A 60,948-nucleotide genomic window follows, 5' to 3' on the forward strand; every position below is an offset into this window, starting at 1 on the left:
AAAAACAGATGCAGACTTTTTGATGCTGCAAGTGGTGGTTTTCTAAATGTGTGTGTGTGTGTGTGTGTGTGTGTGTGTGTGTGTGTGTGTGTGTGTGTGTGTGTGTGTATGTATGTATGTATGTGTGTGTGTGTGTGTGTGTGTGTGTGTGTGTGTGTGTGTGTGTGTGTGAGTGTGTGAGTGTGTGAGTGAGTGTGTGTGTGAGTGAGTGTTCAATTCAGTTCATGATCTGGCCCAGAGCTGGGAGGAGTTGGAGGCAGGGCTGGCTAGACCTAAACATGATGAGATTTTAATGGCTGGCAACCCAAAATAGACTATTTATACAATTGTGTGTGTGTGTGTGTTTTGTTCTTATGGACATCTGTTAGGGGAAGTTGTTGAGTGTGTGCGTGTGTGTCCACACATGTCCATACAATCCGCAACATCAGTCTGGTAATAATTAAGTTCCTCTTGAAACATGACCAGGGCGCTGCAGCAGAGTCATGAGTGATGTCATGTCAGTGTGTCTCCCTGGAGGTCATTGTACTTTCCCTGGCCTCCTTCTGGTCTCCAGCAGGTTGATTCTGAATCTCAGCTATCCCCCTATCCCCTAAGCCTAGGACTAGGCACTACATGCCTACCTGAGAGGATCTGTTAGGTGTATCCACCTAGCCTATAGGAGAGCATGATAAAGCTATTATATTCATCCAGTTCTTTCAGTTTTGAGGGACAGAGGTCCTTTGGAATGCAGCATGATTTTGCTTTCCTCTTCTTTTCATTGAGTGGGTGATTATTGCAGATGTTTTTGTAGTGATGGGGCTTGGCTTCGCTCCACCAGAGGAATTGGGCTGAATCCTGTAGCCTTTGTATCAGCTAACAGGCAGCTAACAGATGAGACCTGGTGGTGATGACTGGCTCCATATATATGAATGTACCTCTCCAGATGAACTTGAGTGAAAGGCCCCCCCCCTCTCCCTCCCTCTCTTTCCCTGGCCAGTTGAAATGTGCGTGTGTGCAGATCTGTAGTGTAGTCTGTAATTTCTGGCTGTGGTAGAATCCACAGCTTAGCCTCGGGCTTCAGGGTTAGCTATGCTGCCCCAATAACGTCACATGAAAAACTGCTGAGTGTGTGTGTGTTGGGGTGGGTGTACTGTATGTATCTATGTCTGTTTTATTATGCAAGATAAATACCTCCCAGCAGAACTCTATCTCTCTCTCGCTCTCACTCTCTCTGTCTCTCTCTCTCTCTCTCTCCCTCTCTCTCTCTCGCTCTCACTCTCTCTGTCTCTCTCTCTCTCTCTCTCTCTCTCTCTCTCTCTCTCTCTCTCTCTCTCTCTCTCTCTCTCTCTCTCAGTGATATGTGGTAGGAGCACTATGCCGTACATGGACAGGCAGAACCGTGTGTGCGGGTTCCTGGACATCGAGGAGAAGGAGAGCAGCAGCCGATTCCAGAGACGGTACTTCATCCTGGACACACAGGGGAACACACTGCTGTGGTATATGGATAACCCCCAGGTACTTAACACTCTCACACACACACACACACACACACATACACACACACACACACACACACGCACAAACATACTCATATGTGTGTGTTCCTGCGGGGCCCGTCTAGAAACACGCAACCTCTAAAGAGGAAGTGAGATTGACTCATAGGAGTAGTGTGACCTTGGTGTGAGCAGGGAGCCGAAGCTGACCCTCTGTGGGTGTGTAACTTCCTCTCTGCCTACAGAACCTGCCCAGCGGGACCGCAGCCGTCGGGACTCTAAGACTGACCTACATCTCCAAGGTAACCACCCCTCCCATTTCAGCCTCACATTGATAAACCCACAATGGAGCAGTACATGTGGGTTAATCAATCGGACTACTGATCTTGATAAGTCTGATTGAAAAGGAAAGTGTCAAACTTAACTGACATCAATGTAATCAGTAAACACATGGTCTAATCTAGTGTCCTTTTTGCGGGTCAGGTGAGCGAGGCCACACTGAAACAGAAGCCCAAGACTGAGTTCTGCTTTGGTGAGTCTGTCTGTGTGTGCCTGTGTGTGTGTGCATGTAATACACACTCATGTATCTATGTATTTACACCATGTATCCTCAGCATACAGTCCACAATCCCTATAGTGGTCACTGCTGTGATATACAGTAGTATGTTTTTTTCTGGTGTATATTTATAATATGATGCTCCCTTCCTCCTGTAGTTATCAATTCAGTGTCTCGGCGCTACTTTGTCCAAGCCAACGACCCTGCTGACATGAGGGAGTGGGTGTGTGCTCTCAACAAGGCCACCAAGATCACTGTAAGTACCAGTAGTCATGCATACAACATTATTCTAACGTGACACTACAGAGTGAGATGAAGTAGGCGCATCTCTTGATTCCCCAGGAGGTGAACTGGGCCCTGAATAGCACACCCAGTACATGGGACTACAGGAACAGTTGTTTTCCCAAGTGTGCAAGTGTGTCGAATGTTTTTTTGAATCTCATTGAGAGCTCTGTGCATGAATCTGTGTTACATCATGGACAGGATATGACATCATACACACGCTGTACCGTATCACTCTAGGAAGCAGTCTGTGGTTTGGTTTGGTCACGTTACACACACACACACACACACACACACAGCTTTATTGTGTTCGTCTGAGTATGCATGCATGTATCAGAGAGACAACACAAACATACAAGCAATGTGCATTCACGCACGCACGCATGCATGCACATTGCTTGTGTGTTTGTGTTATCTATCGGAGGTGGACAGAGGCAGCAGATGTCTCAGACAGAGTGGTGTGTTTTCACTGTTGTGTTTCTCTTGCTTACTCACCTGTTCTGGAAACAACAGTTCTGACTCTTTCACTTCTTCTTTCTTGGCCTCTGCACAGTACATGTGAGCTTTGTTTGCCTCAACGAAGCGTGTGCGTTTGCGTGTGTGTTATACACTTCTTCATAGTTTATGTCCAGACCTCTAAATGTACAGTATGTATAGTTTTTCTTTCATATACTATTATCACCCAGTTACCCTACATAACAGTATCATAGGAATCCTTCAAGTAAATCTGCTGTTGTTGTAAAGACTAAAGTTAGTTCCTGTGTTTGTGTTTGACTATGTGTAATTGCTCTTGTCTCTGCAGGTTCCTAAGGCCGGCCATGGCAGGCCAATATGTGCTGTTACCACAGCAACCAGTGATGCTCAAGGGGGGAAGAGGCAGCAGGCCTACAAGGCTGAGATCATTGGTGGAGTTGTGGTGCACACACCCATCTACCAGGTAATGGCGTTCATTCCAAACACCCCCATAACACCAGATTCTGTGGTCTAACCCAAAGGTGGTGATGATGATGATGATGATGATGATGATGATGATTTTAAATGGTGTGGGTGTTGCAGAATGAGGGGGAGATGGAGGTTGGGGAGCGGAGACCTGGGGTGCTGAGGTGTGGTTACTGTGTCAAACAGGGCAATGTGGTGAGTGTACACACCTCATTTATCAGTGAATACATGCCTAATTTATCATACACACACACACACACACACACACACACACACACACACACCTTCATGTTCTCTCTCCTTGTGTTATAGGGAATAGAAACCTGTGACTCACAAGGTGACATCACAAGGTTTATTACGCTAGTGCACATAAGTATCTCTGGACGCTCATTGTTGATTTTTTACGGTTCATGAGAGACCCTCATTAACTTTTATACTTATTTGCTTATTTGCTTGTCAAGCTTTTGCATTTAAAGTGTATACGTGTATGACGGATATGTGTGTGTTTCAAGGAAGAGATAGTGTATAATATGGTGTGTTTCAGAGGAAGAGATAGTGTATGATATGGTCTCTGTGTGTTTCAGAGATAGTGTATAATATGGTGTGTGTTTCAGAGATAGTGTATAATATGGTCTCTGTGTGTTTCAGAGGAAGAGTTGGAAGAGACGTTTCTTCACTTTGGACGACAACGCTGTTAGTTACTACAAGTGTGAGACGGTGAGATCAAAGCTCTCCTCTCCTCTCCTTAACCCCTCTCCTCTCCTCCACCTCTCTTCTCTCCTCTCCTCCACTCCTCTCCTCTCCTCTCCTCTTTATGTGTCACTCTGTGTGACTCTTCAGACTAGTGATGTGTAATTACAAAAACCAAGACAAAGCCATTTGTGGAAGAACATTGTCCTCTACATTTGAATTAACCCACATAGTGTTTACTGTGTTTCTGCTTTTGTGTGGATCTTTGGCTCGATGATTGAGTGTGTTTGTATCAAGCTGAAATGCGTGACAGATGTTTAAGTTTAGTTTAGATGTTTAGTTTAAGACTTGCTTGTGTGTGTGTGTGTGTGTGTGTGTGTGTGTGTGTGTTTCTGTGTCTCTCTGTGTCTCTGTGGCTGTGGCTTTGGCTATCTGTCTCTGTCTGTCTGTCTGTCTGCCTGCCCCCTCCCTCCCTCTTGGCTGTACCTCTTGCAAAAGATGTCTCTAACGTGATTCTGTCTGTTTCAGGATAAGGAGCCCCTGAGAGCTGTTCCTCTAAGAGACATTCAGAAGGTCCACGAGTGTCTGGTCAAATCTGGGTGAGTCCAGAACCTTCTGTTGCTCTGATTGCCCTCCAATCTTCTAGAACCTTCTATTTCTCACACTTCCCTCCAACCTAGAAGAACCTCCCTCTCGCTTAATCAATAATCAGATATCTGTATCTGTGTGTGACATTAGTATAATGCAGTCTTCTTATCTATTTATCTCAGGGATCTGTTAATGAGAGATAACCTGTTTGAGATCATCACCAGCTCCAGAATATTCTACGTCCAGGTAAATGTCCTGCTTCCATCACTCACTTCCTGATCAGTGGTGTCCTATTTTCCTATTGGCTCAGGTCTGAGACTGGCCTATAGTTCATCGTGTTCACACATGCTGGAAACACTGATTCAGGCGTGTGCGTGTGTATATGCGCACGCGAGCCTGCTGCCTGCCTGCGTGTTTGGGGCATGTTTGTATCAGCTGGGCCAGCTGGTTATGTTCTCTGAAAGCTCTGTCCCTAACATGTGGCATTAGTTGTGTTTTTCTAAAAACAGACGGTTTATTTCTGTGCATTTGGTCAAAAACACCATAAGAACACTAACATCCTGTGTGTCCCCTCGGGAGAACAGCTGAGCTGACTGACGGCTGGGGTCACTCAGATCAGAGAGAGGAAGCTGTGTGGGTGTGTGTGGATGGGTGCGTGGGTACATGTGTGTGCATGTGTTGGCGCTATCACTGTGTGGTAGTGTTTGAGGTAAACATGTGTATATATACTGTATGTAATGGTAACTGGTTCAACTTCCCTACATAACACAGATCAAAGAGGTGTGTGTGGTGTACAACAACCCCATACTGTTGTTTAATAATATTAATTGGTATGTTTGCAGACAGACACTCCAGAGGACATGCAGGGCTGGATTAGAGACATCGAGATGAAGATACAGGATTTCAGAGGCCCGGCCACGGTAAGGTCTCTCCTCTCCCTCTTCTGTCTCTGCTCTCTCTTACATCACCCTTTTCCCTACGTTCCCTTGTTTTCTCTCCACGCTCCCACACCTGGGCTGGGCTTTCTGTTCTTAGCTCAAACTGCTGTCTGCTCTCATCACTAAAGGTTGTAAAAACTTGGTTTGATGGATCAAGTGACAGTTCACTGCATTGTGTTCAAGAGTGACAGTCTCTTTGCATCTCCTCATTCTCTCTTTCGCTCTCTCTCTCTCTTTCTCTCTCTTAGGGGTTCATACGTGCCTCTTCTCTGTATCGCCACAATAACCACGCCCCTGTTTTCCGTGCTCGTCAGGGTGACGAGAAGAAGCCCTCATTGATGAAGTCCTGTTCGGTGGCACCAGGCTGGCAGCCTTGGACTCCTGTGCCCCATCGAGAGGGCTCTGCTCTGGGTACGCAGTTCGAGGACAGACCCTTCAGTTCTCTACCTACCATGCCCTCTCTCACCACCAACACCTCCTCCTCCTCCTCCTCCTCCTCTTCCAACTCCTCCACATCCCTCTCCTCTCTGAACCCCACCCCTTGTGGACTCCCTCCAGCTCCAGCTGTTGGCCCGGGGGACCCAGCAGTCCCAGTAGTCCCAGGCCTAGCCCTATCTAGCAGGCGCAGGAGGCACCGCTCACAGCCTCAGGCCCCCAGAAATCGCACCTTCCCTTTCACCCTGGACGACGACGGCATCCGCACCACCGACGTCTAGAACCACCCACATCTACAACATACTGTATGTTTGAGTGCCTCCATGGTTTGAAGACTTTGAAACCCTTTTATCAAATGAATGTGACTAGTTCAACTGATGGGGCTGGGTAGTGACTGTTAACTTCCTGTCAGTGTCATGTGGAGAAGACAGGTAATGAGAGCCGCGTTGTGTGAGAGAGCTCGGATAGCAGCAGTCAGTGATGGGGAAGTGTGTGCGTGTGCGTGTGCGTGTGCGTGTGGGTGTGGGAGGGGGGGATGACCAAAGGGTTAACAGTATTAGTATTGGGTGAATTACTGTGAAGGGGTACCTTAGGGTTTTGTACGATTTCCTTTGAAAACTTGAATGTAAAGTTCTCACAGGTACTCAGATGAAGATATGTGCACTTGTGGAAATCTATCTACCAACTACCAAGCACCCTCTGCTAGCATTAGCCTAGTATTCTTTTCTTTTCTGTTTTTTTACAAAAAGTGACCCTATTCAATCAAAAAGCTCAACCGGAAGTTGAACATGTTATTTGTTTAACCCAGCAAATAAAGTAGCACAGTATGTCTGAAAGAAAACTAAATTACAGTAGATAGCGTTTTATTTAATCTGTGAACCCAGAAATGCTTGTGTGGATATTGGTAACATTTGATTGAATAGGGCCCAGGTTAGTGCTAGCAAACACAGAAGACTTAGCTCCATTAGAGTGTATCAGTGTTGGTCCAGATGGAGATGCACCAATCGGGAATCAATAGCACCTTTATACCATGCTTTTATTATGCTTGTGAACAGTTTTAAACTGAAGTCGTTATGAAAGTGACAGACAGATATGAATATCAGAACAACATATTGAATATCAGAACAACATATTAACCCTGATCAAGACATTGAACTGTGTGTCAGTACAAGCATATTACTCACTCATCATTGCTATGCATTGCTAAAGCCAAGCAAATCAGGTTTCAGGTAGAAGCTATTAGACTACGGTACAAACATTCAGAAAATATGTTCTAGCCTTATCATTGTTGACCAAGCATTTTTATGAGCTTGATTTTATTTTTACTATGGTTAATTCAAATTCACCTCTTCATTTCAAGATTTGCTCTCTTAAAATTGAGAATGGTTAAATCCTTGTGTGATATTTTCTGTGTAATTTTCTGTATACTATTTTGTTTTTTATTAACAATTAATGAATACCACAGATGAGGTATCTGTGGTATTTGATTAGACATACATCAGGCACAATGTCTTATTCTGTGACCTTACTCTTTTCAGCCAATTATCTGCTGCCTTATCCTGCACACCTAGTACGTTACTCTTAAGCTTCCTGCCTGTAATGTTGATTAGATATGTTTAAGCACATACATTAAAAGATAAGAAAAGCTTCTCTTGTGAAAGTGTCTCATTAGAATCCTTGTATTCCACAGTCCTGCTGTAGTCTCGATTGAAAAATGGGACAGTGCGCCATCTAGTGGTTGCATGCCAGATGTGTCGGTGTGACACTGAGATTAAAGCTGTCTCATCTGCGTGACGTGACTGTGTGAGGTGTTTAAGAAGGTTTTAAAGACGGTGATGGGACTTAAGGGCTGATTTGAAGGAGTCCAGGGGGCCATTCCACTAAAGGTGGCTTAGTATATCGGCGATTGAAATAAATGCGGCGATCAGGCAACTCGGGATTGGAATTCAAGCCTCAGGTGATTCCTCGAACGAGGATCAGCCTTGTGTGATGAGTGTTCACAGAAGACAGGCTTACAAATCTTCGATATGGGCACGTGCACGCCGACATAAAGAGCCCCGAAGAGTCGATCTGTCGAAATGAAGATACTCCACTCTGCAGGGGTCCTACATTTGCGCAGCATTCCGAATTATTGATTTTTATGAAGACGGAAAAATAAGATGTCAAATAGTGCAATACTGCCACAATTAACAAGGCGAGGGAAATGGTTTGGCAAGAAATTGCTGACCGATTCAATGCGTAGGTCATACTAGCCCTAGTTATTGTTATATGTTCATATTTTAATAAATTAATATTTACTACTGTGGTGATATCAGCAGCAGGCTAAAATCGTCTTATCGTCACGATGGCCTAGTGGTATTTACCGCTGCCATGGTATTTATTCGTCTTTAAGACGGTGGTTCGAATCCCTCTTCGGACACACTTTTTTATTGCATTTCGTTGTCTGAATCTAATCTAAAATCTCATCTAAAATATAGTAATAGTAAGTATATAGGCTATAAAATGATGGTGCAGGCTAATTTACAAGAACTGACACGATTACAATGGTGTTTGAAGCCTTTCTGAGTAAATGATGTTCTTAAACTAGACCCTGGATTTGGCATAGATTATTTTTTCTTACGATTACTGATGGATAGATGATTCACTTAGACAGATATATATATATATCAGGGTTTCCGTTAGAAAAAATTGCCGCCGGACATCGTGTCCGGGAAGATTTCGATTTACCGGACAAACGTGATATATTCCGGTCACCATATTAAAATATAATAAAATTTTAAAAAATCAAAATCATATTTTTTTCCCCAAAATCTAATATAGCTGTTTGTCGCGGTGATTACTGTTGTGTAGCGGCCTATATATGCCATTTAATGTCTATTTCTCATCCGATACAATTAGATGCGAGCTATATAATATATAATAATATAACATGATTCGCATGCGCGCTATGCTATTATGTCCAGCGCTGAACGGGCGCATCGATCAATGAACGGACTCCACATTACGTTAACTGAAGTTTGTTAAATTGTTTGGGATTAATGTGAGTGGTGTAGTGACTACATTATGGGTTCATGTTCTCCTCTTACTGTTGGTTGTGTAGTGGGAGGGAACCAGTTCTGGCACTAGGGGCAGAGGGGAGGATTATTAACGTTGCAACTTCCTGTTTAGACTCAACAGTTTTGGTGATCTATTTTCTGGTCCTGTACTGAGAGTACAAGTTGTTATTTTGATTAAACAGTTATCATTACGTTGCCTACGTCTTTCCTTTTTCCTCCGGCACTACACTGGTGACCCCGACGTGGATTTTTGTTAACGTAATTGTGTACAAAAACCAGCGAACGAACATTACAATCCTGCAAAATGTCCGGGCGAGGAAGACGTTCAAACCAGCGGCAGCCATCACCATCCCCTGTCAGGGTAACGCGTGGTGCGCACACTCCCACTCTCAAGCTACCAGAGTTCTGGGACTCAACGCCTGCTGCATGGTTTGCTATTGTAGAGGCACATTTCAACAAAAGTGACATCGATGACGACGACGACCGGTACAACCATGCTGTGGCAATGTTGGGCAGCTCCACCGCAGCTCGAGTGGTAGGTTTTTTGTCTGCTCCCCCGACGACGAACAAATATGAGCGCCTCAAGGCCCTGCTTCTAGAGACATTTGAACTGTCCACTGCGGAGAGGGTGCGTCGCCTATTTGCCATGTCGGACTTGGGTGACGAGAGGCCTTCTGCGCGCATGGAGAGGATGCTAAACCTGCTCGGTGCAGAAGACCCCATGATCCTCTTCACAGAGCTGTTCATGCGCACATTGCCAGCTCAAGTTAGGATGGCGCTGGCCAACACCGCCATCATGGAGCCCCGCGCCCTGGCCAGGGAGGCGGACCGGTTCGTCTTGGCCATGCCTCAACGGTCCCCCGACCTGCTCGCTCCCGCGGCCGCCCCGCCACCCGACCGTCGCAGGAGAGCGAAGGATGACGCCAGACCTTCTGGCCAGCAGGGTAACGCTGCGGGCCATTGTTTCTACCACGCCACTTTTGGCGCCAAGGCCAAACGGTGCCGCTCACCCTGCACCTTCGGACCGACGGGAAACGGCGGGGCCGGCACTCAGTAGTGGCCCTGAGCGCTGGCGTCACCAACAGGCTGCTCTTCATACAAGACACCGCCTCTGGTCGCAGTTTCCTTTGTGACACAGGTGCCCAGTGTAGCATCATTCCGGCAGAGAGATCGGATGTGGCGAAGGAGGAGCGTGGTCCGCAGTTGGCAGGCGCGGACGGCACACCTATCTGCTCTTATGGCACTAGGGCGGTGGACGTGTGCTTCGGAGGGCAATGCTTTTCGTGGGATTTTGTCATAGCGGCTGTCACATTTCCCCTCCTTGGTGCGGATTTTCTGTGCGCCCACAACCTGTTGGTGGACGTGGGGAACAGGCGCCTGGTCAACTCACAGACTTTCGCTTCCTTCGCCTGTACGCAGGGGGAGGCGGTCTACAGCGGGTGGTCCAATACGCTCGCCGAAAGTGACCAGTACCTTCGGCTGCTCGCCGAATTCCCCGACCTTACCAAGCCCACCTTCTCCGCGCCCACGGTGAAACACGGAGTGGAGCACCACATCGAGACCGAGGGGCCTCCCCTCCACGCCAGGGCCAGGCGCCTCAACCCGGAGAAGCTGGCCATCGCCAGGGCGGAGTTTGCGCATATGGAGCAGGTGGGCATCGTTCGGCGCTCGAGCAGCCCCTGGGCGTCTCCCCTGCACATCGTCCCTAAGTCAGACGGCGGGTGGCGCCCATGTGGGGACTACCGCCGCCTCAACGACGCGTCCAAGCCTGACCGCTACCCGGTCCCACATGTCCAGGACTTTTCAGCGAACCTGGCAGGCAAACGCTTCTTCTCCAAAGTGGACCTGGTACGGGGGTACCATCAGGTGCCGGTGCACCCCGAGGACGTCCCTAAGACGGCCGTAATCACGCCATTTGGACTCTTCGAGTTTCTGCGGATGCCGTTCGGCCTGAAGAACGCGGCGCAGACCTTCCAACGCCTCATGCACTCGGTGCTCCGGGACCTACCATTCCTCTTCGTCTACTTGGATGACATCCTCGTCGCAAGCACCACGGAGGAGGAGCACCTGTCCCACCTCCGGGCCCTTTTCACACGGCTCAGCCAACATGGGCTGATTGTCAATCCGGCGAAGTGTGAGTTCGGACGGAACACCATCGACTTTCTCGGGCACCGGGTCTCCGCAGAGGGGGTGACCCCCCTCCCCTCGAAGGTGGAAGCTGTCGCTGCTTTCCCGCGCCCCAGCACAATCAGCGAGCTCAAGGGGTTCATCGGGATGGTAACCTTCTACTATCGCTTCCTCCACCACATCGCTCACATCCTGCGGCCTCTGTACGATGCCCAGAAGGGCAAGACTCTGAAGCAGCCGGTGGACTGGACGGCGGAGCGTGTCAAAGCCTTTCAGGACACCAAGGCGGCCCTGGCCCGCGCTGCCATGTTGGCCCACCCCTCGCCCTCGGCACCCACTGCTCTCACCACGGACGCCTCTGACTTTGCTGTGGGAGCGGTGTACGAACAGTGGGTTGGGGACGCCTGGCAGCCTCTTGCATTCTTCAGCCGCCAGCTGTCTCCCAGAGAGCAAAGGTACAGCACATTCGACAGGGAGCTCCTCGGGCTGTGGCTTGCTGTCAGACACTTCCGTTTTTTACTGGAGGGCCGCGAGTTTACGGCCTACGTGGACCACAAGCCACTCACGCACGCCATGTCCAAGGTGGCGGAGCCGTGGTCCGACCGCCAACAGCGCCAGCTCGCCTACATATCCGAGTTCACCACAGACATCCAGCACGTTGCTGGGAAGTCCAACCAGGTCGCGGATTGTCTCTCCAGGGCGGTGGTTGGTGCGGTCCAACTGGGTTTGGACTACGCGCGCATGGCTGCAGACCAGGCCGCCGACCCCGCCGTCCAGGCTCTCAAGTTGTCGGACACAGGACTGCGCCTAGAAGAGGTGGTTTTCGGTGACGCAGGGGCCACGCTCCTGTGCGACGTCTCCATGGGTCAGCCACGACCGGTGGTCCCCGCCAACTGGAGGCGCCCCGCCTTCGAGGCGATACACGGCTTGTCTCACCCTGGTAGGAAACCGTCCTCACGGCTGGTGTCAGAGAAATTCGTCTGGCAGGGGCTCAAGAGGGATGTGAGGGCCTGGGTAGACACGTGCATCGCCTGCCAGCGCGCCAAGGTGCATCGACACGTCAAGGCCCCCCTGGAGCAGTTCTCTGTGCCTGAGCGGAGGTTCGATCATGTAAACGTGGACCTGGTAGGGCCGCTGCCCCCCTCGCACGGATACACCTATCTCTTTACCATGGTGGACAGGACGACTCGCTGGCCGGAGGCAGTTCCGCTCTCCTCAACGACAGCCCCCGACCTGGCCCGGGCGTTCATCGCGGTGTGGGTCTCCCGCTACGGCACCCCTGCTGATCTCTCCTCTGACCGTGGCTCACAGTTTACTTCAGAGCTGTGGGCAGCGGTGGCGGAGAATCTGGGGGTCAAGCTCCACCGCACAACCGCCTATCACCCGCAGGCGAACGGGCTCTGTGAGCGTTTCCATCGATCCATGAAGGCCGCCCTTCGAGCCAGCCTCACGGACAGCGACTGGCTTGACAAGCTGCCGTGGGTCATGCTGGGGCTCAGGACAGCGCCTAAGGAGGACCTCCAGTCGTCGTCCGCTGAGCTGGTGTTTGGACAGCCGCTGCGGGTCCCCGGTGACTTCATTCCCAAGTCAACGGAGCCCTGGTCCGCCGCCGCTCAGCGCGCCTCCCTGCTGGACAGCGCCAGGACCTTCGTCCCGGTCCCGACTACGCAGCATGGTGTCCCTACTTCGAGGGTGCCCCCGGAGCTGCACTCAGCGAGGTTCGTTTTCATTCGTCATGATGGCCACAGGACTCCACTACGTCCTCCTTATGACGGGCCTTTCCGTGTCATCGAGGCCGGAGCCAAGAACTTCATGGTTGACATGGGGGGTAGGCCTGAGTGTGTGTCCGTTGATCGCCTCAAACCGGCCCACTTGGACCTTGAACTGCCCCTGGACTTGGCCCTGCCACCGCGCAGAGGCCGGCCTCCAGTCCTACCTCCCCTGCCGCGCCCTGGCCATTCCCCCCTCCGACCCCGACAACCCCCTGCAGCTCGCGAGCCCCCGGTCGTCACTGCCCCCCGTCCTTCCCTGCAGGAGGACGGGATGGGCGATGTCACACCTCCTCCCGCACCTCCTGACTTTACCTACGATCGTAGGGGCCGGGCCATACGCCCTCCTCGCCGTGAGGATTTCCAATATTGAGGTGAACACTGGGGGGGCTGGTGTAGTGACTACATTATGGGTTCATGTTCTCCTCTTACTGTTGGTTGTGTAGTGGGAGGGAACCAGTTCTGGCACTAGGGGCAGAGGGGAGGATTATTAACGTTGCAACTTCCTGTTTAGACTCAACAGTTTTGGTGATCTATTTTCTGGTCCTGTACTGAGAGTACAAGTTGTTATTTTGATTAAACAGTTATCATTACGTTGCCTACGTCTTTCCTTTTTCCTCCGGCACTACAGTTTTCTATTTTCTCTTTCCAGTTTTACCCTTTTTTAATCAATAAAACAACGTCATTTCTATAACCATATATCTCCGCAACTTGCAATGCGCATTAGCCGTGTTGTAACGGTTTTCTTCGTTGACTTGGTTGTCCGGGGTGCCAGTCAGGGCGAGGCCTGACAATTTTAGTTAGTGTGGGGTTGTTTTAGTCAGTCTTTAGTCAAGTTAAACCTTTACAAGCGCTACATGCATCAAAACATGAACCCTTTTTTGTTATACACATGTGAATAGGTTATTGTAATATTATAGCATTTTGCACAACAGACGAAAATTAGTACACAAAGGACATGTGTTGCAATTCAGGTGCACTGTATTGTCACGAATAAACAAAGAACTCTCAAAAAATCAACTCAAATATGCAACCAGCGTTAACTTGGGAGTGTCCAGTTCACAAACTCCGATAGGCTTAGTGGTGTCGGGTTACCCGCGCTGCTTTAGATGAGCAGCTCCTGCTCTCTCCCCAGCTCCGGTGCAAGCGTATGACATTCCCAACGGCCTTGTATCCAACTGTATCCTTACGGGGCATTGTATCCAAAGGAATCATTACGTTTCATCCAGCTCTTCGCGGTCCGAGTAGGCTAAAACATTTACCGAGACGCAGACAGCAGACGCGACCTGCGGCACAAACACGAACGGACGGAATAATCCACTTCCTGGTTTGTTTGAATCATCCCGCTCTCAGCACTCGGTGAGAGACACCTTATCATTTCGCGTCGTCTGTAGAGAACGGGGATTGGATGATTTACGATTGGATACCGGCAGCGTGTGACGTGTGACAGCGTGTGAAAAAATCGTGGAAGTGACAGTCGGCGGCGGAGACATGGCAGATGTGTGACCTTGCCCTCCCCAAGGCGACTTCGGTCCGCAGTTTTAATTCGGTTACAGGCACACTGGAGAATACAGGGATTTTTTAAAATAGAAGGAATCAGAATGTGAACTTTAGCGAATTGTATTCAAATTGTGCTTAGAGGGAATTATTTTCACCGGACATTTATGTCCGACGAGTTTTCAATTTGTTGGACTTCAACAAATTTTACCGGACAAAGACCGGTAATTGCCGGTTAACGGAAACCCTGATATATATGTTGTAAATCGATTTGCATGAAGGCTTCGGTTAAATGTAAAAAAAAAAAAAAAAAAAAAACTTAAATCAAGTCTCGAACACGCAACCTTTGGGACTCTAGCCGGCTGCCTTAACCACTGCGCCAGCCAGACCGCTGTGATGACAGTAATGCAAGTTGAGACAATTACTTTTTTTTTTACACTTTTATTTATTGATCTATCTATCTATCTATCACACTTTCAAAATATCAAGTTATCTATCACACAATCAAACTATCTATCGATCGATCACACTTTCAAAATATCAAATTATCTATCTATCACACAGTCAACCTATCCATCTATCTATCTCGTGTGAAGTGGGAACTAATATTTCCTAAAAGAGGAACTGTCGTTCGGGATATAGTTTCCGCCTGTGAGCCTTTTTTGACGTGCGTCTTACTTTAGCCAGTGTTTTAGCCTGGTCGCGACCAGGCTAATTATATCCGACTCAGAAGGAGCTCAACCAAGCAGCGAATTATTTGAGCCACATTGATGGAACCGAACACAAGCTAACATTATCGAGGCTTAGAACTTTATCGAGGCTTAGAAGATAATCGACCTTAGTGGAATGGGCCCCAGGGTGGGGGCGTTGCGGATTACTATGGGGAGGGAGTTCCAGAGGGTAGGTGCGGCCACGCTGAAGGCTCTGTCCCCAAAGGTCCGTAGGTTGGTGCGGGGGGTGGACAGCAGGCCCATGTCTGCGGACCGCAGGTTCCGGGAAGGGGTATTATAGGACTGTGTCTATACTGTATGGACTGTGTTTACCATGTGGCCTTAACGTGGAGATGCTCAACAGAGTTGTTGTTGTTGTTGTTGTTGTGTCTCTCAGGGCGGAGACTCTGGCCAGCATGGAGCAGTCTCAGAGGATCAGCGGGGCCGAGAAGCAGGCTCCTGGACAAAGGGCCGAGTTCTGGAAACTACGGGGCCTCAGAGGGGGCAAGAAGAACGTCCGCAGGACCCGTGACGACCTCCTCCAGCTCACCATCCAGGGCAAATTCCCAGCCTACGAGAGAGTTTTGCTCAGAGAAGGTTTGAGGAATTTTTTTTGTATGACATTTTTGTTCAACTTCACGATGAATTCTTTGCAGTACGGTCAAGTAATGGCAGAAACACTGCTGTGGTAAATCGTGAGCTTAGAATGATAAGGTTCTATCTCCGTTTAGGGTAGTTCAGAGATATTGAGCGTCAACGTTTTTACATTCCATTATGTTTTGTGAGATGGAACCGTTGTATTTTATGAATTACTAACTCAAATTTTTTTTTTAAATAACACCACACAGGCATTACTAAACACCTAATGGATCAGATTATGTAAAAAACTAAATGTTGACAAAAATGGAGATAGAACCTTATAATTCTAACGTCACGAAATGTTGTTCTAGAAACGAGCTTGCTTTTATCACCACTACTCTTTGACCAACTGACCACCAGGTTTTAATCCTTTCCAACTTTGTGTCTCCTCAGCTAATTTCAAACGCCCCATCGTCATCCTGGGTCCTCTGAATGACGTCGCCATGGAGAAGCTGGCCAGAGAGATGCCTCAAGAATATGAGGTGGCAGGTAAGCTGGCTGGTGTAATGTCTTAGTTCATATCAAGACACAGAGCTTAGTTGTTTTGTGTTCAACCGACGGCTAATGAAACCATCTTCTCTTTCATCTCTGGTCGTGACAGATATGGTACCTCGTAGCAGTAGTGGTGAAACGGCGTCCACGGTCATCAAGCTGGACACAGTGAGGAAGATTGCAGAGAAGGTAAGAACAGGGATGACATGGGGGGGGGGGGGAAGAGGGGATGGTGGTTAAGGTTAGAAAGGCCTTTGTTCCAGCTACATTGAAGCACCTGATACAACTAATAGTTGTATAATATTAATAGTTGCACAATATTATTGTAAGCATTAACGGCTACTATTGTTCATGTCTGATGAACAATTGCGTCGGGTGTGTTAGTACTGGCCTGGAACAAAATCATGCATGTACTGTGGACAAGGACTGAAGAACCCGCAGCTCGTAGAGAAATCTCATAGAGAAAGCTCGGCACTGCGAAGCAACTTCTTGAATACCTTTTGTTTACCGTCGGTTTGGTTTGGTTTGTTTCCAGGAAAAGCACCCTCTGCTGGACATTACTCCTACTGCAGTGGAGAGGCTGAACTACATCCAGTACCACCCCATGGTTCTGTTCCTGGACCCCCACAGCCGTAAGGACGTCAAGGCCATGAGACAGAGGCTCTGTCCCAACTCCAACAAGAGCTCCCGACGCCTCTACGCCCAGGCCCTCAAGATGAGGAAACACTGCAGCCACCTGTTTGCAGGTAAAGCTACACACACACACACTCTCTTTCTCTCTGTGTCCGTGTCTCTCTCTTTCTCTCTCTCTTTCTCTCTCTCTCTTCTCACCTGTTGTTATGTCGAGTATACAACGTAAAGATGAATCAATGGAATGTAGTGTGTGTGTGTGTGTGTGTGTGTGTGCGTGTGCATATGCCTGTGTGTGTGTGTGTGTGTGTGTGCATATGCCTGTGTGTGTGTGTCTGTGTGTGTGTGTGCATATGCCTGTGTGTGTGTGCATATGCATATGCATATGCCTGTGTGTGTGTGTGTGTGTGTGTGTGTGTGTGCATATGCCTGAGTGTGTGCGCGTGTGTGCCCCTACTCCAACAGTGTTGCTGTATTCTCTTCTCAGAAATGTTTTTGACTCCCTTTCTTGAGTGCTTCACTGTTAATCGCGGTCGGTCCGATGCTGTTCACTGTGTTTAATAAAACTGTCTTTTTAAACCTTCCTCCCAGCGCGCATTGAGCTGCAGCCCGGCTCTAACGGGTGGTACGAGGTCCTGAAGGAGAAGATCCGCCACCAGCAGGCTAAACCCGTCTGGGTGTCAGAAGTCACGGTAAGACAGAACCCACCTCACTGTTGAACCTGTTCATACCCGGTAGAACCGTAGAATTATAACTGTATGTATATGGTTAGGACTGCCAGAAGAAGGCACTGTTGAGTAGGCTGCACTCTGATAAGTGTGAAGGGATGCTAACCGCTAACCTCTTGTTTGTGTCAGGAAGAATGATGTTCTTTTTGTTTTGCTGTTTGAACACTGACTGTACCGATGTTCAAATATTGTCCTCGTCATCGTCATATCTTGTTTTTCCATCTACTCAGTTCTTGACTAACCTTGTTCTGTTTGTTTTATAGTAAGAGTGAATATATTCTCACTGGCTAAGCCGGTTAAACAAGTTAAACCAATAAGTGGATGTATGTACCGGTCAGGGTTTCCGTTAACCGGTAATTACCGGTCTTTGTCCGGTAAAATGTGTTGAAGTCCGACAAATTGAAAACTCGTCGGACATAATGTCCGGTGAAAATAATTCCCTCTAAGCACAATTTGGCTTCGGGCCACCATTTTCAGCTGAGCACCAAACACACACACACTCATACACGCACAACACTGCACGAGAGAGAAGGACCCGCCCCCTTTAGTTAGCCTGCCCGAGAGAGAAGGACCCGCCCCCTTTAGTTAGCCTGCCCGAGAGAGAAGGACCCGCCCCCTTTAGTTAGCCTATAGCCTATAGGCTAACTAAAGGGGGCGGGTCCTTCTCTCTCGGGCAGTGTTGTGTGTGTGTGTTTGGTGCTCAGCTGAAAATGGTGTCCCGAAGCGGAGCGGATAACAAACGAAACGGACAACATTTACACTATGGAGACAAACTTCAGCGATATGATCTAACAGCCGGTCTTCAGGACGACATACAAAAACAGTTATGTTCTCCTCATTGTCATACTCCCGAGTCCGATTAAGTATGATTTGACAGGCAGCTAAACGAAATGCCTTCCCAACCAGCGAGACCAAATGACGTTGTTTTATTGATAAAAAAAAAGGGTAAAACTGGAAAGAGAAAATAGAAAACTCACATTAATCCAATTTAACAAACTTCAGTTAACGTAATGTGGAGTCCGTTCATTGATCGATGCTGTCTGTTCAGTTCCCAGTGAGGCGCCCGTTCAGCGCTGGACATAATGGCATAGCGCGCATGCGAATCATGTTATATTATTATATATTATATAGCTCGCATCTAATCGTATCGGATGAGAAATAGACATTAAATGGCATATATAGGCCGCTACACAACAGTAATCACCGCGACAAACAGCTATATTAGATTTGGAGAAAAAAATAATATGATTTTGAAAAAAAAAAATGTATATATATTTTAATCAGATGACCGGAATATATCACGTTTGTCCGGTAAATCGAAATCTTCCCGGACACGATGTCCGGCGGCAATTTTTTCTAACGGAAACCCTGGTACCGGTATGTCTGTGTGCAGCTGACAAGGTTCTATCTCCGTTTAGGGTAGTTCAGAGATATTGAGCGTCAAAGTTTTTACATTCCATTATGTTTTGTGAGATGGAACCGTTGTATTTTATGAATTACTAACTCAAAAATGTCAACATTTTAAAAATAACACCACACAGGCATTAATAAACACCTAATGGATCAGATTATGTAAAAAAAAAAAAAAAAAAAAAATGGAGATAGAACCTTCTAGATAGAATTCTAACATCACGGTATGTCTGTGTGTAGCTGGAGGGAGGCGGAGAGGAGGAGCTGGACGCGTTAGACCGGAGCCACTCTGACTACCTGAGTGCTGCCAGCGACCTGGAGGACACGGACGGAGAGGCCTTCACCGACGGAGAGGCCTACACTGACAACGAGGACCTGGAGGAGCCCTTCGACGCCCATGCCCAGCCTCCCCGGAGCTCCAGGGCAGCGGCGGCGGCGGGGGCGGCGCTCGCCCGCTCCTCGGAGCCCTTCTCCGGGCAGGACAGCCCCAGCCCCACCCCCACCCACGAGCCTCCCCGGGAGATCCCCCCGCTGATGCACGTGCCCGAGCCCAGGTCCTCACGCCTCGCCTCCTACAGCCCCCCTCCCTCCGTCGCCGCCGAAGCCCCCCCCTCCCGTCACAGCTACTCGGACTCGGACGTCAGCGACACGGATCCCGCGGCCCCCACCACCCCCTCGGAAGGACCGCCTGAGTTCAGAGCCCCCGACCCCGTCCCTCTGCCTCCCCCGGTCCAGAAGCGGCCAGAGAGCCCCCCGCCGGTCACTCTGTCTTTCATCGAGGAGAAGCTCCAGCAGGTAGAGAACGCCGGGCCTGTGGCTGTCACTCAGATCTAAGGCTACAGTATTGGCTGCATATTCAATCACCGAAAGTGTAAATTATGAATAGTTAGTTCTGTCGCTGTTTTGATACGTTTGCCTCCCTTCAATGGGCCTGTTGGCTTGGACGGGCCTGTTCACGGTGCAAAGATACTATGCTCTCAGTGATGCAGAACTATAACGTTCCTCCGTTCCCCTGTTTCAGACGCGCATGGCAGAACCACAGGAGAGGAGGTCCTCCCCACAGTTCCTTGTGTAAGTGAAATATGTTCTCTTGTGTTCGTTAGGGTGACACGGTATTCGGTTGTTAAGTCGTGACGTGTTTCAAGTGTGGTGTGATGATGACGCTCTGCTCCTGCTCTGCAGATTGGCTCACCACCAGGCGGTCCAGACCAGACGCACTCAGATCAGAGGCAGCGACAGCTCCGACGACAGCGAGGAGGCCGAGGACATCGAATGGGGTCCCGCTACGGAACTGTAGAACACACACATGTCTTACAGTTCCAGAACTCAGGAGTGAATACACACAGAATACAGGAGTGCAACTCTACAGCATCCCCCCCCCAGAACTTACAACTCTTGGGTCTCACCCAACCCAGCTAGAACAAACTACACTGTGCCTCTCTAATCTACTATGGGACATGTTGATTGGCTCTTCTCGTTTTTCCTGCTGGAGTCATATTTTCTGTGGAAAGGTTTTTGAATTAGTGCCGTCAAGGCACCCTTCTAGTATGATATCTTGGGTTTCAGTTCTGGGTGCGCGCCAGTCAGAATGAAGAAAGGAGGATGATGAAAGGACAGGTCTTTCCACAGTAAATGCCTATTGTAATAAACCCTCAGGTGTTTTTGTATTTATACAGCTTGCAGTAAAGCGACATTTTATTTTTTATGTGTATGCACCTTTTTAATAAATACTGTTTATAATAATGCCAATATGGAGATCGTAAAAGACACAAACAACCACACTGATTGTCTTGTCACGGATGTTATTTGAACTAAAGACTTTTGAATTTGGCTCTGGAAAAAAGAAACAGACATTCGCAAAACGATGAACAAACTGATTTACAGAATTATGAACATGAAACACATGCCCTTAAATGCATGTCATTGTCCAAACTTCTTTATTGTAAATAAAACAAGGTACAATCCTCACATCTGTCACTCTGTAATACCTGTGTGTTAGAAACATTGTGTTTTTGTTTGTGTAAACCAACATGTTTCTGGATTACCGGTATTCAATAATGAATGCAGTTTAGCTAGGATATATATAATAACAAAGCTCATATTGAAATCTTAAACCAACAAAATGAAAACACTGTCCTCCTTATTAGTTAGTTATTTTTTTATGAATGCAAACTAATTATAGTGCGAGGGTCCACCCGTCTAATGTTAGTCATGAGGCACAGAATAAACAGGATTTCGATGGCCCAGGGGGAGCCTCAGGCAAAGGCCCCAGATTCTCAAGACAGTAGAAACAGACTACTGAAGAACGACCACTGGTTTGGAAGGAGGATCCCTCTTCTTATCCACGGACCCAGATGGGCATCCGAAGTGATATAAAGAGCTTACCTCGATCAATTCTCTTCATCGATATCACATTTTTTTCACAATTTTGCATGCTATACGATGCCACATTTTTTTTCCCGAGACGGTAAACACGGCCTAAGTCACATCCAGTTTTCTCCAACTGGAGAATGTGTCATGTCCGGTTTCAACACCAAATTTCCATACCATTGGTCGGCCAACCCCCCCCCAAAAATAAAAAAATATATAAATCTGATACATGAGAAAGGTCAAAGGTCAAAGATGGTGCCAAAATATCTCCAAATGGCCTAAAACAGGTACAAAGTTGCATTTGCTCACATTACTAGCATCAACTTTGGCACAAGTACTAATAAGACCCTGGAGTACTGATTCCTAGATGATTTGGGCTTCGTTATCAGGTTTCCAAGGTGATATTCACTGTAAAAGCTTCTTTTTTTTTTAGGCGGAGACTGAATTTGAGATGTTTTATAATGTTCTAGCTCTATTTGCTCTGACACAGTAACATAGATTTTGATTCTGACACTTCTACAGCCACCCCACAGGTGTTAGCTCTCATTTGATAACAAGATCATTATGAAGGCCCTTGTGATTGTGGAGATATTCTATATTCACTGTGGGCATGTCATTTCGAGCAGAAAACCAGAAAAATTAGGTGGATAAGAAGAGACTGTATTGTTGTCACTGCCAGGAATCCATGGACTATACTGAAGATAGTTAAACGGGGGGGGGGGGGGTACAGATGGATTATAAACACTTTAGCCCTGTCCGGACGGCATATAAATTACCTCAGGACCCCGGCAATACATTTTTTACCTGGGGGAATTCGGTAATTTATATGCCGTCCGGACAGGGCTATCGATGAGCATGGAAGAAGCGCCTAAATTAATGCGTACATTTACGCGTGTATTCTATCTGCGATGCATCGCAATGTTTTTTTTAGTGGGTCCTCCTCTCCTCGTTTGCAACATCATCTTCACCATCAAGTCATTTTCTTGACTTTTCCCCTGAAGTTAACAGTTCTATGAACAGGGGCCTCATTCATAAAAAAGTACTTGAACGTCATCTTTTGGGGCTTTTCCACCGGGCTGGCCTGCTTCTTTGGCGCTTTTCCATTTGTCGGCCTGGGTCGGGTCGGGTCGGGTCGGGTCGCTTCTTTAGCTACCCATCGAGGGCAGGAACCTTTTTTGAGACCCGGAACCTTTTTGCCAGGCTGCGTGTGACGTGTGACGCTGCACACCGTTGATTGGTCAATGGAAATCGTCATCCCATGTTCATAGATTTCATCACTAACCGCCATCTTTAAATACCACATTCGCTCTTGGAAAATGTCACTACAGTTTCTGTAATAGCTTATTAATAAAGATTCGAAATAGTATGTTGACCATCGTATTATCTTAGTTTAATGTCATTTCAATGCATCATAGAACTTTTATTTACAACAAGCATAACACAAAAATCGCTATTATGCACCGTCTTTGCCCGTGAATAACACCGGCTGTGAAGGTGGTACAAACACAATACTCCTTTGCTAACTTCACCATCGGTATACGGTCATTTTGAGCCCTGAACCACCGCGCTGACACCCCGAGAAGTTATGCTTTTAACCGTAAACTCAATGAACCAGGAGTTCACCCGCTGCTGCAAGCGTATCTATAACGAACGCGGAGATTGAATGAGCCCCGCGTCAGTCAGCCTTTCCGTAGAAATACGTCGCACCGTTATATATCCAACGTTACATGTTTTAAGGCTGATCTGTGCATGATAGTGCTGCATTATGTTGATCTATTTATATCGATCTATTCTTGCCAATTCCTTATTACCAGTGGAAAGGGGGAAGACTAAAACACTTTGAATGGGATAGATAGGACTTTCCGTTCAATGAAGGAAGCACTCGCGAGTTCATCTCGCTTTCCCCCCGTTGATGTATTAAACAATCTAAGCAATCTAATCAGAGCAGTTGTTATTATGTAATATTATTGATGGATATGCCATTTTTGATGGACAGCAGTGAGAGGATGACTGGATGTGAGCATGTATTTGACTAATGCCGATAGATTGTCTTGCTCCGAAACCCGAGCTGCCGTTGCAGACAGGATTGTTCCTTCAAACTACCGTAATTCGTGAACTATATGCCCAATCTAAACAATTCAAACCGTTTCTGAAAGCAGAGAAGTTGCACTTTTTGAACAGTTGAACTTTTCTAGGCTTATTACGGTAGTTCACCAACAAAAAAAAGCATTTCCCCTGTTGAGCTGTATAGCGGCACTTATTACAGTGAAGTGCTCTTATGACACGTAACTCCTCCTTGTCCTGGGTCGCTCAGTATAATGGAGAAGCGTCAATACCCAGTTCTATATCGTGGAGCTCCGCCCCATAGGGGAGCTCTGCTCCTATTGGTTTACCCGCTACCTAAAGTAGCCAATGACTGAATTTTTCAATGCCTGCGCCCGCCTGGGGTGCTATATAAAGGGGCGTACTTCGCTCCCTCATTCTCCCAAAAAGTTCAGCACGGGTTTATATCTGAAGACTGAGAAGGACGACTACTAAGACTGGAGGACCCGCCAGACTTTTCCCTTCAGCGATGGATCGTCCGCCGCCGACCACGAAGAAGTTCCTCCGGGACACCTGCCGCTGCGATTTTCTAGCAGCGGAGGACAAGCAAGAACGGCGTTCTGGGCAGGCACCTCCCCAAGTAGGGATGGTCCCGCCCGCTCAGCCGGCCCTGACATCACCCCGCCCTCACCCAGCTGAGTGGTCGGTGCCGGTGTCAGAATCAGAAAGCTCTGATGAGAGCGAGCGGCAGGTAGAGCACGTGCTCCCCGCCCTCGCCGCCCCATCTCGGTGCGCAGGCGGCGGCAGCGGCGAATAACATCGCCGTGTTAACGCCGCCATTGCGAAAATCATCCGCCGTGGTGACGAATAGACCGTCAACGACTGCGAAACGGAGTTTTCGGCGTGATGCGGCACTGGCTCTACCTCTAAACGACGGAGCCATGCCCCACTCGGCATCCCCAGCCCCCACCGCTGACCACTGGGAGGGCCCGCTACGGCCCCCCACGGTAGCGTGGCCCGGTTTCACTGGCGGAGGGGTCGGTAATGACCCCACCACCGGTTTCCTCTTCATGGCTGCTACCTCATAAAGAGGCAAAAGAAGGAAAATCCCCACCTTACTTTTTCAGTAAAGGAGATTTTTCCCATACGGCGTTCTGGGCAGGCACCTCCCCAAGTAGGGATGGTCCCGCCCGCTCAGCCGGCCCTGACTTCACGCCGCCCTCACCCAGCTGAGTGGTCGGTGCCGGTGTCAGAATCAGAAAGCTCTGATGAGAGCGAGCGGCAGGTAGAGCACGTGCTCCCCGCCCTCGCCGCCCCATCTCGGTGCGCAGGCGGCGGCAGCGACGAATAACATCGCCGTGTTTAACGCCGCCATTGCGAAAATCATCCGCCGTGGTGACGAATAGACCGTCAACGACTGCGAAACGGAGTTTTCGGCGTGATGCGGCACTGGCTCTACCTCTAAACGACGGAGCCATGCCCCACTCTGCATCCCCAGCCCCCGCCGCTGACCACTGGGAGGGCCCGCTACGGCCCCCCACGGCAGCGTGGCCCGGTTTTCACTGGCGGAGGGGTCGGTAATGACCCCACCACCGGTTTCCTCTTCATGGCTGCTACCTCATAAGAGGCAAAAGAAGGAAAATCCCCACCTTACTTTTTCAGTAAAGGAGATTTTTCCCATGTTATCTACCGGAGCGGAGACCCACCTGCCTTGTCGGAGCGTGGTCCAATCACTACCGGTTAGAAACAAGGCGGAGACTGGCCCAGCTTACCAGCGTGTGGCCAGCTCTCTGCCTAGCGGACTAACCCCTATCACGACACAAAGGGGGTTAAACACCCCTGTCTGTAGCCGTATGGAGGGACCGTTATTACATCAAAAACTCCTCCATGTCTATCAAGACCTGGCCCAGCTCATGAGCGTGCGGCCGGTTTTTTGGTTATCAGGCATAATAAACCTACGTCGATAAAGGGCATTGTTACTCAAAACAAGCACTCTTTACAGACGGCAAACCATCCCTAAGGAGGATTTTCCATGGTATCTACCAGAGCGGAGACCCACCTGCCTTGTCAGAGTGTGGTCGAATTGCTACCGGTTAGAAACAAGGCGGAGACTGGCCCAGCTTACCGGCGTGTGGCCAGCTCTCTGCCTAGTGGACTTACCCCTATCACGACACGAGGCGGGTTAAACACCCCTGTCTGTAGCCGTATAGAGGGACCGTTATCTACCAGAGCGGAGATCGACCTGCCTTGTCAGAGTGTGGTCGACTCGCTACCGGTTAGAAACAAACCGGAGACTGGCCCAGCTTACCGGCGTGTGGCCAGCTCTCTGCCTAACGGACTTACCCCTATCACGACACGTAGCGGGTTAAACACCCCTGTATGTAGCCGTATAGAGGGGTCGTTATGTACATCAAAAGCCCCTCCATGTCTATCAAGACCTGGCCCAGCTCATGAGCGTGCGGCCGGTTCTTTGACTATCAGGCATAATAAACCTGCGTCAATAAAGAGCATTGTTACACATAACAAACACTCTTTACAGACGGCAGCCCATCCCTTTCGAAATGACCCCACCTTGGGCTGTGCCACCTCCTCGGTGTGCAGCGGCGGCTGGGATCATACAGAAATTCAAGTTTTTTCTGTCGACTGCACCACAACAGACGGTCCAGCCGCTGTCGTTGCGTTATGCAGAATGACTAGAAGGGACAGGTATTCTGTCGGGTTGGCTAGACAGGACATTGAGGAGGGGATATGCACTACAGTTCATTCAGCCTCCTCCGCCCTTCAGGGGCGTGAGAGAGACTGTTTTTTGTCCTGCCCGATAAAGACACGTGCGCTCCAGGAGGAGATTACGAATCTCCTAACAAAGGGCGCAGTGACATTGGTTCCGAGGGACCAGTGGGACATGAGATGGTACTCCCCGTATTTCCTTGTCCCAAAGAATTCGGGAGACATGAGACCCATACTAGATTTCAGGGTCCTCAACGAGAGTGGCGAAACGCCCCTTTCGTAGATACCTGAGAGTCGCGTATTTCGTGTGCCAATCACAGAGTGGCACAGGAAATTCCTACGTTTTGCTTTCCAAGGGAAGGTTTACGAGTACACGCGCCTGCCCTTCGGGTGCACGCTTGCTCCTCGTTTTTTCTCCAAATGCGTGCAGACAGCACTCGAACCACTGAGGCGAAACGAGATACGCATATTAGCATATCTCGACGACCTACTGGTCTTGGCCCAATGCCCAAATCGAGCCATTCGGGACGCAACCTCACTGGTGCAGCACCTCACTCAGCTGGGGTTAGCTGTAAACTGGACAGAGAGTGCTCCGTGGCCGGCTCAACAGTTTTCCTATCTAGGCATTCAGTTGGATACTGCCGAGATGAGGGCCAGTTTATCGGCACCACGGAGAGCGACACTGACGTCAGCTCTCCGGGTGTGTCGAGTGACAAATACAATCACCGCTCTGTCAAGGATGTCCTTACTAGGACTGATGTCTGCAGCCCATGTAGTGGTCCCCTTAGGCCTGTTACACATGCGCAGACTGCAGAGGCGGTTCGCACGACTGCGACGGGTTCCAGTGAGACGCCGTCGCAAGTTGATTGTAATACAGAGATCGGTCAAAACCGACCTGAGCTACTGGAGAGACCCGCGCGTCATCGCGCGCGGAGTCGCCTGAGTTCGCTGAAAGCTCTCCACATTCCAGGTCTGCTCAACGAAGGAGCAGATCTGTTATCACGGGGAGGCCCGAGGGACGACGACTGGAGGTTAGCACCCTCCATTGTGTCGCTGATTTGGGCACGGTTCGGGCAAGCAGAAGTGGTTCTGTTTGCGTCACGGACGAATGCGCAGTGTCGCCTTTGGTTCTCCCTGCGCGAACAGGACAACCCGCCATTGGGAGTCGATACATTCGCACACCACTCATGGCCGAGGGTCCTGTTATACGCGTTCCCACCCCTGACATCTATCCTCCCACTGTTGGCACGAGTGAGGTCAGAGAGGCTAGAGTTAATTCTTGTAGCCCCGGACCGTCCCGGAGCCCCGTGGTTTCCGGAACTGATGGAGATGTTGGTAGAGGGCCCATGGCCCATACCTCATCGACAAGATGCACTCTCTCAAGCCGGAGGCTTGGTGAAGGGGCCGCCTATGAGGGGGGGCCCCTCATGGCCTGGTTACTGAGAGGGATTGTTAGAACGCAGGGGTCTGACAGACGCGGTCATTCAGACCATTCAGAGTGCGCGCGCGCAATCCACTGCAAAGGGATATGCGGCGCGCTGGCGAGTTTTACACAGTGGTGTGAGGGACAGGACGTTGACCCTGTCTGTTGTCGGGTCGAAACGTTCTTGTGCTTCTTACAGTCGCTGTTGACAAGGGATTGGCGGCGGGAACTATTAAAGTTTACGCGGCTGCCATCTCAGCTTGTCATGAGGGTTTTGCGACAACGACACTGGTTTTTCAGTCATTCGCTGGTTAAGCGTTTTTTGACTGGAGTGTGTAGGCTTAGACGCCCTCATAGGACTCTAATGCCAAAATGGGACCTGTCGATTGTGCTAGAGGCGCTGTGCGTGCCCCCATTCGAACCCATTATCACTGTGTCGTTGCGTTTTATTGTCTCTCAAGACGAGTCTACTCCTCGCCTTGACTACGGCTGAGCGAGTGAGTGATTTGTGCGCTCTCTCGTCACGGGCAGATTGTTTGATCATATCTGATGACGAAACAAAAGCTGTATTACGCCCTAACCCGGCTTTTATCCCTACGGTTAATCGTGGGTTTAGGGTTCAGAGCTGTGCTCTGAGCGCCTCTTTTTCCTCCTCCTCACGACGGAGAGAGGGAGAGGCGTTTTACATTGTATTGTCCGGTGCGCGCGTTGGCACAATATGTGAAGCGCGAGGCAGGACTGAGATCTTCTCCCCGGCTTCTGATCTGCTATGGCGGACAGAAAGCCGGGACACCACTCTCGAAGCAGAGGCTGTCCCTTTGGATTTGCGAGGCTATTAGCATACGAATCGAAGGGGCAGCCCGTGCCGACTGGCATTCGGGCTCATTCCACCAGGGGCATGGCCGCATCAGTGGCCATTCTCAGGGGAGTGGGAGTGGAGGAGATATGTGTGGCGGCGTCTTGGTCGTCGCCATCACTTTTTATACGGTGTTACTTGAAGATATTTCTTCCTCATCCTTTTCTCATTCTGTCCTCAGTTTTGCTGATGACTGATGTAGTGGGGAAGGCACTTGGATTACCCTGGTCATGGGATTCTATTCAAGTGCTGTCAGGATGAATACGGATGTGCCTGGGAAGGGACCCTCCTCCAGGACATGTTCCGTTAGATCAACAACCCTACGTGCTCACGTAAGGGTTAGGTCAGTGATATTCTTCCTCAATCCTTTCTCATTCTGTCCTCAGTTTGCTGATGACTGATGTTGTGGGAAGGGCACTTGGATTACCCTGGTCATGGGGATTCTATTCAAGTGCTGTCAGGATGAATACGGATGTGCCTGGGGAGGGGACCCTCCTCCAGGACATGTCTGTTAGATCAACAACCCAACGTAAGGGTTGGGTAAGTGATATTTCTTCCTCATCCTTTTCTCATTCTGTCCTCAGTTTGCTGAGGACTGATGTAGTGGGGATGGCACTTGGATTACCCTGGTTGGGGATGCTATTCAAGTGCTGTCAGGATGATTACGGATGTGCCTGGGGAGGGGACCCTCCTCCAGGACATGTTCCGTTAGATCTACAACCCTGCGTGCTCACGTAAGGGCTAGATCAGTGGAGCAGACTCGGTGTGGGTTGGGCCAACTTTTTAAGGTTGTCTTGAACCAACATCAGTGGTCAGCTCCGGGTGCCGCTGAGATTGTTTTCGGATTAATAGTCTCAGTGGGGGTACATTTGGCCTCGCTCGCTCCGCCTAAACCAATAGGAGCAGAGCTCCCCTATGGGGCGGAGCTCCACGATATAGAACGATAGTTATGGAGATAGACTCCAGTTCTATGAGTGGAGCGGAGCCCCATAGGGCTGCTGGCCCACTTCGACTCGTTCAAACCCGGCTGTTTTGTATGTTTGGGAGAATGAGGGAGCGAAGTACGCCCCTTTATATAGCACCCCAGGCGGGCGCAGGCATTGAAAAATTCAGTCATTGGCTACTTTAGGTAGCGGGTAAACCAATAGGAGCAGAGCTCCCCTATGGGGCTCCGCTCCACTCATAGAACTGGAGTCTATCTCCATAACTATCGAACTGTTCAAAAGCGTGCCGAAGCGAGCCGTGCCAAGCCGTGCCGGGCCGGTCAATGGAAAAGCGCCATTAGACTTTGACGTAAGCACATTTTTCTAAACCGTCGTAAGCATCATTTATAAAACGAGCTGAGATTATTTCAACTTGCGTACGTGCTTCATTCTATAAATACCAAACATACTTGGAATTGAACGCAGGTGAATGAGGTTTGTATTAACGCCCTGTGATAGCGGCTCAATTATAGCGTCTGAATGAAGCCAAGTGCTATAATATAATATAATACAGACAGTACATAATATACATAATATATATAATATTATTATATATTATGTACTGTCTGTATTATATTATATTATAGCACTTGGCTTCATTCAGCCGCTATTTGAGCCGCTATCACAGGGCGTTAATACTATATTATAGGGTAGGCGTGCGTCTGGAAGCGGGAGAGGGCAGTAATACCACGTTCATTGATAAAAATGACATAAGGGATGGAAAGGGGGGATGGCAGTTTTAGAAGGGGGATGATTTGGACTGTTTTTATTTCAGGGGGGGTGCCATTCCCCCTCATCCCGACTCAACTCGAAATCCAGTATCATTTAGCGCGTGGCCGGGCAAGGCATAGGCATGTTGAAGAGAGATAGACAGCTCCGGAGGGATATAAAGAAAGACTGAAATACAATCATAAACATTAGTTCCCTTTAAATCTTTAACTCATTTTCTCGGCTGGTAACAACATCGTTAATTTTATTACGAGCCACTTAAACTTCGCATGAATTACAGTAGGCAACGTTTTTCCAGTGCGGCTCACATGCCTGTAATAACTCCTCATAACCAGTAGGTAATGTGCGTAAGCAAGTTGAATACTCGACGTCGAGCTACGATCGTTTCCACGATCAAATTGACTCACGTTGAAATTGTATAAATCACTACATTGACGTGGTTTTCTACGTACGACACGGGTAAGATCAAAAATGTATCTAAGCACGTTCGATGAATGAGGCAATGTAATTACCATGACCAAATCTGCTAAGAAAGAATACCTCGATAACAAAATCGAAGAAAACTTAAACAAACCACGTGACCTTTGGAAGCTACTTAATAGCCAACTAGGTTGCAGTCAAAAACTCAAAACCAGGTCTACAAACATCAGCATAACATCTGGAGATTCTCTCCTTACAGACAAGCTGGATGTGGCTAAGTGCTTAAACACTTTCTTTACAACCATAGCCACTAAATTAGTTAACAATCTACCACCCCACTCAGGGCGTTATGGTGTAGAGCACATCCGTGCGTTCTACAATAAACTGGGTGTACGCAAATATGATTTTAAACTCTCCATGGTGTCAAACGATGAGGTGTTTAAAAAGCTGGGCGCTCTACACTCAGAAAAGGCCACGGGCCATGACAATATTCCAGCCAGATTTCTAAAAGACTCAGCTGCCTCCATTACCCCAATCATCACCCACATAATAAACCTCTCCATCAAACAGGGACACGTCCCCCTTGACTTTAAAATAGCAAGGGTAACCCCACTGTATAAAAAAGGAAGCAAATTAGACCCAGGCAACAACCGACCTGTTTCTATTCTTAATTCCATCTCGAAACTTATGGAAAAAATAGTTTATGAACAGGTTGATAGGTACCTTACCGAAAAAAATCTGATGTATGAATTTCAATCAGGATTCAGAACATCCCATTCCACTAACACATGCCTTCTCTATTTGAACGACCACATCAACCATGAGGTGGACTCGGGCAAGTACTGCGGCATGGTCATGCTGGACCTCCAGAAGGCCTTCGACACAGTAGATCACCACATATTGTTAGATAAACTGAAAGCAATTGGGTTCGATAGAACATCGGTGAGCTGGATGCAATCCTACTTAGAGGGGAGGGAACAGGTGGTTAGTGTGAACGGAACACTGTCCCCCCCCCTCCCAGTGACCTGCGGCGTTCCACAAGGAAGCATATTGGGACCTTTACTGTTCCTAATATATGTGAATGACATGTCATCAGCATGTGATTGCAATTTGTTCCTGTTCGCGGATGACTCGGCTCTGCTGGTCTCTGACAGGGACATATTGCAGGTGGAAAAAGCGCTAAGCACTGAACTGAGTAGAATCTGCATCTGGCTAGCTGACAATAAACTATCAATACACCTAGGTAAAACTGAAACCATCCTATACGGATCCCCATCTAAACTCAGAAAGGCTGAACATTTTTAAATAAAAGTGGGTAACATTAATATCACAAGAAAAGAGGATATTACATACCTGGGCTCCATCTAAGAGGCAAATCTTTCCGGAGATAAAATGGCAGCAAAAGTAATCAAAAAAGTGAACCATAGAACTAGATTCTTGTACAGGATATCCTCACTTGTCAGTAAAAACACACTGAGGACCCTATCAGGAGCTCTCATTCAATGTCACTTCGACTATGCCGTAACATCATGGTACTATAGAACCACAAAGGCCCATAAAACAAGACTCCAGACAGCCCAAAATAAACTGGTTAGGCTTCTGCTAGGCCTCAACCCTAGGACACATCTAACCGCTGCTCATTTTTTGAGCCTTGATTGGCTACGAGTAGTTGACAGAGTGCAGCAGCTTGCACTGGGCCTGGTCTTCAAGATACGCTACACCACAAAGACACCCAAGTACCTGTCAACATACTTCCAAAAAGTGAACAACGTCCACACATACAACACCAGAGGAAGCTCCACGAACCACGTTCAACCGCGTTGCACCACAAACAAGGGGTTAAACTCGTTTGCAAACTATGCAGTAAAAATGTGGAACGCCCTTCCTATAATCTTAAAGGAGTGCAAAACCACTGCCCACCTTCAAAACCACTCTCAAAAAACATTTACAGGAGGCTGCAATCCGTAACTGGACCCTCTAAATCAAAAATCAGATTAAAAGACCCGAACTACCCACTGTACATACTTTGTGTTTTGTCCCCCGCCCCCACCTGTGGTGTATGTCCCCACCTGTCCTACCCGCTGTACATACCTTATGTTTTGTTGTATTGTTCTTCCCATGATGGATGTATGTTTATCTTGTAGATAGTAATAGTTATTTGTCTGTATTATCTTGTAGATAGTACTAGTTTTTTTTGTCTGTCTTACATGTAACGATGAATTGAGAATCAAGGACCCCAATTGAAATAAGCCAGTGGCTTTCTTGGGTTTTTATCCTTTTAGTTGACCTTGTATGTAATATGTACTTTCATGTACCTACTTCTGCAAATCTTCTAATAAAGTTTTCAATCAATCCAAAAAAAAGGCCCCATGGCTGCCAAGTTTCACCAAACGTTTGGAGTGAGATTTTTTAGCGGTGGAGCGACCCAAAACTGTGCACGTTTTGGCAGCGGCGGCCCCTCTCTCCCACCCAATTATTTGTACTAGTTTCCTGCAATTTTACATGTTGTTCATAATAAACCAGCACAAGAAATTAAAATAATTTACATTTTATAAAAGACGACAAAAATTCAGACAATATCATATTTATGAATGTTAATAAACAAATACAGTAGCCTACAGACTCTAAAAGAAAATTGGGCTCCATCAACAGGACTCATGGTCAGCAGCAGAAAGACCCTTGGTCGTCATCTTATATACAGTGCATTGCTCATACCGGTAGATGGCTATCATGTTATACAGTACACATTTTTTTGAGGGACCCCCAATTGTTGTATTTGTATTGTAAATTGTAATTATTATTATTATTATTATTATTATTATTATTATTATTAATGGATTTAAGGTTTTTACTTTTGCCTGCTTGCGGCTCTGTCAGTATTGATTGATTGATTGATTGATTGACTGAGAATGTTCATTATGTGAAGCGCATTGAGTTGCATCTTGTAAGAAATGCGCTATACAAATAAAATTTGATTTGAATTTTTTTATTATTATTTTTTTTCTCCTCTCTTTTCTGAGTCTTTTTCTTTCTTTTTTCAAACACGGTGTAAATGTGCTAACCCAAACCCTAAACACTTAAAGTAGGGAACTTTGGATTTCTTCTTCTCCTCTCTTTTCTGAGTCTTTTTCCATTTTTTTCAAACACGGAATGAACTCAAACCCAAGCCTAACCCAAACCCTAACCCCAAACCTAACCCTAACCACTTAAAGTAGGGAACTAGGGATTTCTTCTTCTCCTCTTCCTTTTCTGACTTTTCCCTCATGACCTCCAACTGCAGCTTCAGCTCCGTGCTCTGGACCTCCTCCTGCTGCAGCTTGGTCTGGGAGAGGGAGAGCTGCTGACGACAGGTGACCAGGTCGATGGTGACCATCTTCTGCGCCTCCACCTCCGCCCTGCTCCTCTCCTCAGCCTCAGCGGTGCGCTGCTCCATCTGCACCTGATGGGAGTTTAAAGCTCTCTCCTTCTCCTCCAGCTTCTTGGCGTCAGCTAGGGCCTGCAGATGGGTGGCTGTGAGGGAGGCCTTCTCCTTCCCCCACTGGTCTTTGTCCTCCTGGAGCTTGGTGCGGGCCTCCTCCGCTGCTGCCTTTTCACTCTCCAGGACCCTGATCTTGTCCTTTGCCTCCTTCTCCAGGTCGGAGTTGTTGCGGAGGAGGCTCTTCTTCTCCTTCTCCATATTGTGGAGCTTTTTTTGGAGGGCGCTCTCCCTAAGTTGGCTCTCCATCACCTCCTCCCTGCAAAGTCGGCTCTCCATCAACTCCTCCCTGCAAAGCCCCAGAGCCTCCTCAGCTGCTGCCTTGGCCACCAGGGCCTCACTCTCCAGGACCCTGATCTTGTTCTCTGCCTCCCTGGTGGTGTTGTACCACCACCACCACCACCAACTGTGCTCTGTATATATATTATATAAAAAAATATATCAAATTATTTATCAAAATAACCCGTTTATATATCTGATCTGACGTTTTTTTCCCCACTTCTGTGGGAAACTTCGCTAGCAACACGAGTAGAGCTTACTGTCGTTACCTCAGCGGAGATAAAGTAAGGTATCTTAGCAACGTAATGTTGCTTGCGAAGTTTCCCACAGAATTGGGGGAAAAAACGTCAGATCAGATATATAAACGGGTTATTTTGATAAACCGGATACATTTTGTGAATATATATGGTTACTTTCTCACCTGAAAACATATTAAAACTTCATAAAATGACATTAACACTTGTAGAGCCAAATTACAGCTTTTAGCCAATAGCGGCCAAAATTGAGGATTTAAAAACGGAGGGTTTTGCTATGTCTTCTTAGTAACAGCTAAGTTATAACTTACACCACTAGGGGTATGTATACATATTTAGTAGTTACTAAGCTCTACGTCATAACTAGTGTGCTTGGTGCAACCCATTCAAGTTTAGTAGTGACTAAATCTTGATTTAGTAAATACTTACGCTATAACTAGGGTTATTTTGTACTTAGTAAGAGGTGGTGCAACCCTAGCTTACCTTATAAATATCTCCTCTACATTCACAGAATACTTAAGATACATCAACATCCTTGAAAAAACACTGTTTTAACCAGAGTGTGCGAGGCAGTCAAGCATTTCCAGAGCACCATTTCTCTGCATTAATAAAATGATGAGGTGAGCCTCCTCTGTGTTCACTTAGAAAAAGAGCAGGGAGAGAGACTTCGACAGTACACCTGGAGTTACTTACCAAGCTTCACATAGTTGTAGGGCAAATAGCCCGTGATGTTGGCGGCATTGCGCACCTTCCACCAGCCCATCATGGAGTCGTCCAGGAGAACGAGACGCTCGTTTTTCCGGATGTCAAGTTCATAGTCCTTCTGTGCCGTGTAATCCCACTGGGCTATAACAATCACCTCCTCTGTCATTTTGCATGGAGTCCCCCTTGGTGGTTCCTTCAGTTAAATCTGATAAAGGAAAATAAAATGCTAATGTTCTACTCTTCAATATCTAGTTTCGTAGACAGCTCGAACCTAAAGTGTCATTTTTTTCGCAGGCCTTGTGGCGTCATTCTAGTGACGTCACAGTCGCCACCTGGTCCTGAACGTTCGAACGATTAGCAAGAGCGTTCTAAACGATTAGGCCTGCCAGGTTTGGGCATGACAGCTCCGCTTTTCTCCCCATTAGGGGTTGTAGGATGGTAGGGCAATACCGCTACCTGATTGGTTGGCAAAGCACCCGTGAAGAGCCCCCTCATTGGCTGGCGAGTCTACCGTCTATAAACAGAAGAGTCACGTGGGTCTGAGGGAGATGTATGTAAAAAGACGGTGAAAAGTTAAATAAAATCAATACACTTTTTAAAAAGCGTGAGAAAAGCGCAGCTGCCGCCGCCTTTTTCAGTTGATTTTATTTAACTTTTCACCGTCTTTTTACATACATCTCCCTCAGACCCACGTGACTCTTCTGTTTATAGACGGTAGACTCACCAGCCAATGAGGGGGCTCTTCACGAGTGCTTCGCCAACCAATCAATCAATTTTTCCTTTTCCCATAGGGTTGTATGTAAAAAGGCGCTTCCCCCCCCCCCCCCAAAAAAAAAAAGACGTCAAGTGTGAACACCCCCTTAATCACCATTTAAAAAATACATTTTTGGAAGATTTTGTCTTACATGTGTCAACATACATGTCCCATATGTATTATAGTAAATGTTTGTGTTGCTGCGCTCTGTGTAGAGCGTGTTATAGGTGATACAACCATCCAACCTATATTGTAGGCTAGTATGCAAAGTTTTGTTACGTTTCTGTGCGTACTATGAAATCTAATCCTGCCGGCGCCACCACACACAATGGTAACTAGCTAACTTCGGCTAACTCAAGTAGCGAACACAGGCGCTTACCTTGCTTGTATCCCGTGTTGCTACTTCTGATGCCGCAGGTCAACTGGTCTGAGAAACTAGCGCGGGGGTTTTTATAGACGACATTTGATTGTGACGTCAAATGTCCTCTCGACTGTTATGATTATGACATCATCCTGCATGTTTTCTGAACATTCTGATCTCAGGAGCTCAGGAGTTTTTTTTTACTTTTTATTTTATTTATTTTTTTACAATGATAATAATACAAATAATAATATTAAAAAGCCCCATATCTATTCATCTCTCATTCTGATCATTAAAGCATTAAAGCCCTCGAAAATAATATGATATCATCCAAATATCATCATGATCAAAATGCAGGGTTCCCACGGGTCCTTGAAAGTTTGTGAATTAGAGAAAAAATAAATATATGTTTTTTGTTTTAGAGAGGGAGAGAGAGAGGGGAATACAATCTAAACTTGTTAACGTAATGTTAGTAAATATGCTCCGTTGCGCTGTCTGCATGTCTCTCCCGCTATCTGAGTCGCACCACGCCGCACGCGCCTCAAGGACATCCCGGTGCAGGTTAAGTTAAGCGGCAGCAAGCAGCTGTAGCTCTGCCTGGCAAATGTACATGTCAGGATGTGTGGCTCACTAAAGACATTTACAAGCAATGGCTTTTCGGGTGCGCCGTCACCATACTGTAGGGTGTCCAGTGAAGTATTAAAGAGCCATGAGAGTAGATGAGAAGAGGCAAGGCAAGGCAAGGCAAGTTTATTTGTATAGCACATGTCATACAACAGGGGCAATTCAAAGTGCTTTACATGCATTATTAAAAAATACAGCAAGAGGAGCATAGGAAAATAAAAATTACAATGAATAAAAGCAAATATAAGAAGTAAATAGATAAAACATTTTAAAAGACAATAGTTAATGGAAAAAAGACATTGATAGAAGTGTTTGTGTTTCATCATAACTGGTGCAAAACATGAAGGTTTTTAGCTTAGATTTAAATATTTTAAGGGTTTGGGCCTTGATCACAAGATGATCACATGGTCCAAACACAGGTGTGTCCACATGGATGGCTTGATTAGAGCACAGAGGAACACAGAGAGCAGGACAGGACAACCCAACGTCTCCTAACTGGAATCCAACTAATACCCTCTTACCTACTGGCCACAAAGACAGTCGAACGCATGATTCTCTCAATTAATTCTCATTCTTAAGGGCCTGGTAGTCTGGTTTTCTCATTGTGTGTTTAATGAGCAGAAGAACCTCAACAAGCAGGAGTCAACATTGGACTGACGGAGGGGTGAGAGAGGAGGAGCAGGAGGAGGAGGAGGGAGAAGTAATGATGACGTGTATAGGCAGGGTCAAATATCTCACTCCACCAAAGTACTTTACAAACCTGGAATAGTACTGTATCTGTCTCAAGCCATGGAGTTCTCCTAGTACTCCTAGTAGAATTGCTGAGCTGAACTCTTCTCCAGATATGTAGATATGACCTCCTCTCCTGGTGTTGAAGTCAGAGCTCCTCTTCTCTGCTATCACATGAGAGACTTTCTGATGCAGCTCTGAACAGATGGCTGTCTAGTGTGTCCTATGAGCATGTGTCTTTGAGTCTCAGGGCGTGTGTGTGTGTGTGTGTGTGTGTGTGTGTGTGTACACCAACATGTAAAGGTCACCTCTGTATGACGCCAGTGAGTGACACACATACACACACACACACACACACATAGACACTGACCTACTAAATGTTAATGTTCCCACATGGACGCCTCTCTGACCCTCTGCGCCAGACAATCCTAATCCCACACTTGTGTGTGATGTCACCACTTCCTTCAGGGGTAGAAGGGTAACAAGGTGTGTGTGTGTGTGTGTGTGTGTGTGTGTGTGTGTGTGTGTGTGAGAGAGAGAGAGAGAGAGAGAGTGTTTGTTTTTTGTAGATAAAGGTTATACATTATTACAGATGCAGAGAAAGTTTCTGTCTGTTCAGGAGGATTTCTTGTGTTAAGATGTGATAGCTGACATGTGGTTAGTTCTGGAGCTCAATGGCTACAAAGCATCCAGGTAGGTGCTGCTAACCAGTGGGTGAAGTGAGTTTCCCCTCTTAAATATAAAATGTTACTTGTGTAATAATTAATAAATGTCAGCCCTTAATGATAGAGAATTAGTAGAAACACACAGTCATACATTGGTGCTCGTTTTTTGTTGTTGTTCTATTCCTGTTATGTTTTTTGTTAGCACCTAGGGCTTGCATTTTAAATGTCGTTGTACCTGTTACAATGACAATAAAGATCATTCATTATGTTGTGGGTCTGACTGAGATCCACCACTAGGGTGCGCTACATGGCCAAGAGAGGACGGTCTGTCAATATAATGCTAAAAGTGTGAATATGTACAGTACGTGTTTGCGTGCATACGCCGGTGTGCATGAGAGTGAGAGAGTACACTAACTTTCTCACTGAAGTAGAGATCTATAGACCTATATAATCATAACGTAAAACAGAGTATGCAGAGTATATCTGGGAGGAGGCCAAGTCTGGACGGCTGCCAGTCCCATAGCCCTCCCTGTTTCAACAACTGACCATGCTACAGAGAGGGAGAGAGAGGAGGGAGGGTTGGAATGTGACTTGCCCTGTGTGATGTGATTGTTCGCAGAGAAATGGGTTGACCTTGCTCCTTGCTGATGCCGCCACACACACACTCACTCACACACACACACACACACACACACACACACACACACACACACACACACACACACACACACACACACACACACACACACACTGTAGGTGTGTGAGACATGCCTGGTGAGTAGTGGGGGTCTGGTACCCTCATCACCACTTCCTCTACACTCCAGGCAGGGTACAGGAACAGTAGAAGTTGGGATGGGACAGTGGACCCCTCCATCCCTCTCTTTCCCATAAGCCAAACACACATTCACAGGATCAAGCTCACTCAGATAACAGTTTTCATTACGAGGTAGAAGGTAGATGACCACTTGTAGATTGTATGTTGGATAAAAAAAAACATTCCCCTTAGTAAAGACCTCATTCTAGCTTTAGGTTTTAGAAGAAGGTGGTAGAAGAAGGTTTCTCCTTCTATCAGTGGCCCCGGGCCTGAGCTTGATTACTCTTCCTGCCACGAATGGTGGACTGATGATTCATGCTTAGTATTCAAATGTATTGATTGTAAGTCGCTTTGGAATAAGGCGTCTGCTAAATGCCAAAAATGTAAATGTAAATGTAGATAGTGAGTAGTCTATATGTTTGATGAACCAGCGCGAGGCATGTTTGGCAGAACATTCGGCCTACTTCAGGATCATGTCTGTTGTGCTATGGGGTTTAGCTGTAGTGGCATAGCCTTTAGTTTTAACATGATCGATTTTATTGTCGGAATTTTGTTTAACGTCCTCAGATAAAATCTCGACTTTAACAGACGGGAGCTAGGCGTAGAATTTGTATTCGGCTATTTAGTCCATTATTTATTAGGTCTAAGCACTTTGCATTTTTTAATAGTAGGCCTATACATTTCAAATATAATAATAACCTCAACAAGTTGGCTACAACCAGAGAAAATAGTGATTCATTTTGCTTATCGAATTCTCTAGTCCACATACTATGATAAGCAAAACATTAAAACAATCTGCTTACAGTGTTTGATAATCGTGTTTTGACTTTTCTTGATTCAAGATAATTTCGTTTATTTGACACTTTTCATATGTTGATGTATTATAATATAGCCTATAGGCCTATTATACTGTAAGTAGGTTATTATTATTATTATTATTATTATTGTTGTTGTTGTAATTATTATTATTGTGATTATTATAATGATAATAATAATAATCATTATAATAATAATTATTATTATATAGTAGTAATATTATTTGTATTATTATTATTATTATTATTATAGGCCTATCATATTATTAAAATATACCATTATTAGTATTATTATTCAAAATAATGCCCCATGTGCAATGTAGGCCTATTCATATAAGGCATGTTTGATTTATTCGTAAATTCAATGGAAATTAGGGACTGTATGATAAAATCGTTTACATGCAAGAACTATTTGCCATGAAAAGAAGAGTATGGTCTAGTTTTTGTTTGCAGTTGTATTTATTTGCACATACATAGGCTACAGTATATGTTATTCACATGTATCATGTGCACTCTCAGATCTGCTGGCCACGGTACGAGGAGAGGAGAGCACCTGCAGAAGCAGGTCAGAGTGCGCGAGGGATGAGATGGGATCAGTTGGAGAGTTCAGCAGCGCATGAAAGTGCGAAGGTGCAGCAAAAAGTACATATTTGCCGTTATTGTCATTAATTATGCCTAATTTGACGTGTCTGTAGTAATCCTATTACTGATTGCAATTGACTAAACAAAGCTCGCGCCGATCAAACTTCTTAACCAGAGGACCAGTGTGTTTGCCACTCACACGTAGTGTCCGTCAGTCGCGTGAGCGGTGACGTGTTTGCCGTAGGCTGCGCAACGACTGGAAGCTTTGTCATTACCAACATACCCCTCTGGGTATAACGGCATAACTCCCATGTCACTCCACCACAGCCCCCCGCACAGACGCACAGGGCTGCTCTAGAGACCACCACCGAGGACTATTCCATTCAAACCAGCAGAGACCTGATGGGCATGTAGCAGCATTGATCTGACGTCTTGACTGGGTAAGACACTTGCAGTTATTTTCCAAACTTTTTTTATGTTTACTTTTCCCCTTGAAATAGTGCGATATAAAGATTTAGTCAACTGAAAAATGGTAAAAGCGCGCAGAGAACTGTAATCGAAAATTCCAGCAATTACAGACTAATTATAGGCCTATTGGTTATGGTTATTTGGAAATAAAACTCTAAATCAAAACACTTACTTAGTGTAATCGAAGAATCTCCCCCAGAGTCAATATCAATAGGAGACCAGATACAATACATCGAGGAAGAAACGAAGGAACCAAATCTGAAACCAAACCTGTTAACGATTTCTTTCTCACAAGGCATAATATAAACAACGCACTGTAAACTAAGACTTCACTGATTTGTTGATCATCGCCATGGTTTATTTCGACAAATGGAGAGAGCTTAAAATACCAAATGCCTGGAGCCTTGCGCTGAACCCTTCAACTTTCAACTCCTTCTGACTCCCGCTCGACAGCTGCGCGCGACCGGCTGATTATGGATCCACTGTAATCCAGTGTTATGGATCTATTATAGATCATGGCTATATATGTATGTTTTACCCCTAAATCAGAGGCGTTGTTATGATCTTGAAACATTGGGGGCTTTAGTCCTTGGTTGTCATTTTTGTCAAGGGGGGGGGGGGGGGTGCTTGAGCTAAATCAATGACGAAGCGCTAAATCGATGGCGATGCGAGATGGCGATTTTTTGGGTTCGGAGATCCGAGGAGAGAGAGAGAGAGAGAGAGAGAGAGAGAGAGAGAGAGAGAGAGAGAGAGAGAGAGAGAGAGAGAGAGAGAGAGAGAGAGAGAGAGAGAGAGAGAGAGAGAGAGGGGGGGGGAGAGAGAGAGAGAGAGAGAGAGAGAGGGAGAGAGAGAGAAAGAACGAGAGAATACATGTGAGTTGGATATGCTATTGTTATTTTGGCTCCAGATATGCATGGGGGAGAGGGGGGGGGACGGACGTTTGTCAGAGAAAATTGGATGAAATAGACTGACGGGATTGATGGGTGCTGCAGGAACTAAGGGCTGAAATATGTCTACTCGAAAGGTCCGCGACACCAACAGCTCGCGTGAGAGGAGGGGACGGGCACAGACCTGGGTTCCCCTCAGGGGTGGACGGGCACAGACCTGGGTTCCCCTCGGGGGTGGACGGGCACAGACCTGGGTTCCCCTCAGGGGTGGACGGGCACAGACCTGGGTTCCCCTCAGGGGTGGACGGGCACAGACCTGGGTTCCCCTCGGGGGTGGACGGGCACAGACCTGGGTTCCCCTCAGGGGTGGACGGGCACAGACCTGGGTTCCCCTCAGGGGTGGACGGGCACAGACCCGGGTTCCCCTCAGGGGTGGACGGGCACAGACCTGGGTTCCCCTCAGGGGTGGACGGGCACAGACCTGGGTTCCCCTCAGGGGTGGACGGGCACAGACCTGGGGTCCCCTCAGGGGTGGACGGGCACAGACCTGGGTTCCCCTCAGGGGTGGACGGGCACAGACCTGGGTTCCCCTCAGGGGTGGACGGGCACAGACCTGGGGTCCCCTCAGGGGTGGACGGGCACAGGCCTGGGGTCCCCTCAGGGGTGGACGGTGGACCAGAGCTGCATTCAGACAGACAACGTTGCCGCTGCTGCGTCGAGAGTTGGCTATACGCATCATTCACCGCCATATTAGAGGCCGTGATGCATTGAAAAAAATGTCCTATAGCTGATTTGTGTGTCTTTGGAGAGAGGTTGGATTTACACGCGCCCCCCCCCCCCCCCCCCCCCCCCCCACACACACACACACACACATTGTAGACACAGCTTCGCTGCAAGTTTTTTTTGACACTTCCATACATGGTTTCCATGCGTCAATATGCATCAATACATGGTAGACATTTTTCAATAATGTTTCGTGTATGGGCTACTATAGGCTATAATAGGCTATATGATCAAATTCTAATTATAACCAAAACTATTATATTTATAATTGTTGTTGTTGTTTAAATTGTTTAAATGTAGGTCTATTAGGTCTATTATTAATATTATTAATATTATCATTCTTATGGTCAATAATTATTCTTATAGTAACCTATTGTTATTATTATTATTATTATTATTATTATTATTATTAACAAGGCCACTAACAGGTCTATATATAGGCTAGTAATTTAAAAAAAACAAAACAGTGTTGAGACGTTTCAGGTTAACAGTAAATTATTTTTAACGAAATAATTGTGACTCATGCTGCATAATATTCTTCTGCAAACAAGAAATACATGGTTTTCTCAACGTGTTTGATTATCTTGACTATTTCTCTTTTGAATTCCAAAATTTGGAATTTTCGAATACATTGTATTCATCCAGTTTATGTTATTCTTGTTTCGTCTGAATGCAGGTCTATTAGTTCTATATGTGAAATGTGATTCAGCTAGTCAGCGTCCATTGCCCTATAGGCCTTGGTTACAACGGGGCAGTGAGCCGTATTAAGTGTGTGTGTGTGTGTGTGTGTGTGTGTGTGTGTGTGTGTGTGTGTGTGTGTGTGTGTGTGTGTGTGTGTGTGTGTGTGTGTGTGTGTGTGTGTGTGTGTGTGTGTGTGTGTGTGTGTGTGTGTCATGGCGTTAGGCAGACATGGCTAACGGCGGGGACCCGTTTGCTCTTCCAGAGCGCGCGGATACCGACTGTACAGATTCGCCAAAAGAGAACAAATCAGATCAGACACACGTCCTAAGCTCACCGCCATCACCACAGATCACGTGCACACAGCAGGTGAGACAAGAACATATCGAAGATGTTTGAGAAAAAGGTATCAAATAATGTTTAAGATGATTCTAGACTTGCTTTCCATCAATTCCAACGACGTCACTCCACAACGCCATATATGGGCTATATAGGCTACTCGGCCTACATCATAAACATTTGCTAGCCCTTTATCACTATTATTAGCATCCTTTTTGTAAATGTATAAAGAGAAACAATTGCTAAAAACATGTTTAGGCCTACATTATTTTGTTGTAATTCTAAAGCTTTAAGAAACTACCCACTAAATAAGATATAGAATATTACATTTAGTTGCGTGAATTGAAAATGCTTCAAACTAATTGTTTTAGTTTCGGCCTAACAAAACGTCAGTGAAACCTTACATACTCACTACTTTCTCTAATCTAAGAGTGACAAGCAAAATAAAACTGTGTTTCAAAGAATGTGGGGCTTTCGCATTTGGTAATTTAAATGAAATAGCTTTGGCACTGATAGTAGTAAGCAGTTGTCGTTGCTTAATAATTATACATGTGGGACTTTTCCTCAAGCCCAAATGGCTATAATTATTAAGCAACGACAACTGCTTAGTCTCATTTCAAGAAGAAAATAAAATGCAAACACAGAAAGTTAATGTTATGCTAATGTTATTTTTCAATGCAGGGCATGGAGGGGATTAAAGTATACCTGCAAGAACGGGAACTGTGGACGAAGTTTGACCATGTCGGAACAGAAATGATCATCACCAAGGCGGGAAGGTAGGCTATAGCCTAGATATAGTCTAAAATACAAAATCAATATAAATACAATGTAAAAAATAATTTAAAAATAAGGTTAATGGTATTATTAAAAAGGTCTATATGCATCGCGCAAGGTGTTCTACCAATGAGATGAAAATGAAAATGTGTTTTATTTATTAACAAATATGTAGCCTAGACTATCGAAAGACATATAGGCTATTGTTATAAGTCTATAAACGATACTTTGAACATGGTGTTGTTGATGGCCTATCCTATATTAGGCTATATCGGCGAAAATGTTATTTCAGAATGTTATATATACGTCTATATATGTCTAATAAAAGCGAAAATACATGCTCCTGTTTATGCTTTCTCTCGCCTATGCAGGCGGATGTTCCCCACCTATAAAGTGAAAGTCACGGGATTGAACCCTAAAACCAAATACATTCTCCTCATGGACGTCGTGCACGCGGATAACCACCGCTACAAATTCGCTGATAATAAATGGTATGTTGTTGGGCCATCTCGGCTTGGCAATCTTGTGGCTAAGGATACACGTGATAGGCTAATTGCAATATCTCTGGAAATTCCATCCATTCGAAAGGCAAGAAAATCAATGTATTCGATTCAAATAGCTATTCAGGAACGAGCAGGGATGATTTTGTTTGATTTGAACATTTGTAGGCTGATTATTTGTAGGCTGATTATTTGTAATAGCCATATGTTCCTGTTGCAGGCCATTTAGAGGCTACAGGTCTCTTGAAAAATACATGTTATCCCAATACTAATCAAGAGAGGTTAAATGAAGGAAGTTAGGCTACAAGTCGTTAGAAAGAGAAACATGCGCGCGACGGGAGACCTGGACGTTGGAACGCTCTCCAGTGACGTCAGTATATCCCATCCCAGTGACGTCAGTATATCCCATCCCTGTGGCCTAGTTCACCGCGCATGCCCGCTGCCCGCGTGCCCCTGTGCCTGCCTGCGAGTTCAGCCTCGGTGCGAAGGGTTCATGAAGAGGATATAGCCGGATTAGCTCTGATGATGCCTAGTACCGTGTGACGAGTAGTATCCTACTGTCCTTTCCTGTCCTTTATGTTATAATTGTCTCCCACGATGAAATCCCACAGGGGACTGTGTGCGTGGATAGGTCCCCGTCCGTTCGTATGTCACACGCGATATCTCAGACAGACACCACTGGGGCAATTTTGACGAAACTTGGTGAATAGGCCTACGTCTTGCCATTGAGATGCGGCCGTTACAAAATAACATTGATTCATGGGGGACAACATGTTTAGGCTACTGTAGACTTGTTGATATAGGCCTAATAGACTTTTATAATAACCAATGGTAATATAAAAGGAGGTCGAAATTCCGTTGGGGCTCGTGAATCTCCAATGCTATTTGTTAGTAAATATCAAGAGTGGTCTGTATTAATTGTCCTGTCTTATGTGACACAAACTGAAGAAGCATAACTTAAGTAAAGATGTTTGTCAGTTTGATCCAGTTTATGGCAGTTGGAGGCATTCCTCTGCCAGATTTCATATCCAGAAAAAGACACGCACATATGCCATGAACAGCTTCTTCCAAATGTACCATAGCAGTTTGCCTGTTATGAATATGATGGAGAAAAATATATTTGTCAAAGTGCGCCCATTTTAACATGCGTGTACTGGCCGCCTGTCTCGCTCTAATTAATGCCTCTCTGAATAATTAATAGCCTGATGCATTGATAATGGGCAAATACACAAGCGCCAGCTGCGATTTTCTGCGTTAAAAGCTGCGTTTAAACACAGATGATGTTGTTGTTTAATAATAGCAAGAGCTGTACAGCTGGCGGCGGTGCGCTGTGACGCGTGTAGGTCTGTGACAGTGCGAGAGGAAGAGAGTGTCGTGTACAGCCGGGCCAGACCAGGGACAACTGACACTCTGTGTGACCGTGGACTGACTATGTTCTTTCCATTCCGTCTCCTACTACCTTAGGTCGGTAACTGGGAAGGCGGAGCCCGCGATGCCCGGGAGACTAAACGTGCATCCCGACTCTCCCGCCACCGGCGCGCACTGGAGTCGCCAGCTCGTGTCGTTCCAGAAGCTCAAACTCACCAACAACCACCTGGACCCATTCGGACATGTGAGTTATTGTTTTGGAACTGAGAGACAGTTTCAGCTCGGGGCGAATACCTGAGATCGGTGCGTTGCGCACTTTTTTGTACTTTTGTGACAGGCATATGAATGAATGAATGAATGAATGAATGAATGCATGAATGAATGAATGGTCTTTATTGTCATTAATATAGTACAGGTGGTACCATACAACGAAATGTGGGAGGGGGGGCTCCCCTGGTGCTAGGAAAAAAATACTAAAAACAAGAAGGGAAAAAGAGCTGGTTTACATAAATAAAGGCTATATACACTATCCACTATACTATACAAATAAAACACTGTGCTGTACTCTATGCTATGCTATAAATATCCTAACATTTCCTATCTCTGAACCTTATGTACCCGAGGGTTGTCATATTGCACATAGTATAATTGCACATTCATTTAAAGTGTCGCAGTTTGCAGGTTTGAAATGTTCACAGTTGTGTTTCAGTATTGCACTTGATTACAATCTAGTAGCTGCCATCAAATTGTCTAGATTGTCCAGGGCCTAGAACCTAGGTCTTTGCTGTGTTCAGGGCCTGAATGGCCCTAGGGTAGAAGCTGAGCTTCAGTCTATTTGTCCTTGCGGACATGGTCCTGAACCGCCTGCCCGAGAGGGCAGCCGAACAAAGTGTTCGTTCCCAGGGTGGGATGGGTCTCTGGAGATAATGGGCATGGTATTCAGGTAGGGCCTAAACACATCTGTTCACATAATAGCCAACTATTCTTTTAATCTCAATAGGCCTATAGACATAGACCTAGTGTGTGACTATTGTGGTGTTTAGTAACAAAGAAAACATGCTTTTATGAAATTTGAGAAATACTTAAGTCTATTAAGAAATACTTTACAATGTTGAGGAAGAGAGGATAAGAGTTACAATAGACTTCACTGGTGTCCTCTGGTTTTAAACGGGAGATTTTCATTAGTAGAGGTCCAAAGTAACATGTTTGTTAATATTCAGAATTACAGTATCACTTTCATATATGGAGTTGTTTGACTGTTGTGAGTCTGCCACAGTACAGTAGATGCATGTTTCCATTGGGTCTGTGGTCATTTAGAGAGGGGTTAGGTTAGGGGCAGCCATGCAGGTGCAATCATACACTCTTCATCCCTGTTTATCTTGGAGTTCCATTTTCTAAAGAGAAGGTGCAGCACACTCTCAAGCATAGAACTCACAACACATAACAACAACAACAGTGACCAACACATCATGTCACAACAATTTCCGTACCTAATTGTTTGACAGACAGGAGAGGGGAGGGACCAGACAGGATGTGAGTATGAGAAAGAGTGGACAGGCATAGGTACAGGTGTGAGGGAGAGGGAGAGAGAGAGAGAGAAAATGAGGGAGAGAGGGACAGAGGGAGAGAGAGAGAGGAAGAGGGAGAGAGAGGGAGAGAGAGAGGGAGAGGGAGAGAGAGAAAATGAGGGAGAGAGGGACAGAGGGAGAGAGGGAGAGGACGAGGGAGAGAGAGGGAGAGAGAGAGAGGGAGGGAGAGAGAGGGAGAGAGAGGATGACAGAAAGAGAGAGAGAGAGAGGGAAAGAGAGAGAGAGAGAGAGAGAAAAGACAGGGCCTCCCATCCTGTAGCGCTGTGCTGTAGCTCTGTTAGATCGGTGGTAACCACAGTAATGACTATAATGACGTTAAGGGCCATTAGCTGGCCATTAATGGTCACCACTGGTGGGAATGTCACAGCGATTAGGCTCAGAGCTCCCTACTGACACACACACACACACACACACACACACACACACACACACACTGACACACACACACACACACACACACACACACACACACACACACACACACACACTCACACACACACACACACACACACACACACACATACACACACACACACACCACACACACACACACACACACACACAGTGGCCTATATTACTAGCCACACTGAAACCACAATGACAAAGTAATCGCTATATGGCAAAGAGAGAAATATAGTCCGAAATAATACTTTTTACAGGCTCATTACAGGCCCCCCTCATCAACCTTCAGCATGCATGACAGCGGTTGCAATTGACAGCTGCTCTTTCTGCTTCCTCCTGTGCAGCTCTGAGCCCAGCGTATACATTTTGTCTTTGCTCCATTACAGATCATACTAAACTCGATGCATAAATACCAACCCCGCCTTCACATCGTCAAAGCAGACGAGAACAATGGATTCGGTGCGAAGGACACAGCCTTCTGTACGCACGTGTTCTCGGAGACGGCCTTCATCGGGGTGACGTCATACCAGAACCACAAGGTATGGAAACAACAAGCCCTAATTATTTGTTCTCCAACATTTCACAGACACCCAATCCCAAACTGCACTCATAATAATGATATAATAGTAATAATAATGTCATGTAGCAAATTATTCAAATGAATTGCAAATATTAGGCCATATTATGCATAAGAGTTAGTTGTTTTTTTTGGTTAGTTGTGTGTTGACCATGTGTCAGCGCATTAAGACATGTCCGATCGTATTATTATTTCAAGTGTGTGTGTGTGTGTGTGTGTGTGTGTGTGTGATAGTGTGAGAGAGAGTGAGAGTGAGAGCAAGAGAGAGAGAAAGATAATTATTTCCAGCAGTTTAGACAGACGACCAGGAGCTCTATCAACAGCAGAGTGTTTAGTAAAAGTTATACATTATTACAGATGCAGAGAAAGCTTTCTCTCTGTGTGGCAGTTTGGACTTTCCTTTGATCATCTATGTTATTGTTCCAGTGCCAGAGAGATGAACTACACACATCACAACTCTTTCACACTCTGGCTCTCACACAGCTGCCTTCAAACACGCTGTGGTACAACCCCTGATTAAAAAGAAACATCTCTACCCCTTTATTCTCTCCAACTTCAGGCCCATCTCCCAATTATCATTCTTGTCCAAAGTCCTGGAGCGAGCAGTTTACGTTCAGTTGCAAGCGTTTTTAGTTATGCATAACATCCACGCGAAATTTCAGTCTGGCTTTAAACCGCGCCATAGCACTGAAACGGCCCTCCTGCGAGTCCTAAATGATCTGCTCTTAGCCACCGACTCTGGTAGTCCCGCCATTTTGGTGCTCCTAGATCTCTCAGCCGCCTTCGAAATACAGTGGATCATTTGATCCTACTGTCACGTCTTGAACAGCATGTGAGCATCACTGGTGTCGCCTTAAGCTGGTTCAAGTCCTACCTGTCCGGTCGTAGTTTCTCCGTTCAGCTAGGAGAATTTTTCTCCTCTAAGGCCACTTTCACCTGTGGGGTTCCTCAAGGGTCGATACTGGGCCCCCTTTTATTTCTCCTTTACATGCTGCCCCTAAGCTCTATCCTGGCAAACCATGGCGTGTCCTTCCACTGTTATGCTGACGACATCCAGGTCTATCTGCCACAAAAATCTAGAGGAAAGGTTGCACTTCAGCCATTGCTCAACTGCCTGACTGACATCAAAGCATGGTTGAGTGCAAACTTCCTCAATCTAAATGAGAGCAAGACTGAGATAATTCTATTTGCCAACACTTCTCTAGGCCCTTCTGTCGATGCCCTAGGTCCCCTTGGCTCAAACATCTGCTCCTCAGTCAGAAATCTTGGAGTGATTTTTGACAGTGACTTCAAATTCACCAAGCAGGTCACCAAGCAAAAATAATTGTTTTCACCTCAGACTCCTTGCTAAAACATCTACCGCAGAAGGACCTAGAGAAGGTGATCCATGCCTTCATAACAACCCGGCTGGATTACTGCAACTCATTGTATGTTGGCATTGACCAGTCTCTGCTCCGTCGACTGCAGCTAGTCCAAAATGCTGCTGCTCGACCACTCACAGGCACCAAGAAGCGTGATCACAACTTACATTTCCAACTAAAATATATGTAACAAGTGATAAATTATAATAAATATGATTGTTTATTTTAATTGGGTTCTTTCTTGAAATTAATAGGCTACTGGGTAAATGATACATGGCTTGTAAAAACACGTTTTAGCATGTGTTCAAAAGCAAGGACTGTGTGATCATAGTTATGTGTTTTTGGCATGTTGATGTTCTATCAGCATGTTATGATGTGCTAAACATGCAATTACATTCGTGATGATGTTACTTTTTAGCGCTACCCTACTAGCAGCTGTTTTGAAAGTGTTTTGATCAAGAGAGCGTTTCTCCGCTATTTGGTTTGAGGTGTACCAACATTCAAATAAGCATATCTTCTTCAATTATTTTCAGATTTCAATGTATGGCACATCATTTGAAAGCTGCACTTTCATAATCTGTCAAATTGAAGAATGACATTGCCCTACTTGAGGACCTTTTCACCAGACCCTATCACATATAAGGTGTGTTTTGTCCCTCTCAGATCACACAACTGAAGATAGAGAACAACCCATTTGCAAAGGGCTTCAGAGGGAGTGATGACATGGAGCTACACCGCATAGCAAAACTGCAGAGGTTAGTACAGCCTTGCTTTTGTGTGTCTGTGTGTGTGTGTGTGTTTGTGTGTGTGTGTGGGTGGGTGTGTGGGTGTGTGGGTGTGTGCACGGGCATGTCAATGTGTGTTCCTTTGTTTTTTTCAGTTTTTCTGTTGGTTTCTTTGTTTGCAATAGCATGTAATGAGGTCTCAAGTGGGAGTAGGGATGCACAGTTTCACTATGTACAGTCACCGGCCACTTCATTATGCACACCTTGCTAGTACTGGGTTAGACCCCCTCTTTTGACTTCAGAACTGCCTTGATTCTTCGTGGCATAGATTCAACAAGGTGCTGGAAACACCAGAGCTCACTGGATATTTTCTATTTTTCGGACCATTCTCTGTAAACCCTAGAGATGGTTGTGCGTGAAAATCCCAGTAGATCAGCACTTTCTGAAATAAACTAAAACAAAACAGCCCGTCTGGCACCAGCTACCATGCCACGTTCAAAGTCACTTAAATCACATTTCTTTCCCATTCTAATGCTTGGTTTGAACTTCAGCAGATCATCTTGACCATGTCTACATGCCTAAATGCTGATTGGCTGATTAGATATTTGCATTAAGCAAGTTGAAAAGGTGTACCTAATGAAATGGCCAGTGAGTATCAGTATATCACAAGAGAGTGCTCCTCTATCGCTCTCTCTCTCTCTCTCTCTCTCTCTCTCTCTCTCTCTCTCTCTCTCTCTCTCTCTCTCTCTCTCTCTCTCTCTCTCTCTCTCTCTCTCTCTCTCTCTCTCTCTCTCTCTCTCTCTCTCTCTCTCTCTTTGTCTTGGGGCTGATGAAAGGCAGTCCCTCAGAGTTGAGCAGCAGTGGTTATGATGGAGTACAGATGGTCTGAGGACTTGTACTACCCCCCCCCTTTCAGCTTTCCTCTCCCTGTAATAACATGAGTGTGTGTGAAATGGGCTGAGAGGCAGTGGTCACAGCTCTGATCTCTGATGGTTGATCTCCCTCTATGGTTTTATTTGTGCTAGGAAAAATCCATGCCAGTGTAAAATTATGCACCTGACAACAATTATAATGATAATGATAATAAGCGTACAGCACACACCTTTTTGCAGCACCCAATAGAAACAGAGCTGATAGATTGGACAGTCCCTGTTCCTGCAGGTCCTCTCTGTAGTAGTAGTGGGGTTTGATAGGTTGTTGTATGAACTGGATGTCTCTGCTGCCTCAGTCTCCAGGGGGCTGATCCACGAAGCGCGATTAGAGCTAATGGCAAGGCAACGCAAGGCAAGTTTATTTGTATAGCGCATTTCATACAACAGGGGCAATTCAAAGTGCTTTACATGCATTATTTAAAAATACAGCAAGAGGAGCATAGTAAGAAAATAGAAATTACAATGAATAAAAGCAAATATAAGAAGTAAATAGATAAAACATTTAATAAGAATGGAAAAAAGACATTGATAGAAGTGTTTGTGTTTAATCATAACTGATGCAAAACATGAAAGTTTTTAGCTTAGATTTAAATATTTTAAGGGTTTGGGCTTGTTTGATTTCTTCAGGGAGATTGTTCCAGGAGCATGCAGCAGCGTGACTGAAAGCTGCTGCACCGTGTTTTGTTTTTACTCTTGGAATTATTAGCTGATTAGTCTCTGCTGACCTTAGGGACCTTGCGGGAATATAGGGTGGGAGGAGATCTGATATGTATTTTGGTCCAAGACCATTTTGTGATTTGTATGTAATTAGGAGGATTTTGAATTCAATTCTCTGAGAGACTGGTAGCCAGTGCAGGGATCTCAGGATTGGTGTAATGTGTTCAAATTTCTTTGTTTTTGTTAGGACCCTAGCAGCGGCATTTTTAATTCAAACTAGTTTTGATGAATCGCAATAATTTCAGCTTGACCAATGCAACCAATCCTTCAGAACAAACCTGGTAGCGACCAGGTTTACAGTCTGGTTTAAGTAAGGTGTGTGTCAAAAATGTCTCACAGGCAGAAACTAAATCCCGAACGACAGTTCTGTCAAGTGTCTTTTGGGAAATAAACCCCTCCCCTTTAATAATACCAATTGGTATTGTATTTTATATAGTTGAAAAGCCTGATTAGTCACCTTTACAACGAGGTACAACTTGTAAGGGTCATGCATTCATGGAATGAACAACACAGCTAAACGTGTGGGTAGCGGCCCAAACATTTTTCCAAATCCCCTGCAATATTCTTCTGTTGGTATTCACTCTCGTTTTGAGTTGCTTGGTGGATTGGATGATTGCACTCTCCCACAGTAATATGGGAAAAACAACATATATTGTCCATTTTACACTTTATTCATTTTACACTGTCAGGGACCTCAGTAGCGTGTGGAAGATCCATGCCTTTAATCGGTCAGCAATTTCTTGCCAAACCATTTCCCTCGCCTTGTTAATTGCGGCAGTATTGCACCTTTTTACATCTTATTTTTCGTCTTCATAATGATCAATAAGTAGGAGCGCTGCGCTGTCACTCTCCAGTCTAGTATCTCCTTTTCGACAATCGGCTCTTCTGGGCTCCTCCTTCCTGGGCACACGCCCAAATCGATAATTTCCAAACCGGACTTGTGTGAACACCGATGACACAAGGCTGATTCTCATTCGAGGAATCACTTGAGGCTTGAATCCCAATCGAGAGTTGCCTGAACGAGGCTTTCCTTTTAATTGCGAATATACTAATCAATGTATGTGGAATACCCCCCTGATGTCCAATTTCCATATTTAAAATGTTGACATGGTCTGGTGAAAAGGTCCGCATGTAGGCAATTATTATTATTAATAATTTTTTTCCGGTTTTTTTTCATATTACGAAAGTTTAACTGTTGCAAAGCCCACTCAATATAACCACAACAGTTTTAGGATCACTAAATGGAAATGGATGGGTGAATTTGATTCGTCGTCGTCCTGATTCAGGTTACTGGGTTAGTGATACATGGTTTTTAAACAAACGTTTTAGGATGTGTTGAAAAGCAAGGAATGTGTGATCATCTAATTATGTGTTTTTAGCATGTTGATGTTCTATCTTCTAAACATGCAGTTAGCTTTACTTTGCTTGACTTGACATTACTGCTTTCTAGCTACCAATGTGATGGTTTGAGGTGTACCAACATTCAAATAAGCATATCTTCTTCAGATTTCAATGTATGACACACAAAAATGCCCTACTTGGGGACACAAATAGTCCTGTTGGTCTAATCTGCTGATGTGCTTGTTGTGTCCGGCAGTTTCAATGTGCTGCAGACACTTCAGTCTGCCGAAGACTATCACTGATGAAGGGGTGAAGGACAGGGGAAAAGGGGGGAGAGGGTGAAAAGGGGGAGGATGCATTGCAGTGCTGCTGCTGCTGCTGTGGTTGTTACACGGGAGAGAGGAAAAGACACTCTATCTGAAGTGACACACGGCTGGAAGTTTATTTTTAGAGCAGCTCATTATCTCACTGGACTGTGTGTGTGTGTGTGAGTGTGTGTGTGTGTGTGTGTGTGTGTGTGTGTGTGTGTGTGTGTGTGTGTGTGTGCGCGTGTGTGCTTTCCATACCACTGAGGTCACTGAGGGGGCAGAGTGTACAGATAGAGAAAGAGAGAAGAGGAGGGGGGAAGAAAAGAAGAGTGGAGAACCTGAAAAGGAGGGAGAAGAATATTGTTAGTAAGGCAGAGAATTTGAGAGAAAAGGATATTCTGTCTACATGCAATCTTGGGACTTGGGACCCTCTATCAAAAGGGTCAACATACAAACAAGTTAGAGGGGTTCACCTTTAAAGGGGCAATCTGGGATTGGTACATGCATTTCTGGACTTTTATGTTAATGACATCTAGCCACTGATTCTTTTTTTTTGTGCAATTTTCTTTTTATTCAACAATAAGAACAATAATACAACAATTCAACATCAACAAAAACAACCAAAAGAAAAACATTAAAAGGAAAAGATAGCCACTGATTCTTGAAGAATATAACTAAAATGTCAAACGAGCGTAGTCCAACTGTCTTACCCAAAATACAAGCTTATTTTACTCCATTGTTTGTAAACAATGTAATGTTACACTGTATAGCTTCAAAACATGGTTAAAACTATCATTTGGATTTCATGGATGGTCAGTTGCATCCATAGCTCCCTCCATGATGTATGCTGTTTACCGCCCAAAAGTTGTTGTTTGAATCCCAGATTGTCCCTTTAATGTGTATAGAATGGTTCTCATTATATTAAAATCTCTCTCCTCTTTCTGTCCCGCACCCCCCCCCCCCCTTCAGTAAAGACTATCCAGTGGTCCCTCGCAGCGAGGTGCGTCAGAGGGTGTGTTCCAGTGGGAGTCCGCTCCGGGGAGAGGGCCGGGGGCTGGGTTCGTCTGAGGGGGTCAGATCTCCTTACCCCTGTGATAATGGCAGCACTACCCAGGAGCTCCTCAACTCCCCATCAGCCCTTTACGCACTCCCCCACCCACACCCCCAACAGCGGCCACACCCACAAGTGTACCACTGTGCCAAGAGGAAAGGTATGGTGAAGGTCTATGCCCTTAGTGGTCAACACACTGAACAGTACATTTCAATTAACCTGTCCTTTTCATATGGTTCAGTCCTGAATCTCTCTCACCCTCTCTCCCTTTCTCTACAGTGGAGGATGACTGCCCTACAGCAGACCAGCAGTACAGAAAGTCCTTCATTGAGAGTTCGCCTGGCGAGGACGAGTCCTACTATCATCACCCCTCTGTTTACCCTCCTCCCCCTCCCCCAGGTCCCCCCCGCAACCCTCCCCTCAGCCTCTCTGACTCCCCGTACAGTTCTGAGATGGGACAGCGGCAGGCGTGTATGTTTGCTGCCATAGAGTCAAGACTGGAGGATTTGAACTGTACATCCTGGTCCTACAGCTGCCCTTTGACTCCTGCTATGACCCCCATGACCCCTCCTGACCCGTACCCACCTTTCAACCACCACCACCCCTACAGCTCCAGCCCCCAGCAGTCTCGGCTCAGTGCCGTGGCACACCATGTCTCCCCTCCACCGGGGGCATCTCTCTCTCATGGCTCCTTCCAGACCCACAGCTCCGGACCGCCTCAGACACCCCAACACTCTCACACCAGGCAGCTCAGCCCCCCGCTGAGAGAATACCCCCCCTACCCCCCCACCCTCTCCCCTCCCAGCTACCACACACTACACACACGCACACACACAGGGGGAGGGGTCCCAGAGTGGAGCGAAGCTACCTGATCGGACCAAAGGGCAGCAGAAGAAAGACCATGATTAATCAATGGGGATTGTATGTCTGCAATTCAAAGGACACCTATGCTTATAAAATGCTATATAGAGAATACGGTGTCAGTTGACATTACCGCCATGTGCGTGAGAACTATAGCCCTGTGCTCAGGCCCGGCCCTAGGACTTTTGTGGCCCTAAGCAAGATTTGTATTCCCCCTCTGACTCGGACTCCAGCTCTAGGACTTGAGAGGAACCCAGAGGCTGATCAGCCATACCGGAGCAAAGCAACCCTATGAACTTTACTGACGTCCTGATTATCCTCCTCCTTACTAGAGACAATGTTTTATGAACGTGTGCACTCTCTGTCGGCTCAGTCAGCCTGTCCTATGAGGATTTCTGGGTCAGTGGTTCCCTGTTTGGTTTCACATTGTGACCCACCATAAGACAAAACTCTGGCTCTAATTATAACCAGTCTCTCATCGCCACCCAAGAGGGACCTGGCTCTCCCATACACTCTGTTATCCTAAACACTCTCCCTACCAATACCAAATCTAATGTTTTTATGATGGCAGTTGGTCATTTCTGGACTCCTGTCAATTGACTGTGTGTCCATCCAACCATGTTCATTTTATTTAGAGATCAAATGATCTTAGTCTTCACAGTGGAGCCTGAGAGGGAACTCTATTCTCTCTTTGTCTTTCTCTCTCTCTGGTTAAGCGTTGGTCCTCTAGTGTCATTTAGAGGGAAAAGGCTTTTGTGTGTGTGTGTGTGTGCGCGCGTGTGTGTGTGTGTGTGTGTGTGCGTGTGTGTGCGTGTGTGTGTGTGTGTGTGTGCGTGTGTGTGTGTGTGTGTGTGTGCGTGTGCGTGTGCGCGTGTGCCTGCTCAGCTCAGCTTAAGGCTGCTATGAGTTAATTCCCACTGAGTGGCTGCCAGCGCTGCACCAGAGCGATAAACAGTTTGTTTAGATGATGCTGCAATGTGTAAGACCTGCACACACAGTTCCCGGTGAATTCTGGGTAACTGCACATCTCAGCATCATGTAGCTGTCACCGCTGTCCTCTCAGTCACCCCAAACTGATCAATCAAAACTGTCCTCCACCGACAGATCCAGAACCAACCAATAAACACTGTCCTTTCTTTGACCCCACCGTGACCAACCAGAACTCTGGATTTACTATAGCAGTTTTTGTGTTTGTTTTCGCCCATATGTGTTTGTTGATGAATGAGTCATAAGATCTGTATGACTCTGACCACAGAGGATTCTTCAGAGGACAGAACACTCTCAACAGAAATGAACCACAGAACCAGCTTCAGGGGCACACTGATAAACATGTGATGTCCTCTCGTAATTACAGGGTTAGACAAGGTTAATGGGTCGATCTCTCTCTGGATCGAACAGTATCCTCTCAGCTCTAAACTAGGGGCTCATTATTCGAACCCTGATTAGTAATAATCCCTAAATGTGATACTGTTTTATTTTTCTATGATCTGTGTGATGCTCTCCTTTCATATTGAGCAGAGTCTTGGCCAGTGGTTTTATATGCACTAACATGAGAAGAGTTACAGGGTCCGACTCCAGGTACCAGAGGGAGAATTCCTTGGTGTGTGTGTGTGTGTGTGTGTGTGTGTGTGTGTGTGTGTGTGTGTGTGTGTGTGTCTATCGAGCATTGAGTTTAAAAGAGCCGTCCTGTATTTGGAAGTGCTTGTGGTTTATTGTATTGTTCTTGTATAGTATTTATTGGTCTAGAAAGATTTTTAAAGATTTGTTTGTTGTAAGTCAAATGACACAGTGTTGAATTGTTCAAGTCTTTTGCTTCCCCCCTAATTTCCTTTCGACGACAACTAGTTGTAATAATTCGGTCGTAAAATCATTTTCTGTTCTGATGCCAATAAACACACATTTATATACAGAACAGAGAATTTTGAATGACTCATTCTGTTGTCACGTTCATAAATGGTAAATGGACTGACTTATATAGTGCTTTATTCCAAAGCGCTTTACAATGGCCTCTCATTCTACCATTCACACACACATTTACACACCAATGGCGACAAGCTACCATGCAAGGTGCCGACCCGCTCATTGGGAGCAATTGGGGGTTAAGTGTCAGGCCCAAGGACACCTCAACATGTGGCCCGCTGGGGTTCGAACCACTGATCTGATCTGATCTCTCACTGATCTCCTGAGCCACAGCCGCCCCACGTTTGTGTGTCTAGCAAAGAGAAACACAATTCCCACAGGGTTATTTTAAGTACACTCCACACCTGATAAGTGCAGAGCCGTTCAACAGTCCAATCCATGTTTCGTAGGGGTTTGACACATGACCCTGTGGGGCTGAATCGCACCTCGGTTAGAGTGTTCCCTTACATCTCAGTGTTGATGGAGGAGGCTACGAGTTCTCAGTGTATGTGTAAGTGTGTGTAGGCATGCATGCCTCTTATCTCTGACAGGTTGTTTGGCCTCTCCAGTCTCCCCCAGCTGGACCCCCTCACAGACGATCTGATGCCCAGAGACAGGAGGGGGTGGCTGGGAAGGAGCGGGCAGCAGGGTGGGGTGTGTTGGTGGTCCTCCTTCATCTCTCTCCACTCTCTTTCTCTCTCTCTCTCTCTCTCTCTCTCTCTCTCTCTCTCTCTCTCTCTCTCTCTCTCTCTCTCTCTCAGTGAGGTCAGGGGTTAAGCAGGAGGCTCTTTTAAGGGTATGTTCCTCCTTAACCCGTCTGCTGTGTAATAGAGTGCTTAGAGGAGGAGGGGAGGAGAGGTGAAAAGGAGGGGACTCTGATCTGTTTGAAGGACTCTGGAGACATGCTCACTTATTACAGTATTACAATTACTGAGGTATTACAGGGCTTTCCACATACAGACAGTTTTCGCAAGACAGGAGAGAGAAATTCAAACCTAAAGAGACACTTTGACAGATTTAACATAGGCCAACCTGGAATATGGTGGTGGTGGTGGCGGCGGTGGTGGTGGTGGTGGTGTGTGTGTGTGTGTGTGTCTGTGTGTGTGTGTGTGTGTGTGTGTGTGTGTGTGTGTGTGTGTGTGTGTGTGTGCATGCGAGAGATCCAACCTCCCCAAAGATCCACAGATCAGCCTGGAAATGTTCAATAAGCATCACGTCCTCTATGTTTATAGCGAACTCTCAACGCTGAGGCAGCAATGTGTGTGTGTCTGTGTGTGTCTGTGTGTGTGTGTACATTGCTAAGCAAAGTGCTCAGTCCAGCTGTTCCAATAGAAACAGAGCCTCTCCCAGACACACTGATCTGGTCAGACTGGAGATGGATGAACCTTGTGATCAAAGAGCCTAAGTGGTGCTTATCATTATCCCTCCCTCTCTCCCTCTCCATGCCTCTCTCTCTCTCTCCCTCTCCATGCCTCACTCACTCTCTATCACCTCTCTCACTCTCTCTCTCTCTCTCTCTCCATGCCTCTCTCTCCCTCTCCATGCCTCACTCTCCATGCCCCTCTCTCTCTCCCTCTAGAAGGCACAACAGCGGCTATACATCCTGAGAGTCCTCAGGAAGGAACACAGCAAGCAGGAGATACTGGTGACCTTCTACCGCGGCGCAGTGGAGAGCATCCTCACCTACGGCATCTGCAACTGGTTCTCCAGCTGCACAACCGCGGAGAGAAATGCGCTACAGAGAGTCGTGAGAACAGCCCAGAAGATCAACAGCGCCCCCCTCCCCTCTCTGGAAGAGCTGTACAACACACGCTGTCTCAGGAAGGCCTCCAAGATCTCCAGGGACCCAACCCACCCTGGGTACGAACACTTTACCCGGCTGCCCTCGAAAAGGCGGTTCAGGACCATGGCCGCAAGGACAAACAGACTGAAGAACAGCTTCTACCACAGGGCCGTCCAGGCCCTGAACACAGCAAAGACCTAGGTTCTGGGCCCTGGACAGTCTGGACGGATTGATGGCAGCTGCTGGACGGAAAAAATCAGGTGTAGTGCTGAGGCACAAATATGTACATTTCAAGCCTGCAAACTGCGACACTTTAAATAAATGTGCAATAACACTATGTGCAATATGACAACCCTAGTCGTCTATCTGTACAGTATAGTATAGTGGATAGTGTACATAGCCTTTATTTATGTAAACCAGCTCCTTCCCTTCTTGTGTTTTTTTTTAAAGTGTTTTTTTTTCTTTCCTAACACCAGGGGAGCCACCCCGCCTAAATTTCGTTGTTTGGTACCTGTACTGTAGCAATGACAATAAAGACCATTCATTCATTCATTCATTCATGACTCTCTCTCCCTCTCCATGCCTCTCTCTCTCTCTCTCTCTCTCCATGCCTCTCTCTCTCCCTCTCCATGCATCTCTCTCTCCTTGCCTCTCTCTCTCCATGCCTCTCTCTTTCTCTCCATGCCTCTCTCCCCCTCTCCATGCTTCTCTCTCTCTCCCTCTCCATGCCTCTGTGTCTCTCTCTCCATGCCTCTCTCTTTCTCTCCATGCCTCTCTCCCCCTCTCCATGCTTCTCTCTTTCTCCCTCTCCATGCCTCTGTGTCTCTCTCTCCATGCTTCTCTCTCTCTCCCTCTCCATGCCTCTGTGTCTCTCTCTCCATGCCTCTCTCTCTCTCTCTCTCCATGCCTCTCTCTCCCTCTCCATGTCTCTCTCTCTCCCTCTCCATGCCTCTCTCTCTCTCTCTCTCTCCCTTTCCATGCCTCTCTCTCTCTCCCTCTCCAAGCCTCTCTCTCTCCCTTTCCATGCCTCTCTCTTTCC

The 60,948-nt window shown here is 46.5% G+C and overlaps 3 protein-coding genes across 5 annotated transcripts in view; all 3 read left to right on the plus strand.

Moving 5' to 3' along the window:
- plekha2 (pleckstrin homology domain containing A2) overlaps positions 1-6,395 on the plus strand; it is an 8,876-nt gene extending 2,481 nt beyond the window's left edge. For 2 of the 3 annotated variants that reach the window (XM_080530877.1, XM_080530876.1), the window contains exons 2-12: positions 1,334-1,494; positions 1,718-1,774; positions 1,956-2,004; positions 2,187-2,284; positions 3,113-3,247; positions 3,367-3,444; positions 3,898-3,966; positions 4,468-4,538; positions 4,710-4,773; positions 5,370-5,447; positions 5,714-6,395. In XM_080530877.1, coding sequence (XP_080387003.1) covers positions 1,354-1,494; positions 1,718-1,774; positions 1,956-2,004; positions 2,187-2,284; positions 3,113-3,247; positions 3,367-3,444; positions 3,898-3,966; positions 4,468-4,538; positions 4,710-4,773; positions 5,370-5,447; positions 5,714-6,181 — 1,308 coding nt within the window. In that variant the 5' untranslated portion in view covers positions 1,334-1,353 and the 3' untranslated portion in view covers positions 6,182-6,395. The remainder of the gene's footprint in view (positions 1-1,333; positions 1,495-1,717; positions 1,775-1,955; positions 2,005-2,186; positions 2,285-3,112; positions 3,248-3,366; positions 3,445-3,897; positions 3,967-4,467; positions 4,539-4,709; positions 4,774-5,369; positions 5,448-5,713) is intronic. The other variant, XM_080530878.1, reaches the window with a different exon arrangement.
- A 7,948-nt stretch (positions 6,396-14,343) lies between these two features.
- Positions 14,344-20,404, plus strand: LOC308157815 (tight junction protein ZO-3-like; the record flags this gene model as incomplete). The annotated part of the gene is made up of 9 exons (XM_080531416.1): positions 14,344-14,354; positions 15,457-15,656; positions 16,092-16,187; positions 16,300-16,379; positions 16,726-16,936; positions 17,412-17,512; positions 19,199-19,753; positions 19,980-20,029; positions 20,141-20,404. The coding sequence occupies 9 exons, from the start codon at positions 14,344-14,346 to the stop codon at positions 20,253-20,255; spliced, it is 1,419 nt and encodes a 472-aa protein (XP_080387542.1). The 3' UTR covers positions 20,256-20,404.
- A 23,209-nt stretch (positions 20,405-43,613) lies between these two features.
- Positions 43,614-56,238, plus strand: LOC308158621 (T-box transcription factor TBX5-A-like; the record flags this gene model as incomplete). The annotated part of the gene is made up of 8 exons (XM_080532284.1): positions 43,614-43,751; positions 44,403-44,497; positions 44,867-44,986; positions 46,460-46,607; positions 48,741-48,893; positions 50,956-51,047; positions 55,285-55,526; positions 55,646-56,238. The coding sequence occupies 8 exons, from the start codon at positions 43,614-43,616 to the stop codon at positions 56,236-56,238; spliced, it is 1,581 nt and encodes a 526-aa protein (XP_080388410.1).
- Between the last annotated feature and the right edge of the window lie 4,710 nt (positions 56,239-60,948).

This window comes from Nansenia antarctica, assembly GCF_963989245.1.
Source record: "Nansenia antarctica genome assembly, chromosome: 5".
Taxonomy (NCBI): Eukaryota; Metazoa; Chordata; class Actinopteri; order Argentiniformes; family Microstomatidae; genus Nansenia; species Nansenia antarctica.